This window comes from Molossus molossus, unplaced genomic scaffold (genome assembly GCF_014108415.1).
Source record: "Molossus molossus isolate mMolMol1 unplaced genomic scaffold, mMolMol1.p scaffold_m16_p_9, whole genome shotgun sequence".
Taxonomy (NCBI): Eukaryota; Metazoa; Chordata; class Mammalia; order Chiroptera; family Molossidae; genus Molossus; species Molossus molossus.
Window position 1 is genome coordinate 4,728,343 of NW_023425403.1, and position 72,089 is coordinate 4,800,431.

The 72,089-nt window shown below is 44.6% G+C and overlaps 1 protein-coding gene across 1 annotated transcript; it reads right to left on the reverse strand.

Annotated features, from left to right (window-relative positions):
- Positions 1 to 19,427: 19,427 nt before the first annotated feature.
- On the reverse strand, positions 19,428 to 54,239 carry VEGFC (vascular endothelial growth factor C). Its single transcript, XM_036250280.1, has 6 exons — positions 54,048 to 54,239; positions 52,433 to 52,623; positions 37,075 to 37,226; positions 23,361 to 23,467; positions 22,729 to 23,062; positions 19,428 to 19,728 (listed from the first exon to the last, which is right to left on the reverse strand). The coding sequence occupies exons 1-6, from the start codon at positions 54,199 to 54,201 to the stop codon at positions 19,614 to 19,616; spliced, it is 1,053 nt and encodes a 350-aa protein (XP_036106173.1). The 5' UTR covers positions 54,202 to 54,239; the 3' UTR covers positions 19,428 to 19,613.
- Positions 54,240 to 72,089: the final 17,850 nt, after the last annotated feature.

Consider the following 72,089-nt stretch of genomic DNA (forward strand, 5'->3'; position numbering starts at 1 on the left):
CTGGCTGCAGATGGGAAGTCGCAGGGGTCCCACGCATGAGAGGAGTCTCCGTGAGAAAACTTCACCACTGTTGACATGGGGGGTCCCTGGGGCAAGGGCCTGAAGGTGGCCTCTGCGGGGGACTGAATTGTGCCAACAGCATCAGTGAGCCTGGAGCGGATTCCTCCCGGAACCTCCAGATGGAGTCCAGCCCGGCCGCAACCACGAACCCAGCTGGGACCTGGAGCGGAGGAGTCGGCTCTTCGAGGTTTCTGACCTGCAGATGTGAGGTTGTACATGGGCTTGTTTCAAGCTGCGCAGGTCTGGTTATTTCTCAGGCAGCGGTAGGGAGCCACGACACTGAGTGACAGCTCAGAGTCGCATTGTCTGCACGCAGCAGCCCAGGCCAGCACTGCTCTCGACGGAGTGCTTCGTGCGAACTTGGTGCCTTCCCTTCGCTGTTCTTCAGTGCAGAGATTTCCCATCTGCAAGTCCTGCTCTTGTCCCACAGGTTGGCGCATGCCCACTCAGGACAACGGCCGTATTCTGTCACCTCTTTCTTGTTTTAAAACATTTTCTGTTTAAAAGGAGGGTGGCTCTTGGACTGAGCCCTAACATTCCTCACAGGCACCCCTCGTTGTCAATCAGAGATGTACAGACCCTCCTGGTGGCGAGGTCCCGGGATAAAACGCCCCCTGCCCACCGGCGGAGGAGGTGGTCCCGGAAAAGGCATCTGTGGACTGTGGAGAATCTGAAATGCTTTGAAGCCACTGGACAAGCTGCAGCCTTGCTGTGAGGTCTTGTTCTCATGAGGAAGGAATGGGCTGAACTTCTTTCGATAACGTAAACTTCTTTTCCACGCTCCCTGCCTCCCACCCTCTGCTGAAAACGCCGCTGGTATCTGGGCCGGGCCGGCGGCTGAGGCTCAAACTGCTGGCTTTTGTCAGGCGCCCGTCCAGCGACCACACCACACATGCTGAGGGGCAGGCTGTGCACGCTGCTCGGGTCCACGTCTGAGCTTTCTCAGGAGCTGTGTGTCGGGAGCTTGGTAGCCCCCCCAAAGCCAAAGTGCTGCGGTGGCGGAGGCGTGTGCACAGGGTCCGTGCCGTCTGTGTCTGTCCGGCAGTCCGCCGTCTGCTCAGTCACCTCTTCCTCGCTGTGTCCCCTTCGATCGACCTTGCTGGGTCACTGGCCCTCCGGGACAGGCGGGCCGCACGTACTCTCCAACCACAGTGTGTGGGGGTCAGGAATCCAGACAGGGCACGGCGGGGGGGATGTGTCTGTCCCGAAATGTCAGGGGCTTCGGTGGAGGGAGTTTCAAGCGTCTGAGGGTGACAATCACCTGGAGGCTTCTTCGCTCTCACACCTGGTGTCCGGTTGGTTTGACGCGGAGGCTGGACTCAGCTGGCACCGTTGCCTGGAGCACCCACCACGGCCTGTCTCCGGGTGCAGTGGCAGACGTGGCACGGTGGCCCTGCCCGGAGGGGACAGTTTCAGGTGCCTCTCCTTGAAAACTGAACGTATCATTTTTAGGTCATCTCTGTGCCGTCACACTCTACCCCAGACAGCCAGAAGAAGCTTGCCCATCTCCCAACACCTGCTTGTCCAGAGGGCTGAGTCCCCTGCACGGCCGCCTTCCCGCATGACCGCCCGGCCATGTGGTCTACTCTCCACCGCTGCCGAGCTCCCCTCCCTTAGCCTCCATCACGACCTCCTCCGTCTCTTCCAGCCTCCGCAGATTCTCTCTCAGAGGGCCATTTCTGTGCTCCGCTGCTCTACCGAAGTACCCCACGCTGGGTGGTTTAAAACACCAGACATGTATCCTCTCACAGTTCCGGAGAACTGGGATCAAGTTACGCTATTGGCACAGATCAAAGTGTTGGCATGGCTGCCTACCCTCTGAAAGGGTTAGTGGGCATCCGTCTCCGCCTTCCCGGCCGCCTCACCTGCTCTGGGGTTTCATTGTCTCCTTCTCTGTCTGGCTGCCGAGCATCGCTTGGCAGACCCTTGGGATGGCATCTAAGGCCCGCCCGAGTGATCGCATCCCAAGAGTTTTCATTTAACCGTGTCTGTGAAGAACTGAAATCAGGTAGCCTTCCCAGGTTCCAGGAGCGAGGCTGTGGGTGCTTCGGGGGTAGTCCTTCAACTCTGCCCTAGGCCTTAGAGACTCCTGCCTGACACGTGCTTGAAAGTCAGTTCTGCTGTTGGGGGCTTTGTTTTGGCAGTCTTAATTCCCAGGCATCCGATTCTATTTTATTTATTCTGACTGCACAAAATAGCCCAGACTTGGTTTCAAAAAAAAAAAATCCCCAACATTTTACTTTCTTGTGGATTCTGTGGTGGAGGAATTTAGACGGGGGTACGGCAGGACTTCTGATCTGACCTCCATGGTATCCGGGGCTCTGCTGCGGTTGATTTGAATGACAGCGGTTTGGAACCGAGGGGTGGCTTCTTCATGCATGTGTCTGGCACCTGGGCTGGGGTGACTCGAAGACAGGGCTCAGCAGGGAGTGTGGATCAGAGCGTCCGCAGGGAGCACCCTGAGAGAGCATTTGGGAGCCACTGGTTCTGCTCTGCTTTCCTGGGTGGACCGGTCCCAGCCCACCCAGGCTCCAGGGATGGGACCTGTGAGCCAGTAACTGCAACACCACTGCAGAGTACGTAAGACCAGCGATGACTGTGGCCACCGCTGAAAAAACACAAACGGCCTCAGCCCTCTTCCTGGTTTTGGTTGCTTTATAAAGTGTGCTGAGTTTCCTGGGTTTGTTGTTTTTGTTTGTGTCTGTTAAGATAAAAGGCGGGGGAACCAGCAGTTTCCACATTCACGTGAACAGGTGTTCATCCCGTTTGTGTAGTAAAGCTACAAACCCTGTAACGCGCAACAGGAGCCCGAAACAATACAGCAAAAGTGCTTTTCCACTTAGCAGCGGGGGCATGAAAGGATGAACTCAGAAGCCAGGAGTACTGGGTTCCAATCCCAGTAATATCATTGATTAGATCTATATATAGTTTAGGGAAATTAACTTAACCTTCTGGGCCTCAGTGTCTTCATTTCTGAAATGGAGGTAACATTCCCCACCTCTTATGATGTTATGGGGTTTAAAGTAATGTTTATATGCAAAGGACAGAGAACAAGATAAGAAATAGCAAGTATTCAACAAATAGTTTATCTTAAAAACTCAATTTTGCACTCGTTATTTCTACTAAATGGCTAAGCACAGACACCCCGCCCCCAACACAGACACGCACAATGGTTGACTCAGTGTCCAGCAGTTTCTGGTGAAACAAATAAGGAACGGCTTGGTTCAGCCATGAGTGGGAAGAACTCAGCACTCATAAAAGGCTGACTCAATACAAAAGCTTCTGACAAAAGGGAAACACTTAAAAAATACCCGAATCACATTCTTTTTTTTTTTCTTTCCCTTTCTGTCTTTCTTTCTTTTTCCTTTTTCGGTCCTTTAATAATTCTCTAGAAGTTGGAGTCTTTGGAATGGCTACACAGCCCCTCCCAAGGTGCGTGGGAGAATATCCCTGCCCCGTGACACCGCTCTCTCAGAATCTGTGTTTTAATGCCTGTGATTGGTAGGATGGCGTCTGCCATGGTTCTGAGCTGAGGCACTGAAGGAAGGCTAGAAGACCGAAGTACAGAGTTAGCTCCTAGTTTGTGCCCACGGAAAATAGTGCGAGACCACAGAAGAGAGACCAGGGGACTCAGTCATGAATAGATGACAATGATTTACTTGGCATATTGTTTTAATTGCAAATTAGAAAGAATTCTCTTTCTATGGACTCAAACTAAAACTATTTTTAACAACCAAAAAAAACCCAGTAAAGTTATGATACTGGGGTATTATTATGTTAATGGAATGGAAGAAAAGAGTTCGAGGTGGGAGACATTGGAAATAGCGAGGACCGGAACATCCGAGGGTGGGGACTGCTCTCTAAACACTTTGATTACATTTTTCCTGTCACAGGAAGTTGGCCTCAAACTCTTCTGGATGTAGTTTTGGACTGTCAGGACTGGAATGAATACTTTTTTATTTTCTCGTGACTTTTGACTTGTGGCAGCACGCATTGGTTTGCTTAGACTCCGGCACCTCCAAAATGACATGTTAATGTCACCATGTTCTTTTGTGGAGGCTGCATTCATCCTTTCTCCTCTCCCCTCTGCCACTGACTTAATATGTGGTTGTGTTTTAGTTTGGAAGTCTTCCAATTATCTCACAAGACCAAAAGGTCACCTTGTCTCCCTTGTACAGATGTGGCTGCCACTCACAGTTAAAAAGAATTTTGTGACCAGAGGTAATTTTGAAACTTCTTATTGTCACCACCATCATCATTGTTATTTTCGTCCAATTGAGGATGGCCAGAGTCCTGTAGCCATGGCTACTTTATGTCAACTGGGTTACTGTCACAGTGGCCCAAGCCCAGGCAGTGACCTGTGTGTGTCCTTGGTTTGTAGGATCCCTGTCAACATCCCAGTGAGCATTGTGACCGCCATGGTTTTGTCTGATGGTTAGGAGACCCTTGAAATGCTCCTTGCGACTCTGCAGTCAAAGCTCTGTGGAGCTGAAACCGAACATTGTTTTCCGTGATTTACAACGAAATGGGAGGAAGAGTAGGTCCCTTGCATAATTATTCAGCATTTGGCAGATTCTTGAACTGAATTTTAACTGATAAGAAGAGAAAGGGCCCTTTTGAGCAAAGTAGTGCTTCATCACCCCGATTTCAGAGTGCGTCTGCTCTCAGCAACTAAAACATTCTGTGAGTATATCTCTGCAGTCGTATTTCTGAGCTGTTAGACACTGCCTCGTATTTCTCTCACCCTTTTGCAAGAGGTGGTCCCAAGGACATTTGACTTGCTTCCTTAACACAAGATGCGAGCCATTAAAATGTTTCCTGAACTCCAATAGTCCCTCTACCACTGTGGGTGCCTTTGATTTCTATGGCATCCACTTTCAGTGTTTATAACAATCCTATAGGTAGACATAATCGGTATTTCCACCAAACTGATGAAAAAACTGGTATGTGAAGGTGAAATAATCGGTCATTTTTGTTTTCAGGGCATATGCTATTAACCAGTAGCTCCTCATTCTCAAAATCTCTAACTGGGAGCCATTGTAACTAACATTTCAGGATTTTAAAGACTTTTTGAAAATTGTGTAGAGTACGTAGTATAGTTAATATGTAATAGGTACTTCGTTTTTTAAAAAATGAGCTGAAAATTCCCTAGATTGAGTGTGTTTCCATATCATTTAAAATGAAAGAATTGATTTGTCCCTTACACAGCAGGCATTGGAAAGTAGCAAGAGTGTTGTCATGAGGAGAGCTGATACAAACACCAAGAGGGACTCGTGAATGGGAAGCAGAGAACAAGCTGTATTTGGTGACAAGCAGCCCCCACATTTCTGTGGTCCCTGCAACAGAAACCTACCCCCCTGCCTCTACTAACGATCCTCTGTACTTCCCATGATTCTTCCAGCCAGCTGACCTCTGCCAGCCTCTCAGATACCAAGCCTACCGTCTTAGGACAACACTGCTCCAGGATTTTTCTGAGAGAGGAAGAGAGAGACGGCAAAAGTGCACAAATCTTCTCGCTGACTCCGCTCCGAAATTGCCCACATGGCTTCCACTTCCATGCCATTGGCTGGAACCTGTTAGGTGGCCCCCGTCGGGTGCAAGGGAGCCAGGAAGTGAGATGCAGGAAACGAAGCCTTCCGTTGATGAGGCCATGTGCTGCACATCAAAGGACCTCAGCAAACCTAGAGGAATGGTGGGGAAGACAGGGAGGTGGGGAAGAAAGGATGGAAATAAACGTATTTCAAAGATGTCATCTAATTGATGTGGGCAAGAGGATTGTGGGTCTTATTAAAGAAGGTGGTTTTTTATCTTGCTTTCATCTACGAGTAGAATGTGCATCTGTGACTCACAGGACAGAAAGTGAAGTTCATAAATGAAGTGATATTTGAAGTGGCTTTGGTTGATCATACTGCTGTTGGTGGAAATTAGGCTCTTCCATGGGATTGTGGAAAAAGAATTCCGAGGACCCACACGTGGGGGATGGTGGTCTTCTGGCAAGAGGATTTATTTGTGCTGGCTGCCCCTGGGGACTGCCACTGTTCCGTTTCCCTCCATCCTGCCATGGGGAGTTCAACCATGTCTTCACTGGGGCCAAAATAAAAGCCAGTGTTCACTTTTCTGTTTTATATTTAAGCTCAGTCTGTTGGAGCTCAGAAAGTCTCCTGTAGGTTGGGTAGCTGCTAGACACACATGGTCACGTGTTCCTGGTGAGACAGAAGGTGAACAACTGTTGAATATGGATCATGAACTAGAGAGAGAGGGTGGAGGGGAGGGGGAGAGAGAGAGAGAGAGAGAGAGTCTGTTTGTTCTCTTGGGGTTTTAACCAGGAACTTTTTCAAAATAATCAATTTCCCAAGTTTTCACAGACCTGCATTGACTCAACCCTCTAGCCAATGATCTTTTTTTTAGGTTAGACTGGCAGGCCTCTGTGGTCAAGCTCCTCTCCTTGTGCCATATGGACTTTGTTGCACATGCATTTACCTCCCCCTGTGTTCTATCCCTTCCCCCAGTGATCTGCAGGGAATGGACTGGTGGTTTCTGGGGAGGAATGTGAAGCTGTAGCTTCCTGGTGAAGCAAAGAGGCCCAGGGTCCCCAAGCTGACCATGGTCAACAATGCCTGACTTCCCTTGCTCTCTTCCTATTTATCAATAACTTGCTACCTATGCTAACAATATAAAAACAGACAAACAAACAAACAAACAAAAAAACAGAAAAAAAAAGAGTGACAATATAAAGGTGGAAAAATAAAATCAGTTATATGCAACATTAACATAGTATTGGGAGACAAAACTCATATGCTGTTTTCAGGAAAAAGCTGAAAATAAGTGGGTCAAGAAATAATTGAAAACGAAGAGGCAATTGCAAACTAAATGAAAAAAAAAATAGTGGCGATATTAACACTAGACAAGGTAGTTCTTCAAGATTAAAAACACCAAGTAGAAGAAAGAGGATATTGTGTAAAATATTTTCATTCCAGCGTGACTGAAGAGCACCTCCCTCTAATGGGCATACATGTACTCTCTATGATTAAACAGGTAGTTGAAGTCAACATCATTCACTAGTATACTGACCATGAACAGAACAGGTGCCGGAGGCCTCTCCTAACTGGTATTCATTTTAGAAATGCTCTGATCCTAAGTAGGGTGATATTCTGGTGTTATATCACTCAACTTGGTAGGTGACCTTGTATAATGTTTCCAATATAAAAATAGATGAATACTTGTGACCACTATTTCAATTTACTTAAGGCTGTCAATGACAAAAACATACTGAATGTTGTCATTTGTTGATTGTTTGTTCTTTGAACCATGCCTGAAACTAACTTCTCAGTCCAATGACAAAGGTCTGGGCCTCGGTGCAGGACATTCCAATCTCTCAGATAAGAATGGCATCCACCCTCTTTTTACAGTAGGTCACCTTTCTTGTGTTTTTTTCTGTGGCTGGAGCTGAAATTTAATTGCGACCATTTAGTTTCTCATTGAAGCAGACTTTGTGTTACGCACAATAGGTCCATCAAGCGATATATTGAAAACAGGAAACATTTAAATAAAACCCATTCCTGAGATTTTCTCTTTAGATATGATCTCAAAAGTCAACATGTTGAATTTACTTGGCTATGAAGAAAAATTGCAGAGAATATAAAATTGCGTGGAAATGTCTGGTTTCATATAAATAGGGCTATGTGGCCCAGAAGCTCACGAGACCATGGGGAATTTCAGTTGTTTTGTTATTGAAAAGCAGGCGAGGTCCACAGGCTGCACATAGACACCGCACAAAGTCAGGAAAATGTGGCCATATCCTTGCAGGACCACAGGACACGCGATGGATAAGGTGCTGTCTGAAGTCCTGAAACTTTTTCTTTTCACTCATAGTGAACCGAGGGACAGAAAAATCATCAAATTCCTTTGGTGATAAAGAAAAAAACAAAACAACAAAACTAGTGGGCTTTATTAAATACTTTTAAGTTGAACAGATAAATTAACCTTTAAATATTTTAGTCTGAAGAAGAGACAAACACAAAAAGAAAATAATGGCTAGAGATTTATTAAAAATTATTTATTAAAACCAAGCTTGACAGCTTAAGACTACTTCAAACAAATGACATTCTGAGGGGAGGGGTGTCTCAGAAGTTTTTTCAGATGAACACACACACACACACTAATAATAAGAAGAAAACAGGACAAGGGAGCAAATTAAAATTTGAAATTAGTTCTGCTGTGGTCCTTTCAAATATTACTACTGTTTATAACAATATTACAGGAAGAAAAATACGTGAAAGGCTGCCAGGTATAATGTTTTAAATTTACTGTTACCTACAACTTACTTGACTTCTGTTTAGAAAATGTAAATGTAGTTGTAGCCGGAAAAGCTATTTTATGGTTCAGAGAGGTCAGAGGTTACATTTCTGTTCCTTTATTATTATTTTTTTTTATCCTGAGTAGCATAAGCTTTTAACAGACATAATTCAGCTTCCAACCAGACACATTATTTTGAAGTCTCCTAGGTATAAGCTAAGAGGTGCTACTTCGAAGTTGAGAGGGAGAGTGTGGGAGCAGGAAATGAAAAAGAAAATGACTAGGAAATTAAAAGTTTCAGAGAAAGTGGGCATGTTAATCTTGATTGTGTCCTGGGACGGCAGTCACTGGGAGGATATAAAAGGAGGAAATCTAGAAAGATACCCACTGACACTCAAACTTACACCATGAATTTCACATTCTCCATTTGCGTAGATTTGACGTGATGCCTTTGCTTGCTTTTATATATTTAAAGGAAGTCTTGAGAAGAAAAAGAGTGGCTTTTTGAAACATCACAGTCCATAGTTTGACATCTTTTAATAGTGCGTGCATCTATTTTAGTTACAAAAATAACTGCCCCTTTTCATGCTTATGAAATGACGTGACCCAAACTTGGTTATCTCCATGTTGCAAGTTACTATATTAAATGTATCAATGAAAATAACCATAGTTTATGAAAAAAATAATGTAAATTCTAAGAAAACAGGTTAAGTGCTTTGGAAAAGCTCCATCACTGAGAGTGGATTATAAAAACGGTGTCTATTAGATCTGGACAGCCAACTATCAAGGTTTAGGAAAACAGTAACAGCAGACTTTGTTTCCAGGTTGATTTCCAAGTGGCTTTAATTTCTCAATCCCCTTTAATGCAATAAAAACTCCAATATACACAAAACATCTCAAGTATTGTGTATAAATGAGAAAGCCAACATCCAACTCCAAAGACCAGGTTTTGTTTCTACAACAGCCTAAGGAATCAGTATACAAACATAAAAAATAAAATTATAATTAAAACATGCTTAATGATCCTTAACTTCTTAGGTTAACCAACCACCAACTAGAGTTCAGTTTATCTGGGAGAAGTCCCTTCCACTCCAATAGATTCCAATCTTCAGACACAAATGACCCCACAAACAGAGTCTGAAGACCCTTGTTATGTAAAGGTCTTTCCTTTTGAACAGTTAAGCACCTCATACATTCCATACCCACTGCCAAAGGTAATGCCAAGGATCATGCTCATTTGATGAAGAATGTCAACGACAGTTTGTTAACTCTTTCATCAAGTGGGTGCCACTCCCTCCCTCCTCCCCACTCTCCCTCACCCAGCTGGTCTTTGCCTTTAACAAAGATATTTTATATTTTTACAGGAAGAAGACGAATAACCCAAAGTGCCTTTAGAGAGGGGGAATAAGTCTTATCATTTTCTTAGTAGGGACATCTTCACGGGGATTACCTAAAGGGGCCCTGGTGCTGACCGAGAAGTGCTGGGTCTACCCATCCGTGAGCGCCCCTCCCGGACACCTGCAGGACCATTTCCAAGCTCAGCCACGCTTATCCTTCACAGGTTGAAAGACAAACTATAAGATGTGACTTCTTTCAATAACAGTCCCATAAACACTGCGGTACCAAGAGGCAGCAGGACTTGGGGATGAAACACCCCCTCCCAGCTAGGCGTCCATCCCTCACTCCTCGCAGTGTGGGGACGTTGCCCCGAACTGACCCAGGATGAGCAGTGTCTGGAGAGAATTTACCAAAGCGAGAGGATGGAAATGGTCGTATTGTTCTAGCAATCTGGTGGTGGACCCCGTCTTCTGTTTTCTGTAGAAGCAGCCAGGTGGAGGTGAGTGAAATTGAAAGTCGCAGTGTGATTTTCCCACAGTGTGACAGTTGGCTGGACAGAGCCCCAGGCACGAGGCAGCCCTCCTCGACTCTTTTGACGCTACTTTTGGGGTGACTAAAACACCCCTTCCTCCATCTTTCTACATAACTTGGAGATGATTTTCAGAAAATGCCCATCAGGATGGATGTGGGGTGATTGACAGCATCTCTTAAGAGGGCCTCCCTGTGCTACCAAAAACGATTCAGGATAATATAGCATAACACGGATGAAAGGATCAAAAAGAGAGGTATTATAAAAAGAATAGATGGCCTTGGAAGCAACCAAGAATATATAAGAAATAGTACATAATAACAGATACATTAAAATAAGAAACACACACACCCTACAGGAGGAAATAATTGCTCAAAAATACTGATAGGGCAATAGACTAAATGATTTGGTCAAAGGGGTTAAATTACACCATACACCACAATAAATTTCTGTTGGTTTAAAAGTTAAATTTTGTAATGCTACGATTAGAGAACCATGCGGTTGTTTCACAATAAGAGTTTTTTTCTAAGACAAAATAATTGACATTTTAAGTCAGGTTCTCAGGCACACTTATGTAGAAGTTTGCTTTCTCCTCTGGATAGTTTGTCTTCCTTATACTAAATAGCCTACTACTCCAGGAATTTCATATCTTAGGAACACTAAGGTTCCGGCAGAATTACCGTTGGTTCATAGTTCAAAGGACTCCAGGAGGTCAGATGCCACCCTGGGCACCATGCAGGGGAGGAGGTGACAGCGCACTGCGGGGCCTCGTCCTCCTGCAAACCGAGCCCATGTTTGGTTCCCATGCCAACCTCAGCCTTCTGGTGCCCTGCAGATGTTCCTCTCTGATTGAGGACAGCACTACTGCTATCACTCTGATATCATGACTTATCTTTCGAGGACTGGAAGGGAAAGAGGCTGAGCAGGAATGAAATGAAAATAACGAATAGAGGAAGACGGTTGGACCCCATAACATTTTTGTGCATACAGACCACACAGACTACATTATCAGGCCAAGAGCAAATAAAAAAAAAATAATAGGGGAACAAGTAGAAAACCCAAATTTAAATAGCATTACTGTCTTCAAAGTTCATCAAAATGGACAAACAGAGCAAACCAATAAACATTGACGAAGACTGAGTAGGGTCGCCACAGAGACCATTGGTTATCACACGAAAGCACGTTCTACCTCACTACCGATCAGAAGAATTACAAATGAAAACAATTTCATTCTTTTCATCCATAAATGAGCTAAAACTCGATTACAGATAATACTAGTCCAGTTGTGTTGAAACATAAAGTTCTCCCCAAATGTTAATGAGAGGACCAAAGGCCACACCCGAGAGCAGTATTGGAAATGTGTCAAGTTTCCGAAAAGGTGAACACCTTTGACCCAGAGATTTTACCTAGAGGAACTCTTTTTTAAATAGGCCACGTTGATATTTATAGGTAAACAGACAGGATTTTGTACTATATACATGTATTTTTATCCCCGCCCCCCCAAATTTCACTTTTAAAAAGAGATAGTAGATAAAATAAATGATAGGTTATCATCGATTTTTAAAATGAATTCTTATTTCATGTAATCTCTATTCTTCTGTTGTCTACCTTCAAAAATCTAGAATTTGTGATGTTTTTCTCTTCTTCCCTTCCTCCTCCTCCTTCCCCTTCCAGCGTGTACTGACCGGGGACAAGCACAGACGGACACTAACAGGACGATCTGGGGGAGCCCGAGGAGCTGAACCCACCTTCCTGCAAAGGCGTGAGCGACTCTGGAGGAAAGGAAACAGAGCGCCTTACGACGCACCTCGTTCCAGAACGTGCGCGCACACAGCGGACCCGTTCTTGGGTCGTGTTCATCCTTTCCCTGCGAAATCGTCGGCCACCGCCTCTCTGTCCACGGCCGCCCCGAGCCTGTCCAGCAACAGCGACGTCAGCGTGGCTGAAGGAACCGAGACCCACAGAAGTCAAGAGGCCCTGCAGGTCCAGGAGCATCAGGAGTCACCGCTGTCCCTGCTGCACTGGGCGCACTCCGTGCCCTGCGGCTGGCGTTGGTCCACCTGCTCTTCCTGCATTTCACGTGGACAGAATGAGCGACTGACACCGACTGGGGATTATTTAAACCTAAGTTCAAACATACAGTCATCCCCACATGTAGGGATTGTCCCAGATGTTAAGATCATTTCAAATCTTGGCTCTCCGGTCGCCTTTAAACTTTGAAATACAATCTGCAAGTTTTTTGCAGTTGTCTAATCAAAATGTGGGGGGGAGGGGGAGGGTTTTATCTCTAGACCAGCTTGTTTTCCTAATGTGTGCAGGGTGAGTCATTGTGCAAGAGTGTTGTATGATTCGAGTGAAATAAAAGCACCACCTAAAAGTTGAATTTTGTTAATAACATTTAGGTTTACTTGGGATTTGTACTATATGAAGGATGATGTATATTTTTATGAATGTTAGAGTCCTGTTTTACTTTTAATTTGCCTATTAGTATTTTTAAATTATATGTGCACATGCACTGTCTGGCCTGGAGATTTTTATACCCCTCTCCTCCGAGCTCTCATAATTTGACACTGTAACCCCTTTGAGCACACTGTGCTTTGACTCACATTGACCGACCCTTCTGCTGTTCGTCGTTTGGAAAAGGTTCTCCGTGTTCCAGTAAATCTCTATACATGGATTTTCTTTTGAGGAAAGAAAGAGTAAAACATTGAATTTGAATCTCCCCCAAATGGATGAGAATGCCCCGCATAGCTGCTTCTGAGTTATGCGATTTTCCCTCCCGGGCCATCCACTCTGATGTCACAGGAGGGTTATGTATCAGGGGCCTGGTGTGGCCTCCTGTGTCCAGTTGGGAGCCCAGGAACATGGCCAGTGACATCGTCCAGATCACGTTGCCTTTACAAGAGGCGGTAAGAACTCTCTCAGCCAATGTTTGCGAAGTGCCAACGGACATGGCCTTCCTAAGGTTTACAAGGACAGTGAATTTTGTTCAAAATGAAGAAAGTTCTGCCAAAACGATATGAAAAATCCCCAATCAAGTAGAAATGCGAACTTGATGTCATTAATATTCAGATGCTTTTTAATTATTTTCACTTTTCCTTTTTCTTTCTGTCTGCATTCCCCCCCCCCAAAAAAAAGGATGTTCAAAGTGCCCCTCAGTCTCAGAATATTTACCTCAATCTTTTGATACTTGGCTGAATACTGACATCTGCTCTCTCAGACCTTGTTGCAATTTGTAAATAAGGCTGAATTTCTGAACATTTTCATTCAGCTGAAAAAGAGGATTTGGCATTTGAAACCACCAAACAAAGACTGTGGAAATGACTTCTTGAGGATTTGTTATGGATCAAAAACTATTGTGAACATGGACATACTTGGCAATTTTTCAATCAGCAACCCAAAAAATTAAAGGTTCTTTGAAACCAACCACTGTGGCTTTGACTCTTGGTCACCTACAGAAACTCAGTGCTGACTGGTCATCAGCTTGTATCTTTTGCTTGGAAAATCAAAGATAGCCATAGTGGTCTGCAGGTCTTCTGCAGTTTCATGATTATCCTGGTGCTGTCCAAAAGCATCAGGCAGCTGGTCAACATAAGCTCGTTACAATCTGAGGTACCCTGAAGTACCAATTAGAGAGACAGATACACTTAAGACCCAAGGTGGGAGCAAAACCTGGCTTCTATACACAGGTATTTTATTTATTAAAAAAATTTTTTTTCTTTATTGATCTTTAGAGAGAGAGGGGGAGAGAGACAGAAACATTGATAAGAGAGAACACTGATTGGCTACCTCCTGCATGCCCCCCACTGGGGATCAGGCCCATAACCTGGGCATGTGCCCTGACCACAAATCTAACTGGCGACCTCTTGGTGCAGGGTCGACGCTCAACCACTGAGCCACACCGGTCGGGCTAGGTATTTTCTTTTTTTTAACATACAGTTCAGTTAGGCTGCTTTCAACCAACTCTGGCAGGTGGAGTTTCAGGTATAGCGTGGGATGTACTGGAATGAACTGCTCTCTGCAGATCCGTTACTTTTCCTCAGTCCAGCACCCAATCCGATCCAGGTGCACCGTCTGCCTTGAAGTAAACACTGTCTTTGGTCTTAAAGCATTTCAATCATATTCAGCTCGTTCTTGACAATTAACATTTGCCTGTAAAGAGGGTGTTGCTATGGACTGAGTTGTGTCCCCTCCAATGTCACTGCATTTAGAAACCGGGTCTTTAGGGAGGTGATGGGTTAGGGGAGGTCATAAGGGTGAGGCTCTGGTTCAAAAGGCTTGGGGTCCTTCTATGAGGAGGAGGAGACCCCAGAGATCTTGTTCCCCCAGCAGCATGCAGAGGGAAGACCCCGTGAGGACTTAGTGAGATGAGGCAGGAAGAGATTTCACCGGGACCCACCCTGCGGGCACCCGGCGCTTAGACTCCCAGCCTCCAGAAGCCTGGGGAAAACCTTTCTGCTGTTTCAGCCCCCGTCTGTGGCATCTGCCTGGCAGCCGAGCAGACAAAGACAAGGCAGAGTGTGTCTAAAAATGAGCGGGGCTCACACCAGCCTCTGACAACGGGCACGTGCGGAGGAGGGCAGTCCCCACGTGTTTCCAGACTCGAAGGCCTTGGTAGAAACAGCCCGGCAGAAGGAAAAGAGAATCAAGTCATCGGACCTTCCGGGAATCAGGCCCTGGGGCCGACAGGGAGACAGACGCTGGTTAGGAATCCAGCCCAGAGCAAGTCCACTCCTGTTGAGCTGTGTCGTAGCTCTGGTCAAATTTCGATAAGTGCACCTCTTTCTCAACCTGCATCAAGACCTACACGAGTTTCCCCATCGACTCTGTTTGCCATTCTGCCCCCGGGCTCTCTGCCTGGTGGGAAGCACTCTCCCCTCACCCCATCAGGGCACGGGCACCTTGCCTGGTGTCGGCCACAGGAGGGTTCCCTGGCGGATAAGAGGTGGCTCAGTGCTCACCGCCGCGCCCGAGGGGGATGATGGCGTTGGCTGAGCTAGTTCAGGTCATTCAATAGGGTGAATGTCATATTTTAGACCCTTAGAAAAAAGAATTTGCAGAGGGCCCTTATAAAATCATATCAAACCGTTGCCCTCCAATACCTTGATCAAATCACGGCGGCTCTGGTGGCATGTGTAGTGAGGTCAGGGGCCCAGCCTGGGACTCTGTGGAACACGCACCGGTCGTCACTGGAGAAGTGAGTGGGAAGAATATTCCACTAACCATCACTTGCCCTGTGTTGTCATAGGGGCTCTGTCTCAGGGGAAACCGGAACAGTTCAGGGCGACAGGCGCTTTATTTGTGAAGATGAGCAGTCGACTGCCCTAACTTCTAGAAACTGCTTTTAGATCTAAGTGAAATCCAGGAATGTCTCGGGGGCAGAGAAGAGACTGCGGGGCTCAGGAGGACTCTGCGCCCTCCAGCCCCCCGCCTGCGGGACTCCGGCTTCCCCAGAGACCTGCACAGGCACCCCATCGGGATGGAGCGAGACGGCTCCCTCCTGGTGCCGTCGGGTGCGTCGTGACCGCCCCGCCCGCCCAAATGCAGCAGGGCGGACAGAGCTTGTCATGCGCTCACATCCAAGCCAAGCCAGTCATACAACTTGCTGGGGAAAAAATCACAGTGACATTGTCACGGGATCTGACACTGCAGAGAAGACACCTGCTGTGAGTGCAGGGAGGAGGGTATCCTGTTTCCCCAAGACCTTCTCGAAAGCAACCGGCCAGCATGTGGATGACAGGGGCCGACGTGACATTCAGAGTGTCTGTGTGCTCAAGCAGGCACCCCCCAGAGTCCCGTCGGGCTTATCCCAGTGCCCTTCGCAAGGGACCAGCCCAGCCTCGATCTCGTTTCCTCAGGAGCAGCCGCTCAGGGACTCCTCGTTCAGGGACTCGACGACACGGTGCTTGGCCTTGGTCGGTCTTGTTCACAAACTGCATTTCCAGAATCCACCACACCTCGCACCCCTGCCCCACAGGCCATTTCTTTCTCTTTAAAATTCTAATGTGCCTGCTTTTCCTCTCGTTTCCTTTCCTGACCTCTCCTCACTGTCCCCGCTCTTCCTTCCTGTTTCCACCTGGCTTCCTTCCCTTCATCCCTCCTCCTCCTCCCTCTTGTGAGCGATGCCCAGTGAGAGTCTCTGATCCTATTTCCCCGCGCCTTTGAGGGCCACGAGCGCCCCAGACATCACCGCAGTCGAGGGATACTGTCCTAACGTGGGTCTCGGAACGGGAGGGGGTGGGAGCGTGTGGCCGTCTGTCCGCTTCCTGCGACAGCGTCATCCTTGAGCCGCCGCCGAAATCCCCGGACAAGAAACTCCGGGGCTGCCGCAGGAGAGGGAGAGCCAGGCAAAGGCCTTGTTAAGATCTGTCAGACATAAAGGGAAAAGGGCCCCCCCCCGAAAAGGGCACCCCGGAAAAGGGCCGTCAGTGCTCGGAGACAGGAGGTGCCGGGTGCGGCCGCCTGGAGGGGTCAGTGGCTACCGCCGACCTGCCAGGGCTCTGGAAAATCCCACCCCAAGCACTGGAAGGTTCGATACCAGACTGAAGAAAAGGATTGTTTTTTATTTAAACTGAATGGCCATGTCAGCTACTAGTTGCATTCGTAATAATATTCTCAAAACAGAATCTCTACTTAATTAAGTAATTAATTTTTTTCTTTATTGATTTTAGAGAGAGAGGGAGAGAGAGAAACATCGATGAGAGAGAACATCGACTGGCCGCCTCCTGCACGCCCCCCAATGGGGGTTCAGGCCCACAACCTGGGCATGTGCCCTGACTGGGAATCGAACTGGAGATCTGTTGGTTCAGGGGTCGACGCTCAACCACTGGGCCCCACCGGCTGGGGCACTTACACTTTTTCCATGAAACATTTTTACAAGATTAATCTTTCCTCTGAAGGGGGTGGTTCACTAATCTGAAGAGTGGGGCTTCCCTAAAGTTCTTAAAGACGTGTTTGCTTTTGTGTTTGTTTCCGTATCCCCTCTGGAGGTAGTCTCGTACGAACTTTGGAACGTCAGAGGAGGGACTTCGGGGTTTTAATTCTGCTCCCTCCTTTCTGAGATGCAGGGGACTCAGCAGAGGGTGAGGACTGGGAACCTGGTCTGTGGTTCCCAGCCCAGGGTTCCTCCCGCCACGACAGGCTTTTCTGAACACAGACTTGTTGGCTACGAACGAGGGGAAAAGAACCCGGGAAAGGGGGTTTATAAAGATTTCAAATCATCACCCCACACTTCTGCTAGCTAACACAGAGTTATCCCCTCCTACAAAATACCCACCATCCCAAAAATTCAAGAGCCGCTAAACCAGTAATTGCTTTATAAAGTCAAGTATCACTGACTTCCTCAAACAGTTTTCTGGGTGCACTACATGCATTTTCAGATACAATAATTGGATTTATTCAGAACCTTCTAGACATCATCGATATGAAAGTCAGACTCATCCGTGCTCTCTTCTGCTGTAGCAAAGCGATCTGTGTGTCACTCTTCAGTTTAAACATCGTGCTTAGAGAATCTGCCAACGAGTGTCCAGCTGGGAGGAGCCGCGCAGGAAGCTGTGCGGCCTCGATGGTTGGATACCTGAGCTCTGGCAACATACTAAAATGAGGTGTCGTCTGAATGCTCCCCCTCTGCCTCTGCTTTTCTTCTCTTACCCGCTGCAAAAAATTCCCGCAGAACAGAGTATTCGGAGAAAGAGCGGAGAGCATGACCCCGTCTCCTTCCTTACAGAGGTGCACCGTGGGAGTGTCCTCGGACGCTGTCTGCCGGTCTCCATGCAAACTTCTGTTTGGACTTAGTGTAGATACAGAGAACCAGGGTATTTTTAGAAATTCTAATACTGGAATCTGTTTCACTCCATCAGTGAGCCAAGGTCAAAACCCCTTTCAAAAAAAAAAAAAAAATTCTGAAAGCTGGGTCTTATATAACTACTTACCAAAACCTTTTAACTTGAGTCGTTTCAACTGAGTACACAGCATGAGGTTTCTAGACATAACGTTCTGTTGACAGACCTTCCAGGGTTCCGATAGAGTGACCGGTGCCTCCAACATCCCGTTCCCTCCTCTTTATCCTGCAGATGGCCTGGGGGGCGTCTGGACGGTCCTGGACAGTGTATAGACATTTTCACTGTACCTTGTAGCTTTTTGCAGACTCAGCCTTGCTAATTCTCTACATAATTGTTTATCTTTCCCTCCAGCCCTTCTTTGTAGCTGGCACCACAAAAATCTCGATTATTACAATGGAATGCAGTGAGACGTTTATGGTCCAGATAAAATGACCTGCAAGTATCTCCGGCAATGTATTGTCTTTGCCCATGTTGCTTTGCTTTGGACCAAAATTATTACATCTCGGGGGACAAATAAATTGTGTGTGTGTGTGTGTGTGTGTCTGTGTGTGTGTGTTTTCTGGCAGGCTTCATGTTTTAGTATTTGGCCCAGTGAATTCTTTTGGCTTACTCGTATCATCTGAGAAACTAATTGTCAACACATAGTTTAGATGACTTTTAAGCAGATAACTTGTAACAGCTGTCTTAACATTCCTTGCATTGCCGTAGGGGCTCATTCAAAACTTAGAATGGATTTTTTTTCTAAAATTAGCTAAAAAATTAATGTATTTTAAAAACATATCAAAACTAAAAGCGAGTGACCGGACCCTGCGGGATACCGCACCCAGGGCAGAGCCTGCGTGCTCCCACGCGCGGGAAACTCAGTGGCGTCAATGTGCTGAGCAGACCGTCTTAGAAGATGGCGTGTTCTGTATTGATTCATTTGGTTATAAATTCAAGAGCATCATGTGCTAAAATGTTTGCAATCATTAAATATATAGAGATAAATGAAGATGAAATGTAACAGCAACTGCTATCCCTGTGAAACTTTCTTTGGTAGGTTCACACATTTTCGTCGCAAAGGCGGTCTGACATCTGCTTAGAGAAACAGTAAAAGGGCAGGGAGGCGGGGAGTGTCCCATAATATCCAGTTCTACTTACAGTGTCAGAGGATAATGGACTGAACTTAGCAGTTTATAATACAATTTTCATTTTATTTTAAACGTATTTTGCATGATATAAAAATATTGATCACAGTGAGCTTTACCAATTGTTATTGCTATAAAAATGAATGCAGAAACAACATTTTTTAGTGGAAATAAATTATATAGTCATTATTATTATTTTTTTTTAAATCACAACAGAAAAACCTCAGCTGTTCGGTCCTTGGCAGACAATCAGTGTTTACAAGACATCTCTTACAGATGCGCTCCGGTCTGCTTCTGGGACATTATCCACGTGGTTCAGGAAACACCGACTTCTGCCTCTGTTACCGTGGTCCCACAAAGGTCCCCCTGTTCCACAGACAGTTTCAAAGGGGCAGCACAGTTTTCCAGTGGAGCAGTCCCGTCTCAGTTCGCGTGTGGTCTTTTCCAGTACTCGGGGACACAGCGACACACTTCTTCACTGAACGCGAGTCCTTTCTCACAGTGCTTCAGCCGATTCGTACACGGCCGTCTGTAACAACTGGGAAGACAGAGGGACACACTTTCCTTAGAGACCAAGGCGAGGAATCCATTAGGCTACAAACACACTTTCTTGTTTATCTAAAATTTAAACTAGAACAAAGTGACTCATGTTGTCATAAAATTGGCCTTGGGTTTACAGATGTGTCAGTTGTTCAAGTTAGTGCTTCCCATCACAAAGTTCAAGAGGAATGGAAAATACCCCAAAAGCATCTCGGCTGCTGTTCTCATTCGGGAGAATGAGACGCAGTCCCAGCTTATGCTCCTGTCTGCCGGGCATCACGGTGGCTCACTCTGCCTTGTCCGCGTGCAAAGGGAGGGACAGTGTCACCAGGGGGGCCCCTCTTCCTCCCCTGGACTTCCAGTTTCTGTAGTGGTGGAACAATGAATGATCAAGCAACTCATCACATCCAAAGCCCTGTTGCTCTGATGAATGGAGCTACCTTTGAAGATGCAGTTTTTGTTTTTCGGAGCATGAGTTTGCTTCACATGTGGGCATGAAATCGGTGTGCAGGGAAACATGTAAATGACCTAATGTGGAAATCCATGGTGTACTATGGAAAAATTGTGTGATTTTATAATTTCATTTCTTATGCTTTGGAAAAGCGAGCACATCTAGTAAAATGTTATTTTTTAACTTCTAAATACAAATGCAATAGTATGAGACCACTGTAAAAAGATACAGTTCTCAGTGAGCAATGGCTGTTGCTCAGTAAGGCGGTGGACCAAAGAACATACACTCTGCCCACCACAGTTTTGTAATAAATATTAAGAGAAAATGAATATAAATATTTACAGAATATAAATTATTATTTTTTGTTTCAATATGTACATGAAACCTGGAATTATACTTAGAAAAATGAACATAAGGAAAGTGTCGGTAAAGAGAAGATCTTTTTGAAACAATGTATACTCTGAGGAGAAACACAATGATAGAAATCTTTTCTACTAAGTTAATATAAGAATTCTGGAGAAAAATATGATTGCTGGTTAGACTACATAAGCATAAAATGTCAGGTTTTTCAATATATACTAATAAGTTTCACTCAGAAGATTCAATATACAAAATGGTCTACTAAGATTTGATATCCATGTTCTGTACTTTTTAAATATCCTGGTCATAGGTACATGCAAGTGAAATTGCAATACAGTTACCACTTAAAATATTCTAAAGACAAAAAGATTTCCTAGAAGGCCTTCCGAAACAACAATGAAAAAGTATGTCAACAAAGTATATGTAGTCAATGAAATCGTCTTATACAGCAGCAAAGCGCCCGCGCAGATGGGCCTTCAGAAATAAAATAAAAACGAGAGCACGAAACTTTCGAGAACCCGATTTGTGAAGGGACGGAGTGAGGATGAACATCGACGCAGATGCGAAACTGTAAATAAACGACACGTAAGTGTGGAGCCGTGCGAACAGCCATCCCGGGAAAGGGGTCGTCTCCGTGCCGAAGCCGTGGGTGGCAGGAGGGAAGTCAGTGAAGGAGAGGAAGGACAGACGTCTGGAAACGCAGACACCAGGACAGGACAGGTTATTTCCGCCAAGAAAAGGGGGGCTGAAAGGAAGGCCACAGAAAGGACAGCTCACACGAAGACCCAACTGTCCACGGCATTTGGCAATTACAGTACCGTAAACAGAATTTACCGCGGAGTGCTAGGGCATAAGCCCTCTCCCATGCCAGCTGGTTGAAAAGTCTGGGGCGAAAGGTGACGGTGTGTTTACCAGAGGGGCAGAGGGAGGGGGTCAAATGTATGATGACGGCAAGAAACGAGACAATGGGTGATGAGCACACAACCACAGAGCAATGCACAGATGATATATTATAATATTGTCCCTTGAAACGTACCTACCCTTATTGACCAATGTCACACCAGTACATCTAAGAAGACAAACTTTATTTGTTGTTGTTTTTTTTTATCCTCACCTGAGGACATTTTTTGATATTTTGTTCAGATAGAGTGGAAGGGAGAGAGAGAGACAGAGAGAGAAACGTCGATGGGGGCCGGGGACAAAATGCAACCGAGGTATGTGCCCTTAGCAGGAACCGAACCTGGGTCTCTCCAGACCGCAGGCCAACGCTTAACCGCTGAGCCAAACAGGCCAGGGCCAGACAAACTTTACTAAAGGAAAGAGGTGAACACAAATGCCGAAGACCTAGCCCCGGAGCATCTTTGGAAAGAAGGTCAGGTCCTGGTTGCTCAAGTGTGCACCGCACCCCAGGGGCACGCTGAGCAGACAGAAGGCATCGGAGCTTCTACAGACAGGGGAGAGGACAGGAGCGTTAAGGTGTAAAGGTCAGGAGGAGACGGGTGTGGCTGGCGGGGCCGTGCCGACGGCACGCGGGAGGAAGTGCCCATGGTCGAAGCTGGCTTCGGCTTCCAGCACCTTCTTCTCGGTGACACAGGAGGACGGGTCTGAGTCCAGAAGCCTCGTTTTTCTCTTGGTGAAGGAGGGAGCAGGCTCGAGGGATAAAGAATGAGGCGCGAGACACCTCTAACGGCATGTTGACATATTTCTCTAATTACGTTACGGGCTTGGCTTAAATATTTTTTAATGTCTAGAAACAGTTCCACAGCAAATGGCGCAGTGGGATCTTTGTAAAGTCTGGACAGACAGTCTGCACGGAGCTGTCCTAAATCACAGCGGATGGAATCACCTTTCACGGGCGGCAGGTGTGCACTGCCCACAGGTGACTGTCCTGTGCCCCTGTCCCCCGGCTCGTGTCCAGAGCCGCTACCTCGGCCTCTGGGACCAGGACTCAGGGTGTATTCTGAGCTCGGATCTGGTTCCCATTTCCAGGCTCCTTTCTCGCCTTTTGGGAGCAAACACAGTCTCCTGCAAGTCTGGCATTGGTTGAAATAAACAGCAGAAATATTCTTCCAGAATTGCCCCGTTTCACGCTAATAACCAGCAGCTGCTGTTTGGGTGGGAAACCCCCTTCAGTGAGAACACTCTTTCCCGGGAGAGCAATGAATGCGATCTATGACGATGGCTTACCTGCACGTTTGATGCTGGAACTTCTTTCCTTTTAAGAAGCATTTCTGGGGGTTTTCTGTACATTCACAGGCACATCTCGCCGGGTTGAGGGGCTGATGCCTCGGGCAGGTCCTTCTGCACACGCACTGGCACGTGTTGTCATCAAATTCCCGGTGGGGCCCACACGCGTTGGGGAAAAGTTTGTTTTTACAGACACACTGGCACGAGTCCCGGTCCAGCTCCTGGTGGGGTCCACAGCTGGAAGGCCGAAGGCCCCCTCTGCAGACACACTGACAGGTCTCTTCGTCCAGCTCCTTGTTGGGTCCACAGACGTCATGGAATCCGCCGGCCGCGTCTAGACGACACAGGCAGGACATCGTTACTCTACCTACCGGGGCTGGGTGCGGCGTGCAGTGACTAAGGCTCTGGACGGCACCTTCCCCCTGTTTCCAGTACAGAGCTGTGTGCAAACAGGGTACCCCCCCTCACAAAGGAGCTCAACGCTATGCCATCAGGGGCCACAAGTCCGAGTGTGGAGTGGCCCCGTTCAGGGTCTGCCCGTCTGAACACTATGCGTGGGACTCACATTCGAGTGTGTGCTGATCACAGTAGGGCCCAAGCTGTTCATCTTAAAGAAACACCCCTCTGCTTACCGTCTCCAGCACTGGAGGCAAACGTAAAATCCTGCTGAGCGAGACATCTGCAGGCTTGGCTGCTCCAAGTGTGATTGGCGGGGCAGCTCTTGTTGGTGGCCGGGCACCTTGGGAGACACAGATGAGTGACGAGTGAGTATAACTGGCACGTCGCAGGGGTGAGCTCTTAGCTATGCACCACAACATCAATGCATGCTTCTGAGAAAACTCTGACACGAGGTGAAAATTCCCTCTGAGCTACCTCCCCCCACACGTGCTGTTCAATTCTAATCCCAGAGGTGACCATGGTGAGTAGCATGGTCTTGCATTATTCTGGGCTTCTGCCCGAGTACGGCAAACACACTGACTTGTGCAATCACACAGTGCTCTTATTTGTGGGACAGGCCTTTTACTCTGAAATGGCACTTTCCACTACACAGTACAGTATGGCACCTGTGTAGGTCCTCCTTCAAGTTCTGCCCCGTCGTCTGTAGTGGTCACACACGAGTCCATACGATGGGTGTATTCTTACTTATTTTGTCAGTCTCCTGTCGGTAGCTATGGACGCTGCGTCCAACTTGGCTTTTTCAAACAATTACATGGGAAATATTCTTATACATGTAACTTTACCAACTGTTTTTCAGAAGCACAGGTGCCTATAATTGTCCAGGATCCGTTAATGCAAAATTCTTACTCTACACTCCACCGGAATGGTGTCAAAGACCATGGGAGTTGTTACTCTAGTCCTTCCTTCCCACCTTTTCTCCCTCCCTCCCTTCCATCTGCCTTGTTTGTTTTAGTAAAAATTAAACAGCATGCAGTACTTTTCCTTGGTCTTTGGTCTATGACTTCCATGGTTCTTGTTGCAAATAAAGGAAAGTAAGTCTGTATACATTTTATCTCTTTCTGATACACAGTCCATATGATCCCTGATATACTGCTGTAAACCTCGATTTTTTCACTTGACAATATTTCCCGGACAACATTAGACCTTCATAATAATTTTAGGTATTCCCAAGAGCAAGTCTCTACTCGTTAGGTATTTTTGTCATGATGTTGTAAGTTAAATTGTGAGCATACACTGACCCACATAAGATTGAGACAGTATTTATACATTTTCCAAAACAATATTGTTTTTTTTAATTTACCTCCTTATCCAAACCTTGAGCGCTCCTCCATCGAATAAGATAGAAGTTATATTTAGTGATATAACAGCAATGCAATTCATCCTGGCTGAATAGAACTCCCGTCGCTCTTCTGTAGACAGAAGGAGACGACTGGCCACGCGTGGCCATGATTTCAGAGCCACACCCACGCCGTCCTTCATCTGGCCACGGTGTGACTGAAGCTGCCATTCCCCACGCCCCACGCCATCCCTGCTGTTAGCTGTCGCCCAGCAGTGGGTCATCAGATCAATTATACGAGCTGGGAAATGCATTTTATAAACGCCAAAGGATGGTATATAATAAAATACAAATTATTAGAGTGCACGCAATATTGTTTTCTACTTTTTTCCAATTACATATATGCATATGAATATTTTAATATAAGGAATATACATATACAAATGTATATGTGTATATATGAATATACAATGATTCACACGCAACCTTCCTTCTCCCGTGTGTGTGTGTGTGTTTGTGTGTTAGTGGTTGCAATGTCAAATGCACTTATTTTTAGTCATAGTCCGAAAAGTGACAAAATACCTATCTAAGCTATTTGCATGCCAAAAAGAGGTGTCAAGAATGGTCTGAATCACTAGCCAAGTGAGACTGGTGAACAGCGAGATTTCCAGGTGCAGGGGTAAGTGTTAATGTGTCTGTGCTTGAGTGTTAAATGTATACACAACTGTTCATCCAAAGTAGGCATAAAAACAAAACAACTTCTCAGTGTGTAGTGAGGAAAAAATAGAGTTTTCTCTCTAATATTCGACACCTTCAAAGATGTAAATACAGAAGTATGGCATGTGTGCTGAACAAGTGTAGGAATAACTGTGGGAAGCTATTTCTGAAAATGTCACACAAAGCAAGGCAGCAGTTTTATAGAATTAAGTAATTATCTCATATAATCTGGCTGTAGTAAGTTTATAGCTTTTGCACATTCACGTTGAATAAAAATATAGCCTCCAGAATAACATTCAATTATGTTACAGCTAAAACACTGTGCCCACTTAAACTTTATCTTGCTAATTATGGTTTGCTCAAAGTAAACTAAATATTTTCATTTCTAACATTCTTAAAACTTAACTGAATTTCTAGAAAAATATGACTTCCGAAGCTGCCAAAAATAAGAAACTCTTCCCCACCGATGTTAACACATGTTTCAAAGTTGAAAATTGAAATCCTTTTACCATTTAACCAAAGAAACATGTATTTGGAAGAGATGCATTTTCATAATTACCTAGTGAGTGAAGCTCCCTGCTCTAAAAGTGAGTAGCAAGTTTTTAGCATTTAAAGCTTCTCAAGTGAAAAAAAAAAAAAAAGGGAGACACAGTTTCCAAAATATTGTCATTGTGGAACGAAAGGAAATGTCTTCATGGTGGAGAGAAGATTTAGCACAATCTTATCTCACTTTCTCAAAGTCCAGAGCTTTGTCATCTACTGTAGTGGCGAGTTCCGAATATGAACGTGTAAACATAGTAAAAATGTTTGTAAATTACTCATTTTGTAGAATGTATTTATAAAACATTGACTTGACACATTTGTCCACAAGGCCAAGCAGCCTGTGCCATTATGGGTAAGTAGATTCATGTTGAGAATCATATATAAGTAAATTGAATGCCCTGCTTTCTTTTCCCACCCATAAACCCACAAACACAACCACAGTCCTGTTTATATTTGTACGAAGGACAGAAATGCTTTTCTTAGAATCATTTCATTAATTATTTCAGGAATTCACTAGACTGATTTGCTAGTTATCGCTTTTTGTTACTTAAAATCGGAGGACAAAAATGCTAGGAAATACATATGTGTTAGAGTACAATGGGTTTAAGGATAACAGTCAATCTTATTTTGCCTTTTATCTCCTCTTTGGAATTTTAAAAGATTGACATGCTCCTAATACGTTTCGTTAGAATAAACTGTACACACTAGGTTATGATCACTAACTCTGGCACTTGGAACTCTGAGGTGGGCTTTGTGTGAATACTAATTGTTTTACTGTTCCATTTTCTGCACTTCTGGGCACTGGAGTTGTTATGTCCCTGGAATTCCCTGACGCCCCAAATCCATATTTAAGGAACAAAGACATGTTGACACCTTGTTTGACATCAATTAAAACTGAGCTAAAATGTTACCTTTCACCAAGAACCATAATCTTTGTCAGGTATTTCTAATTGGGAAGAAGTTAACTGCATCTTGATTTACAGTAAACTACTATTGATCTGCTGTACTAAAGATCTCATAGATCGTTCCAAACTAATGCTAACATTAATTGAATGCAAATTCAACTTGTAGCACTCCATGGCTTCTTTAAAAAGCAAATCCATTATTTGGAGACAAACTGTGCCATTGATCAATTACTCTCATTGATAGCTCTTTTAATAAGGTCTCTTTCAACAACCCAACAGATGAAGATTCTGCTGACCATGTAGCAACTACGGTCCATAAATAGCTACTCTACTCTAAGTCTTGTTAAATGTGCAATGGGATCCAGTAACATGCGTGTGAAAACATACAGCAAGCTGTCTCCACTCTCCAGGGCATCTTTGTAGCCTTCAACAGGGCATCCGGTGAGCGGCTCTGTATTTCATCAAGAAAATCAATGGCTCGCTTCTTTAACTGATCATCCTTGTTTTCAAATCCATCCACGTTGTACATAGCAATAGTTCATTCCTTTTGATGGCCAACAGTATCCTGTTCACAAGTATCCCGCAGTTTGCTTACCCAGCCAACTGCTGACGGACCTTTGAGCTGTTCCCAGTTGCTGGCGTCATGAAAGGCAGCTCGGAACATTCATGCACGTGCCTTTGTATGAACAGATACACCCTTTACTTCGGGTAAGCACCTAGGAGAGTAATTCCTGGGTAACTCTGTGTTTAACTGTTCAAGAAACTGGATTTGAAAATAAGGATGAGAGTTGAAGAAGCCAGTCCAAAAAAAAGAGAGAGAAGATACTGTATGATTCCATTTACAGAAAACTCTAGAAAATGCCAACTGATCCACTGTTGCAGAAAGCAGACTAGTGGTTGCTGGGGGCAGGGAGGGATGACGGAGGGCAGAAGGGGTGGGGGAGGGTTGCAATCAGGATAAGGAAACATTTGTGGATGATGGATGTGCCCACTCTCTTAATAGTGGTGATGGCTTCATGGATGTCTACATATGCCAACACACTTCAAATTGCATACTTCAAACATATGCAGTTTATGTGCCAGTTATACCTCAACAAATCTGCTTTTTAGCCTGAAAAAAGAAAAGAAAACCATTGAGGGGAACTCTGACCACATCAATGATTTCTGATAAATGTCAAAATAGGATTTTGAGTTCCTAAGCGCCAATGGTCCCTGTCGTCTGAACCGCCGCATTCAGCATCACTCAGGCCTGTAATTATCTTACGGGAGGATATTGCTCCAGACCCTTTTGTCTCAAGAGTGTTGTCAGAAGAACAACGGGAAGGGCAACGATATTCTTTCATTATTCGAGCCACAGAGCCGTGGGACTATGTCTCCACAGTGTTATTCCGAAAGTTTTCAAATTGTGCTCTTACTGCATTCATCATGTGTGGCCCTCGGAGACACTTGGCTATCCTCACAGGTGTTGATTTACTTCTATTTTTGCAAGAGTGGTTAATATGGAATGGAAAGCGGCTAAGCACACGTGACCTTTATATTCAATGCTACTAAGTAATACCTTCAATACTACACACAGATAGAAGCATTGCACTCATTGTAAGGTTCTAGATAAACTGTCTAAAATAGAAGGAACACTGAATAGGTAGATCTCAATTAAACATATATATAGTTATCTTCCCTTGTACTGATTTCTATTGATTTCACATTCACCTGTGCTTTCTGTCTGTTGACGTCACTGTTGGCTTACGAGCCATTAATCTCTGGACTGGAAGAACAGTAGGCGAGTTGGGGTTTGATAGGATATAAAAGTAACAGGTGGATATCAGGGCTGATAAGTTAAAATTCCATGGTTTTCCAAATTTTTCCAGACCCCATAGTTGAAAGGCTAATAAAATTGCTGCATTAATATGAACAAATAGGCTTACGCAGCGAATCTCTCACTTCTTGTGTGAATCTGAATGGCTGTTCTAAGGCATTAACTTGCTACACACAGCATCTCAGCCGCCCCCCGAAATCTGGCTAGACGAGTGGGGGTCACACTGTTCGGTCCTCAGTTGGCAGCTGAGTCCAGGGCTGCTCTCAGAGGAATAGCAGCCCAGGAGAGGAGATAAGTCTAGAAGTCTGTTTTCCATTTTTCATTTATTTATTCTGAGTTTGCCTGCTTGGATATATAAGGTTGAGAAAGTGTGATGGTTTGAAAAGAGGGCAATGTAGTGCTTAGTGGAGTTATCAGCTTTCCAGTTTTAATTTCCATATTTAACTCAAACTAACAAAACTGGAACAGAGAATTGATAAAGATAAGTAACCAAGAATTCAGTAAAAGGTCCTTCAACAATTGCCATTGGTCCCATTAGCTTGTCATGGCAACACGTCAGTAACAGACAGACAAAAACAAAGCCCAATGACCAAGAACATGTGTTCAGGGTACTGAAGGCTGATAGGACATCAAAATGACAAGTGATGCCTGGGGCTCGGGGGAAGGGAGGGAGTGTTAAATGCAAAGACAAAAATTTCAAGAGACCTTGGCTCGGCTGAGTATTGTGATGTCACTCCCATACCCCGGAACACCCTACGTGACCCCAGTACCTCTGCAGAAAAGGCTGCTTATGCTCCAAGCTTCAGAAGCATAGCCTTGGTCTTGCCTCTAATTTCATCTTCTGCGTTCACAGACTGCAGCCAGTTAGATTCTGGTCTGCTCACGGTCCCAGAATCAGCTCATTCTTTTAGGAAACATTTAAGGACGTTCTCAGTGATCACCAACGAACTAACCCACAAATTTACCACTGGCTACAAGACACTCATCTCTCAAATGTGACATCTCTCCTTTGATTTTGTTCTCTTCCTAATATGTAGTAGACGGCCCTCCCTGCAGTATATTGTCAGAGATTAAGCATGACTATCCCATTACTTATGTACACAATGGAATACTACACAGCTGCTTCGTGAACAAGTCGAGCCTACAGACATCAATACGATTAAGTCTATAAAACACATTGTGGAGAGAAAAAGGTAATGTCACCATTTTAACATAAAAAAATGTTAAGCACCCCAAGCTGTTCTGTCACAACCTCTTGTGGCGTGTGAACACATCCCTATGCCATAGAAACAGAAAAGCATGAATGAAAAGAATACAATTTCAGAATAGTGACAACCTCTGGGAGTTAGGGACAAAGAATGGTGACCTGGGCCTTTGGGTTATATCTTAAGTAAATATGAAAAAAAAATATTTGTTAAATTTTCATTGGGAGGGGATATATCACTTTTGTTTTTCTTGTCCTACAATAAATGTTTGAATTTTTAAATTTAAATACATTAAAAACATAGTAAGGACTGTGATCCCAAAGGAATGAACTGATTCCAAATTTAGTTTGAATCCTCAAGGGCTACCTTTTTGGTTGTGTGATGTTGGAGAGGGTTGCTTAACCCCAATGATTCAGTTTTGCCTTTGTATTTGGGAATCAATCTCTCTCTCATTTTCTCTCCTTCCCTCTCAAACACCCTCACCATACCACGTGCGTGGTCACTATTAATAAATGACAACGTTATCTTTGTTTCATGTCCTTCAGATAATGAGGTCAGTCTTCCTCACGCTTGGGCTTTTCCTAATAGTTGATCACCTTACCCCTTCCCCTTGCCTTGAACTCTTGTTGGCTTTTGTAATAGCCTTTGAATTTCACCACAGCTTTCTCTCAGCTTTTCCTCACTTTCTCAGTCTCCTGCTCAGGCAATGGTTGCTCTAACAGTTTACTGAACACTGATGTTCTCCACGGTTTCCTTTCCTCTGCTTATGTCCTGTCTTTCCTCGGTTGGGTTCACCCTTCCGATTGCTCTCACTACAGACTGATTATACGCTGGTAGCTACCAAATGAGCCACCCACCTCCCGGCCCCCGGCCCCCGGCCCCCAACCCACATCCAGCTGCCGGCTGGACGTCACTTTGACTTCTTACAGTTATTACACATTCTCAAACCACGTTCCCAGCTTTGCTGGTGTTTCCGATGCACCTCCCCCTCTGTCCCCGCCATGGAGTTCCCAAGCCCACGCTCGCTTCCCTTCCCAGTGTGGTTCCACCGCCCCCTCTTCCCTCCCGGCCCCCCGCCTCCGTGCCCAGCCTCACTGTCTGTCGGGTTATCTCAGAAGCTTCCTCGCCAATGTGCTCCTGTTTGCCCTCTCATCCGCCTGCTACATTTCCAGGGGCTGTTCCTTCTGTGACACAGTGTAAATACCACACCCCTGCGTGAATCGTCCAGGGTCCCTGAAGACCTGCAGAAACAGCCCATCGCTGGCAAAACGTGTGCACACCTGGCACCTGTGCGGGTCCTCACCACCTCGCACGTGGCCGCGGTCACGCAAGCAGCACCCACCCCTGGCATTCACCCCAGGCCCCGAGTTACACGCCGGACTTGCTTTTGGGATTTCCTCCCGAGCAGCGAGCCCACCTACCTTTCTATTCCAACAGCCCCGCACACTACTACCCTGTGGGCACGCGGTGACCATTGGCTGAATGCCTGAATGAAACAGAGCCTAGCATTACGTAAGATCGCTTGGTGTTCATTGCTCCTGCGGTATGTGAGCTGCTTTAGCTCAGAAATGTATGTTATCTGGTTTTTAAACTATCCCACATTTCCTGGTAGACTGTTAACATGCATAGAAGACTCAAGATATGTCTCTCGTGGATGAACAGACCCTACTTCTACTCAGTAGAAAAATCCAGGCTTCCGTTCTTAATCGCAAAGGGCTTGCCCCACCAAGGAGGCAATGATGGGAGAGGAAGTCACGGGCAGCCGAGTCCCCTGTGAGAACCTCGGTGTGAATTTCGATGCTGACCACTTCTGCTGGAGGGAACGTCTCTCAGGCCGGGATCAGGACCTATTTGGTGCAGCTGATACTGAGGCTGGAAAGTGTTTGTGTAAACACTAGAAATGCCTATGATATTGGGGAAGAGCGTGGGATGAAGAGAAAGACTTGAATTTATACCTTTCTCTGGGGCTTTCTTTAGCTTTCTAGCTTTGTGCGTTCTCATGCACATTTCTAAGACTCGATTTTCTCATTTGTAAAATGTTGGTGAAAACAGCAGCCAACACTCACTGAATTGCTACCGTGCACCAGGCACCACACTAACGTGGACCACAGGTTACTCACTGTGAGCATCACTCCATCCCCAGGAGTCAGACGCCACCATCACCATCCGGTCACCACTGTGTGCCCAGACCATGCCACATGAACAGCAGTGTGCTCACTCTCTACCCTGTGCCCTGCCAGGTCTATCGTCAGTGAAGCCACCTGGCAGGACTCGTCTGAGCGCGAGACAGTGTTGGCAGAGGTCCGATGCACAGTCATATTTAAAACAAAATAGGAATAATACAAAGATAACACGTCCTTGTCCCACAGGGACCCTGAGTGCCCTCAGGTCGGGGGCAGCCAAGCTCACCTTTACCCTCTGGCACACCACCCGGAATCCGTCTCTGTCCATGTTAGACTCAACGATCATTGTACGATTCCTCGTATGAACAATTCCTCTAATTCCTGAATTGCACTTATTGCTGCATGTGTAAAACAAATGGTCTGCTCCACGCTGAACTCCACAACCATGTAAAGTCATGCCAGCTCTTGGCCGGCCTTCCTCCCGGCGGGGGGTGGGACCCGGGCAGAGCAGAACAGAACGAGGACCTTGCATCCAATGGAGGTTTCACCTCTGACCCCTGAGGGGTCAGAACCGCAAAGACCGCACTCAAAGTGCCACCCACCAGCGCTTTTAAGGAATCTACCCCTTTAAATCTAAACAGGTAAAAGGGATATTTTTCTCCTGACTTTTCAAAAACGGATTTTGTTGAGGAATCATTTGCAAACAATAAAATACTCGTGTTTTAAATTCATTCTCCTTTTATGAATTTATGTTCCCATGACACTATCACCACCGTCAAGTTAGACGCCACTGCCACCCCCCGAAAGGCTCCTTTGTCCCCACTCAGTTCCCTCCACTCACATCTTCAGGCAACAACTGAATTACTTTCCCTCAATCTGGATGGTCTTTGCCCTTTCCAGGGTCTCCTGTACATTGAATCATATCATTTAGTTTAGATCCTTTCCTTAGTGTAATGTTTTTGAAACCCAATCGTCTTGTGTAGCAACAGTCATTTTTTATATCGCTCAGTGATGTCCACTGTGAGAATATACCACAATGTGTTCATCCATTCACCGCCGATGGACATTCGGGTCGTGTTCCAGTTACTGTCTGGTAAAGCCTAGATCATCGACATTTGTGTACCAGTTACGTTGTGGGAATGTTTCATTTCCCTTGGGTAAATACCCACAGATCTCATTCTAAGTGTGTATTTAAGTTCATGAGCCTCTGCTAACATGTTTTGCAAAGTGGTTGTACCATTGTACCCCCCCGCTGTAGTATTGGGGTGCTTCCCTCCCACCAGGCCCTGTCTAACACTTGGATTCACCAGCCTTTTTCATTTTCGTCCTGTGGTGGCTGTCCCTCTTGACTCTTAACAAAGGTGGTGCTTTTCTAACACAGCTGGGTTTCCATCGTACGGACGTTATCATGATGGGAGGTGGTGGTTGTTGTATTAAGTTGTGGGTCACGATTCACAACAGGTCGGGACCAAGCCTCTCCTGGGATAAGGCACATAGTCACGACGGCATCACTCTCATCCGCAAGGGGCCCAACCCGGGGTGTTGGAGAGGAGGACTCTCAGGCCTTACAACACTTTTGGCTCCCGAACCCAACAAACTCTTATTCCATAGGATTCATTTTCATGGGGATTTATTGGCTATCGCAGGAGCAGCCCTGGCGTTGAAAGATATGCGAAGTGTTTGCAAGATAAGGGCTATAAACTCCTGGTGGATAGAGGGCTGTCCGGGAGGACTTGCCCTTGGCCGGCTGCTTGGCCGGTGGGCCGCCTGCCTTCCGTTAGTGCTTATGCTTGGTCCCCAGAGCTTCCGTGGGTGACTTGGGTTTGAGATTAAATACAAATAGTTTCTTATAGTCTTAAATTCTACAAAGTTATTCAAACCATGTGTGTGTCAAACGCTGAGAAGAAATGCTTCACTATCTCAAAGAATATCTAGTCGTTTAAACGTTGCTTTCCTCATGTGAAGCAAAAGTTTTTAACAGTTCAGTTCTCTGAAAAATGTTAAAGAAATTATTTTAAAATGATTTTACTTTTGCTGGAAAATGATTATTTTGAATGGGTTTTTTAAATATTAGATCTGTATTGTTCTATATTTATATAGACGGCTATTTTCCATATTTCCAATGATATAAGTAAATAAATTACCTTCAATGTTTCTCAACGAATGTTCATGATATTATGTTCAATGTTAACAGATCTTACTGTTTTTAATCCTCACCCAAGGATATTTTTCCATTGATTTTCAGAGAGAGTGGAAGGGAGGAGGAGAGAGAGACAGAAAGAGAGAGAGAGAGAGACATCAATGGTTGCCTCCCGCACAACCCCAACCGAGGCCGGGGATCGAATCCAGCCGAGGTACGTGCCCTTCGCTGGAATCGAACCCAGGGCTCTTTGGTCCGCAGGCCGACGCTCTCACTGCGGAGCCATAAAATTTTATTCTGTCATTTTAATCCCACATCGAATAAAAAGTAAACTTTCTACTTTTTTTTGTGTAAAGCCCAGATATACGTACGGTACATAAAGAGATATAAATACGCCTGTGGCATTAAACATTCGTGGGGGAGGGGGGTAGAAAAACAGCTCTGAAAACCCTTAGGGTTGCGGTAATGACAAAAGGCTGAGCAGCACCACAATAAAGAAAAGTATTTTAAACTAATACTTTGTTTTACTTTTATAGTTGTTTGTGTTATCACTGCATGTAAAGTTATATAGTTAGCTACTTTCCAAATGTGTATATATCCATTACATTGCACACACAGTTCTGTGTGCCCTGGCTTGAAATGTAAAATACATTTCTTCCAGTAGCCAGTGGTGGAAAAACCACACAGAAAAACAGAGAGCGAGAAATGAATCAGATGGGAATCTTAACGCCAGCAGTGCCTCTGTCCTCGAAGGGGTCTCTCAGACACCAGCTGAGCCCGACACATGCCTCCAGCAGTCCATTCAATTCTTTTCCTTCCTGACTCTCGGGCAGACGCAGACTGAGGTCAGGGAGGTGGAAGACCCAGGGTTCGAAGCGGGGGGTGGGCCTGGACGAAAGCTCAGATCTGGCTCACGCCAGGGCCCAGGCTCTTGTTACTCTCTCCGTCCCTTCTTGCCTCAAACAGTGTGTGGCTTAGTGGGTGAGAAATGATGAACACGGGCGCGAAATATGGAAATGTGGTGGACTGCATGCAGGTAAGTAGGTTGTTTTATTTAACAAACACTGGTTGATCAGTGGAGTATACTATTTAGCTCCCAAATTGGCTTCGTCTATAAAATAAGGCTAATGCCACTACCGACATGGTAGACGGCTTCCGCGAGGTTAGCGGAGACACTGAACTTGAAGGGCTGCACGCGCAGGAGCGGCTCAGTCACTTTTCAGTGTCCTCGCTGGAGGCTTGGCGGGTGTAACCCCCCCTGCACTCCTCCCCCAGCCCAGCTCCATGGGCCGCGCTCACAGACCCTGGAAACCCACCCGAAGACGAGCCCACTCAGTCTGCGCCACGGGTGTTTAAGAAGCAGAGGCGGCCAGGTCTTTGGCAAGACGAATGCGGAGAAAGACCTGCACCTGCACTCTGAGAAGGGGATCGGGCTGCGGACAGGCAGGAAAGGAAGGACCAGGGCCAGAACGGAACCGGATCCGGAGCAGGAAATGAGCTCGGCTCGGGGAATTAGATTTCGCGAATCGCAGTCCCGGCGAACAATGGGAAACCAGAGAAGAGAAGGTGCCAGACAGGGAGGCGGGAAAGCTGTGCTGGGCGCTTTGAGGAGCTGCAGTCACCGCCAGCTCCCGGTCAGAGGGAGGGGCAGATGCCTTTTAAGCTTCCTCGTGCCATGCGGGGGAGCTGGGGAACATCTGATGCGAGGGAACCAGTGCGGAGACCGCTGTGTCAATCAGAAATGCGTGCGGACAGAGTGGGTGGGGTGGCAGTGATGGAAATACGTGCAGGTTGGAGCAGATAGCCCCCCCCCCAATAATCACTAGTGCTTGGGTGAGATACAAGGAAAAGAAGTGATTCATGACCCCTGTGTGAGTTCAAGGTCTCAAAGAGCATGAGAGAACATGGTGAGGAAGTTAATAAATCTTTGACTTTGCACCTAGTAGAGCTAACTCACTGTAAACCCAGCAATATAAGACGGACTAGATGAACTGTCGAAGTCAGTAACACGACCACCTGGGTGTGGTTCTCGAACCATCAGCACAGATAATGACTGAGGCACGTGGGGTGGACGAGTTGCTGAGGGAGGCGGTGGATGACATCACATAAACAACAGCTCCGGGGGTGCTGATCTGCTGGCACGGGTGTGGATTTACTCACAGATGCCTGTGAGATCTTCGTTCTCTCGGGTCGAGGAGGACAGATCTCTGTCACTCCACCTAGGCACTCCTGAGTTTTCCCGAAAGTCCCTGGAAAGATAAGGCCTCCTCGCTGCCTCACTCAGTAAAGGTGCACAAAGAGCTTTAATGGGGACCCCTGCCATTAGTGTATCACATTTATTACCAAGTCCCCTAAAATGCAAGTTCCGGAGAACAGCTGTCACACGCACATTCGCCCGTGGCTGTGTGTGTACTGTCGCAAACGTCAGACTTGCGTAGATTTATCCCCATGCACTTCCCAGATGCACTTAGCACCCTAAAGGATGAAGGGCTGCACCCTTGTCTGGGGGCAGAAAGTAGGCCCTGCTAGACCCCAGAGGGCGATGGGAATGGTTCCTGCACATTGCTGGTGGGGTCAGCACCTGACACTCCATCCAGGTCCTTCCCTCGGATCAAACGAAGCCTATGCTGCCCTGGACCAAACCAAAAACGTGGATGGGAAGGAAATCTGCAACACACGCTACTTTGGATGCTGCTTGGAAGTAACAGTAGGAGAACATTCTTTCAACAAATTAATCAATATCCAGTTCTTGCTGAAATAAAAACAGGAATAGATATATGGAGAAGAAACCACTGAGATCGAGGAGAAGCAACTGGAATGCCAACAGATGTAAAGTTCAGCTCGAACATCGTCTATGAGTCGGCACTCTTGATTTCATGAGCGTTGTATCTAAATTACGGACAGTGTGGACATCAGAGAGATGTGTGCGAGTCCTTGGAAAGACTTCTTTTATTTTGTGAGCTACTGTGGCTGCAAAGCGGGCTTCCCTGGCTGTTTCAGTTTAGCTTTGTTTTCCCCCTGCACCATTAAATGCGTCTTCTTTTGTGGCGGAGGCAAAGCATATTACAACAGATCGCACAAACTTCTTTCGCTCTGCTGTGTGGACTTGAGCGCGGCGTTACGTTAGGAGAGGAGGCAGAGAAAGGAAACGTTCATACTCACTGCGGCAGGCTTGCTGGCAGGGAGCGCCTGATGATCGAGTGCACCTGTCTGTACACGTCCAGCTTAGACATACACCGGCAGGCAGTGTGATTGGCAAAACTGACCGTGACGGGTTTGGGGCCTTGAGAGAGAGGCACTGTGATTTCAAACAGCTACAGAGAGGGACAAAAAGAGAAAACATTATATAGGCGCGGCACACTGTTCGGTGGCCAATGTCGGAGGCCCAGAGTGAGACGGACTTCTCATGATGGGGGAATGCTGCAGGATACAGCGTGCCCCCCAAATGTATACACAACTCTGAGTAATTACAAAGCCAGTGTTTATTAAAATACTTTTCATGTTCAAAACGTAACAGAATCTAGAGACACCCTGCATGCATTTTGGGGGGACGCCCTGTACACACAGGACATTACGTTTCATGTTTGCAATGCAAAACTGTTCCTTTATCAGATTATCGATAGTCCCTATGCGTATCTCATGTCACCGTCACAAAGCATATTAGAATTTTGATAACCAACTAGTGATTATAGAGCAGAGGTATAACAGACCAACGTGTTCAAGAAGAATTGTTCCGGAGACCCAGAGTATCCCAGGGGTTAATAAGTGGCACGGGGTCCATTTCTTCCTGATGGGAGAGCAAAGCTACTGGCCACTTAGAAATGTTGGGTTAAGTTTTGTATACAAACCGAATACACAGACATAAAACACATAGAGGGAAAATTGGTTTCCAATCCAAATTAAATTTCTACCTCAGGGCAGTGGTACATGTATCTGAGATCTCTTATAAATGTATCATGTTTAAAAAAATAAATAAAACACATTCATTATTTAATAGCTAAAGCTTTGTTTCTGCTGTTTGGACAAGGGAATCAGGAAAATAATGAGCTTAAAGGGAGGTGGCACATCTTCCGTGGCTGTGGGTTAGTCTCAAGATTCAGCCGAGCTGTCACCTCATTCTGCATGCCCTGTTTGTGGACAGCCTTGGTTCTCTCTCTTGCAAAAACACTTGGACCCATGTCGCTTGAAAATTCAAATGTAAACATAAATGCGTCATTAAGTAAAACCAAGAGGATTTGAATTCCTAAGGCTCTCAAAACCTGAATGATCGTCAGTAACAAGAGGGACATGGAGTCCTGGCCACTGCCTGCTTGGTAAGGTGAGCCCCTAGGGACAGAACACAGTGGGACCACTGCCTGCTTGGTAAGGTCAGCTCCTAGGGACAGAACACAGTGGGACCAGAGCCTGCTTGGTAAGGTGAGCCCCTAGGGACAGAACACAGTGGGACCACTGCCTGCTTGGTAAGGTCAGCTCCTAGGGACAGAACACAGTGGGACCACTGCCTGCTTGGTAAGGTGAGCCCCTAGGGACAGAACACAGTGGGACCACTGCCTGCTTGGTAAGGTCAGCTCCTAGGGACAGAACACAGTGGGACCAGTGGGGGCTGGTGCTCTACTGCACCCGAAGGCATCAGATGAGGACACCCTGAGCTGCGTGATTGGGCGCCGGGCTGTAACTTCCTACGAACAGCCGGAGCCCACTGAGAACGTTTAGGGAACCGAACTGGTTGCCATTTGCCCACACTACAGAGAGATTTATCTAAGTGAGTTTTGAGGAATGAAATGCAGAAAGATCTAAATTATAAAATGCATATTGTCTTCATTTGAAATGCATTCACTTCAAATTTCTGTGACTTTCTTAAATGCCTTCGGAGGAGTGACCCCCAAGATCACACCCAGACAGGACACTTTATTAGCAACCCCACTTCTAAGCTGTGTGAACTTAGAGAAGTCATTTAACTTCTCGGAGCTGTTTCTTTCTTTAAAAACCAGGAAAAAGATAATATTTCATGAGACTGTTATGAAAATCATATAAGCTAGTACATATGAATGTGATATGTAGATTGATTGCTATATAGTTGTGGGTTTTTAAAAATTATTTGCATATATTCTCAGGATTCTAGATATTCTCCAGAATACTGTCCATTCTATATAGATAGTTTCAACATATGCCTTCAACATAGCCCAGCTTTATGGTTTTGACCAGTTCCTTCTCTAAAACACATTTGTTGACGCAGTTTTATTAGGTGACGTGTCACCTTGTCAGAGACCCTTTGTACTACATATAACTATTTCAAGAAATAATTCTTCAGTCCCTATAAATGCTACAGTTTCTTTAGTTCTTACGACATTTGTGGACCTTACATTAACAGCCATAGTTACAAAGCAAATATAAAGTGGCTTAGAACATAAGCAATTTTAGTATGTTGCATATTTAATTTTTATAAATCACTTATTGAAGCTCTACAAGAGTAGAAACAGTAGAGAGGTGTACAGGTCAGCTCACAGAAACCTAGATTTTATGGCCAGTAGGCAGGTAGGTGTCTGTGCTTTGAGCTGAGCAGAGCCATTTGAAAGTCATCCATATAAACGTTGGAGCTGAAGTCTCGGCATTGATAAGATGACCTGGCGAGATCATAAAATCTCTAATAATAGGAGCCTGGGAGAGGGAAAATTCAAGGGGTGAAAAGGGCGGAGGAACCGTTAACTACGTCTGGGAGGCGTGTGACATGTGGAAAAGCAGGCGCAGGTGCTGGTAAGCGGAGGGAAGGGGCCGGGTCCAGGGAAATCAAGTGGGGGGACTGAGTGGAGACAACAGCCTGGAAGTGGCCCTGAGGGCTGTGGCCGGGCGGGGCGGGGCGGACAGGAGCCGAGAGGGGGATGGGAGACCAGCGAGACCCCACATGACCGGAGGGACAAGGCTCAGGTGGATCTGGCCACAAAAACACTTCTGGTTACAGAACACGTGGAATCCTTGCAGGGTCTGTCCTTGCCTCAAGTGACGCAAGGCAGAACCGAGACAGAGTGACAGGTAAGGCAGTGGTTGGCATGAGGGCTACTGTGGAAGAGCTAAGGATGTTTCCCACCCCTAGACCTCAGGGCGAGCTCCTGCTCCGGTGATGGGGGCCACACCCCTCCCTCATGCTTCCTAAAGAAGGATCTCCGCCAGCATTATCGGGGATCAGGGGACTTCGGCCACTCCTGGGTGGATAATGTCCCCATCAGCACCCGCTCGTAGTACCAAGAGTGTATTCGGGGCTGGGCTGGGAAGAATGCTCTCGTGAGACCAAGCTCAGCTGAACACGCGCTAAGAAAGCATCTTCCCGGAGAAATGAGCCCGGCGCTGCACTGTCCCAGAGTAGAAGAGATTTGTGTTGGCACATGCACTGTTAAAAGGATGAAGGGACAGGTAAAGAGGCCTTAAAAAATCATTGTGTAGAGAAGTGCTTTTTTTCCTGACCTGAAGAAATCACATGCCTCACAACTCCAGCCCCGCTCGGGAGCAAGTGTGTTTATAGTGCAGCTAATGAAGTAACAGAAACACGCTTCATACTGATGACCCCTCTTGCTGGGGTCCAAGCAGGCAACTGGCCGGCTGAACTCAGGTACTTTAATCAAAAGGAAGAAATGGGTCACACAGTGGAGGCAAGAAAAGTATTTTCTCGAAACATTTCTTCGACCTTCACATTTTGAACTCAGCTCTTGGGGTGGTTTCCTTAATTCTCTGCTTGAGGGTCCCAGTGCGGGAAACACGGAAGGGTGGGGGAGAGGTGTCTCTGACCAATGTTAAAAGCGGACAAACCTTACTAGCTGAGTTTTCGTCACCTGTCAGTTTCAGGACTGGGACAGCCGAGGGGTGGGGCACCTCGGTAAGGGCTGCCTCCGGTACAGCGGGGCCCCCACCTTCCAGTCTCCTTCTGCACTCGTCTGTGTGCATCTACTGAATGCTATCTTCTCATCGCAAGTGACTAAGTAATATTCCTACCACCTTTTTAACAAGTACAGCCAATTCTGTGTTCTCTACAGAACACGTTGTGAATTTTGTGTAGCTGTACCTAATCCCTGTGTCACTAAGACAGTCCATGTGCCTTTTTCCCTAATCAGATAACATGTGCTTAAAAATGTAAACTCTTTTGAACTAAAAGAATTAATACTTAGAATCACATTATAAACTCACATGTGCCCCTCCCAAAATAAACCAATAGACCAGCGGTTCTCAACCTATGGGTCACGACCCCTTTGGGGGCCTAGCGACCCTTTCACAGGGGTCGCCTAAGACCATCGAGAAACACATATTTCCGATGGCGATTCATAACAGTAGCAAAATTACAGTTATAAAGCAGCAACAAAAATGACTTTATGGTTTTGGGGGTCCCCACAACACGAGGACGGTTGAGAACTGCTGCAACAGACTTTTAAACCACCTGGCACCTTCCCTTCCGCACTAGAGATGGACGAGCAACTAAGAGCATCATTTCAAAAGCAGACGTTCATTGAGCCCTCGTTTGCAGTTCACTTTTCAAGTCATCCAGCTTCCCTTAGCCTCCGTTTCATTATAAAATGGGAATAATAATGGCGGTGATCTCATAGTAGGGCTGTTTGGATTCCTCTCATCCTGACTGAGTTGAATCTTACAAAATTAACTGATGAATAAACTAGAACCAGAGGCATGAAAACATGGAACAGACTGACGGGTCTCCGAGAAGAGAGGGGGTGGGGTGGGAAGAGGTTAACCAAAAACTGTCCATGGACACAGACAATAGGGTGCTGAAGGCCTGGGGCGGGGTGGGAACCGGGAGGAGGCGGGGAAGGGGGGAAAAGAAGGAGGAACATTTGTAATACTTTTAACAATAAAACATATAATAAACAAAAAAATATATAAATACATAAATAAATTACATGAATTGCTTTCAACCCATCTTAGATGATGTGGTAGTGGATAATGGTGAAAATATTCTTGTATCACAGTGTGTTATATGTTGTATATGTTATATGAATAGATCATGTTATATGAATGTCACATATATGTCAGTGAGTGTTTACTGTATTTCCATGTGTCTATTGTTTACTAGGTCATTTATTTGACTGTGATCTCCATGACTCTGGGGACCATCCTGATTCTGTTAGTACCTACCACTTCCCCTCAGCTTGGCCCAATACTTGGCAGATAATGGAAACCAAAGAAAATATTAGATAAATAAAAGAATAAATGTCTGTTTAAAATCCTCCGTTGCTTAGTTTTCACTGTTTATTGAGAACCTGGAAGATCCCAGTGCAGGTGTCTTGCTAGACTATGAGCTGTCAGTCATCGGTCAGTGAGTCCTGCCTCTATGCAACTCATCCGTAAGCAAAACGAACAATGGGAGCGAGCTAGGAAAAACCTTAGATGACAGTACTATGTTAGAACTTTCAAAACAACAACTAGTTTCCCACAAATGCTAGTGAGCGACAGCCCGCAGCTCAACTCTCCCGTGGAAGCGTGTGCCGCCAGCGGATGAAGGTCTGAACCGACACCTCGACCACGCCTTACTCTCAAGAGTCAAGGTCTATCCCAACACATGAGCTTTGCTGGAGGCAATAATGCTATCTTTATATTTTAATAAAATAAGAATCCTTATACAATTGTCCGACTATTATGTGCTTTAATGGGGGTACAAGAGTATTTCCTATTTTAGATTTAGGCTGATAGAATGAAAAATCCATGTCTTATGTTTAGCATTAGTTAAGAATTTTATATCTATCTATCTATACATATATGTATATATAGCTATATATATTGATGATGCCAAAACTGTAATTTGATGTTTTGAACATGATATTTCTCCTAAAATAGTTTTATGCTACAAAGTGAATTGTTCTTGAACAGTAAGATATTCACTTGCATCTAATTTGGGGTCCCAGCAATAATGAAAGTCACTGTGAAGACTGATGCTTGTCTATCAGTCAGTACAGGCCTGTTTAAAGAGTTGCTCATTTTAACGACCATCGAAAGAACTTCACAAAGGGGGCATTTCAACCAGGCTGGAAATTGGAAAACAAATCTGATTGTGCGTTTTGTACGACTGTAACTTGAAAAAGGAAGTGCATTCATTTCCAGCTGAGAGGTTCCCAGTTGCTATCGACTGGACATTTTTAAGGAAGGATATTTAATAGTCAATTCTCACCGACACAAACGGGCTTGAAATACAGCCCCGCTTTGGAACAATAGGCTGTTTACCCAGCATAGCAACAGCCGCGGAGCAACGCGTCCCTGTGGCACTTACGCGCCGGCCATTCAAGGGGAAGGTGCGGGGCTTCCTCACGGAGAAGAGGGGGGCTCACTGCATTCTGCAGGGGTGTTTGTGTGCCTGCAAATAGGAGGCCAACCAGGCTCCTTCCCAGCACCTTCCCACCCCGAGTGGAACCGGCTTCTCTTCGGAGCACCGGGTCTCACTCCCATCATCTGAGTGCTCCCACCTTGAGTCCATCGGCTAAGTATGGAAACGATTCACAGCCTCTCGGTGTAAGACGAATAACTGTGAAGTAGGAAACACTACACAACATTTGAAGAAATAATCCCTAAAAATGGGAAAAAGTGAAAATTGAGGGTTTATTGTTAGCCCTTCAACTGGACATACCAACCACACAGCCAGCATCTAGGGCCTATGGAACTTGAACTGGTCTGGAAAGAACACGGACCGCGGATCCCACAGTTCACATCTGGGCCCGCACTGACCCTAACATGCTGTCATACGTAAGAGGCACATGCCACGCTACCGTTGTGACAACAACCCCATCCAGGAGGCTTAGAAACACTGAGTGAAATTTGTGCACAGAATCAGTAACTTGCATTGAAAAAAAGTGCTACTTTTAATAGATGCACTATTTTTTTTTCCTTAAGGCAAAGGTCATTCCTAAAGAAACTTCTGATAACTGGTATTGGTGTAGCGTTCTTTTCCTACATCTGGATAAAACCTGATTCCCCGCAACTGGGCATGCCAAATATTAATCAGCTAGAAATGGAAAACAAATCCCATTCCACTTGTTGAATACATACGAATGTAATATACTAATTTGGGGGCTGCCACAGTGTCCTGTTTCATTCATGGAAGGGCTCTGTCTGCAGTGTGAACTAGCACCTCTAAGTCGCTGCAGAATTGCATGTTTCATTTACATTTAAGAAATTTTGCTATAAAAGAACATTTTATGAAACACCCAGTTTAACTCAAATGTAATCTGGAATGCTTTTGTTAATACATATGCTTTTATTATTTCTTTTCTGTTTTTTAATCTGCACCCAAGAATATATTTCCTTTGCTTTTTTAGATAGGAAGGGAGAGAGAGAAAAAAACATTGATGTGAGAGAAACACACCAATTGGTTGCTGCTTGCATGACCCCAACAGGGGCCAGGGATTGAACCTGCAAGTCAGGTCCGAGCCTTTGACAGGGAATCGAACCCGTGACTGTTCGGTTTGCAGGCCCAAACTGTAACCACTGAGCAAATGGCCATGGCTTATCATTTTTTTATCACATGATTAGAAAAGAGAACAGCTGTTTCTTCAGAAGACTGAACCCAGCGTTTAACCAATGCTGCTCAGGGACTTCTGGGAGACCTAGCCTCGGGGCAGAGCCTCTTCCTGCACCACACCAATGGTCCCGGCAAGGAGGCTCCAGTTTCCAAGGGTGCCCGTGGATCAGAAGTCCCTCTGCATTGCTCTCTTCAGGACAAGTCTGGAAGGTCAACACTCACATTTCAACAACTGCTTTAATCCGAAGGTTTGTCTCCAAAGCAGGCTACTTTCTTCGCTCCCCAGTCATCAAATGATTGACGTTCTGCAAAACTCACTTTCTACTTTTTGCTTCTCTCGCTTAAATACACAATTTCTCATTAAAAAAAAATATACTGAAGGACATGTTTATAAAAAAGGTCAAAAAACCATGCTGTCAACTCAAGTTTCAGAGGCCTGGGATCTGAGCCGGGAGGTCTGAGCAGTTGCTATCGATTAGGCCGGGCAGGGTTCGAGCATCTGGTTCTCCTTGGCGGCTGACCAGGCTTCCTCACACACTCTGTGCCATGCCCTGTGTCGAGCCCCATCAATGCCTGGGAAGCTTCCACAGAGCACGTGGGTTTCACATGACTACGGTGCGCTGTCTACATTTATGTGCTTCCGATTGGTGGCTTGTGTTACTGAATGACGTGTCTGGAACTCCTTCAACGAAACAAAAACTCTACCTTTTCTCTTTTTCCTTCAGACATTAGAGCAGCAAGAAATTTGCTTGCGTGTTGGAAAGAAATCATCACACGCTCCCACGAATATGAAAAATACCATAACATAAACGCAGGAGAAAGTGTGATTTGAGTGCAGGCTCTGACAAGCTCGACATTGACGAAAAGGTTCAGTACCGCTGAACACTCCGCCCTCGACTCCAGGCCTTGCTCCCTTGGTGTGTAAAGCTCCCGGGGATGTATTTCCACAAACCTGTGCACTTCTCTCCCCAACACTCAGACTGCCTTCCATCACGTGATTGATGTTGCTGTTCCCTGCTAACGTGTGAGCTCCGTTAGCACGAGTCCAACATCCCCACGGACCCACTCCACAGCCGAGGATGGAGCCCATGGGGGCTTTACCCCTTTGCTCAATTAAATCCAAATTAAAGCTACTCCTTTTGCTGTAATAAAAAGCCTGAGTGGTTCTGCAGGCAGGAGAAGGGTATGAAATGACAATGTCAAAGAGAGACATCGTGGGGCTATCAGTGACGGGATACCAGCTCTCCCTCTTCTCTCTGAGCCATGAATTCTCTAAGGAGTCCCAGCCACGTCGGGGCTCCCAACAGTGTTTCTCAATATGATGCTTCCTCCCAAACCGGCAGCTAGTGAGCCCATCACTGCTGTAGAATTCTAGAAGTATGTGCCCAGTCGTTTTCTGTTATCTCCACCTCAATACCCTTCAAATTCTTCAAAATCAGCATGCTCAAGACTGTAACTTTGACCCCAAATCTGTTCCCTTTGATTTAGGTATTTATTCTACTTAGTGCCAAGCATTTGCTGTGTGCCAACTACTGCACTCTGCCCCAGGTAAGAACCGAACACAAGCTTTGCTTTCATAGCGTTTAGAACCTAGGAAATAAAACCACCTGAGAGACAGATGAGGTGATGATGCTCAAATATGGGCCAAAAGGATGTTATCACAGGCACTGAAGTGACAATTATGTCCAGGCCGGAGGATGAGTAGCAGTTAGCTAAGTAAGAGGCGACATGGGCATGATGTGTGGAAAGACGTTTCTTTCTTTCTTTTTTTTTTTTGTAATTCTCACCCAAGGATATTTTATCTTCAGGTAGAGTGGGAGAGAGGGAGAGAGAGCAACATTGATGTGAGAGAGACACACCAACTTGTTGCCTCCCACACGACCCTGACCAGGGCAGGGGACAAATGGCAACAGAGGTACGTGCGTGCCCTTGACCAGAATCAAACCCACGACACGTTGGTCCACAGGACGACACGTTGGTCCACAGGACGAACACCCCAACCACAGAGCCAAACCAGCCAGGGCTGGAGAGACCTTTCGAACACAGGGCACAGTATTGTAATGACTTGGAGGTAAGAGGTATTGATATAATTTGAGGAATAAAAGAATCTGGTGCTGGTGGCAAGTAGTATTTGAGGGAAAAAGGAGTGACAACTGAGGCTGCAGATTTAGGTAGCAGCCAGATCATGAAGGGTCTGTAAAGGATTTAACCTACAGAAGAGTGCCATTCAAAATATGTAACAACTTTGAATGTTTGAACCATCCAATCAGAACTGATGCTAGCCTGAGCAATCCAATCAGAAAAGAGCAGCTTATGATACTCCAGCGGAATGCTGGTTCAGTCCCAAGAACGCAATGCTCCGGAAGAGTTTAGCAGCATCTGACATATCTTTCAGAAAAGAGAAATCTCACTGCTAAAATGCGGCACATGAACTGGAGGGAAGTAAGAATGGATATTTGAGACCAGGTATTAGGCTGGGGCAGGTGTAATGGTCCAGGTGATTGATGGATCTGGCCTTGGCCAAAGTTGAATCAGCAGAATAAAGGCTCAGGGTGGATTCTACCATTGTTAGAAGGTAGATTCAATGGGGGTGTTTGGTTAGACTTTTAGTGAAAGAAAGAATAACTTGAATGACCAACTAGATGAACAGTGTCATTTCCTGAGACAGACAGAACTGGAAAAAGAAGATTTATTTACTTGCTTGTTTATTTGTGAGCGTGAGATGAGGGTGGGGGAATACACAGGTCACAACCCCAGTGTGACACAGATAGCCCTTGACCCATCTCAGGGACAGCCAAGTCACAGGCTGAGTAGGTAGTATGAAAACCAGGACAGAAATGTGACCAGGGGATAAAAACGAGGGAGGAATCACCATGAACAGAACCCTGAGGACTCAGTCCCTTGTTTTCAAGTAATCTAAATGTTTTGATTAAAAAAATATGCAACTCTTAAAAGATGGACATGCTAGAATGAGAACTACTCTGCTGGTATACGATACACATTTAAAAACATGACTGCACAATTCTTTGACATAAAGGATCAAAACAAAACTGAAAAACAACGTAGACCAACAACAAACACCAGATAGACTTCAAAACGTTTATAGGTAAATCTTGACTCTTCAAAGGAGCAGATGACCGGGAGGAAGCAGGGGAAATTAACATGATCCATCTACTGTACAAGGAGGCCTAAGGTCTCTGAAACCTGGAGATGAAAGAAGATGAAAGAGAATGAGAACTAATTCCATATAAAGTGGGCAATTTTCTTATAGAAAAACACGTATTTGAGTGTTTAAGTACTGAGGCCACTGGACCAAATTCCATTTCACCTGCACAGGCCCTAAACTTAGCACTAACTGCTCTTTGAACTGCCAACTTGGCCATCAAGCCTTCTTCCTTCTAAAGCCCAAACCCTCCAAGGCCCCCAACCTGATGGAGCAGGTTCCATGCTGCCCCGAACACACACTTACCCTCCAATAAATACTTCACTCTGATACGAATCAGGCAAGCATGGAGCCTAGTTAGACCAACATGGGGGATGAATATGAAGAGGTCACAGAAAAGAGTTGACGCTAACCCTTCACTGAAGACTGTATTTATTTTGTTTACTAACAATGAGCTGTGTTGTTTTCCAGACTTAGGTTTTGCCTGAGGCACTCCTGTTATCTATTGGACACGCATGTAAAGTAGGCATGTATTTAGCAAACCGCTAGTAAAAGGCAGAGAATGCTGACTTCTGCTCACATGAACATCGAATGAAGAAGGGGGAGAATTTTCTCTCCTGTAGGCTAAAGAAACAGCTATTTTTAAAAAGTTAGCTAAAATTTAGAGTATGCACTTCTGTTAGGCAAAAGAATCGGTTTATTTAAAAATGGCACTGCCGAGTCCATCAGCCATTATGTTATTATTAATCATGAAGGCAGTGGTTTGAATACCTGGTTCAACAGATAACGCTTAGGTATCAGGGACCCAGCGTCCTGAAACAGGGTGGGGGGGACATCATGGGTGTGTCTGTACTTTCATTTTCTTCTGCTGAAGGAGCTGCAGCTTTGCTGTGGTTCTAGAAGAAGCTGAGCACTAATTCTGTGCTAGGCTCTCGGGAAGCAAGGAACAAGAAAGAGAGACCTGCTTTCGCCTTTTCGGAGGAGACAGACCTTAGTCAACTAAAGAGGACTCTCTGTCTTTGTGACGCTATAGAATTGGAAGCTACAGTATCTGGATCAAAGAAAAGTATGGAAACTATAAAACATTTAAAAGAAATACTGGGTCTATATCTGAGGTCTTATCTCAGAAGATCAGAAAAATCTCCCCCGAGGACTTCCTCATGCCAGGTCGTACTGGAGTGGAGACCTGAAGAACTGGTACCTGAGCCAGGAGGGGACAGGAATGCCAGGATAATTTGAAGGTATGTGCAAAGGCTCTGGGGCAGACAGGGTTCCCAGAAATGGAAGGAATTCTAGAACACTGCCAGCAAAAATGGTAAGGTCCAGGGGAAGTCACAGCCAATGCTGCTGCGAAGGAAGACGCGGGCAGACATTCAAGGCTGTGATCAAGATTTCGGTCCTATTTCAAGCACAGCGGGAAATCCCTGAGGGGCCCTTATGCCGAAGACTGCCAGCATCAAATGTGTGTTTTTAAAGATACCACTTGGGGGCAATTTAGAGGCTAGATTAGGAAGGGGGACACGGAAGCAGGAAGAGCAGAAAGGATGTTATTTCATTAGTTGGAAAGAGCATCAAAGTATCTCGGACTGCAGTGACGGTGATGGATGTGGAGACTGAAGATACTGGAGGGATGAAATTAACATTGGACTGGTGACCGCATCTGTGATGGGAGAGGAGACGCCAAAAACGACCCTGTGTTTCTGACGAGAAATGATGTCATGTAATGAGAGAGGTAAAACCAGGGGACCAGGTGCGTTTTCTGGAGGTGGTGTTGTTTGGGGTGTGCTCGATGTTGGGAGAAAAAGCTCGTCTGAGGAACTAGTACACAGAACACGTGGGCATCGGTACCTAAAGAAGATATAGGTTGAAATATTTAAATATAAAACTAATTGTTCATTTAAATATGAAAGTCATATTTAATAAATACTATGCTATAGAACTTCAGAGATTTATTTTAAAGAAAATTCATTTAAAATATTTTCTTTGTATTAACTTAACAAGGCAAAATAAAATTTGTGGAAGAAATTAGTAATAAAAAAGTAGCTTTGGATATTGTCAATTGGTAATTGATTTTCACCAAGAAAATGAAGTAACAATGAAAAAACAAGAATTTTAAGAAAGAAGCGAACAAAACAATAAATCCCAACACTACAATGGTTATTATTCAACTCTACATCTTTGAAATATGAGCATTTTGAAAGAAAAATTTCATCTAACAATTAAATCTAACAAGGTTTTTATAAAATGATGAGTAATGAGCTCTTAATAGATACATTTTGCTTTATTTGATGAAATAATTCTTCAAAATGTATCTCTAAGTCTATCCCACGTTATTCCATTTTTAAAAGAAATATGGCCCTTTGGTATTTGGAAAATGCAGTTAGTACATTGATACCTTTGAAAGATCAACCAAAGTGAAGTTTGATTGAAATGAAACACCATAATAATAAACACTATACTCTAGGACACAGATCATGTTGCTTAACTGAATTATTTTAAAATACACACTAGTAAATGTATTCCACAAACTTATTTTAATTCCTACATCACCCATATTTATTTTCTTTATTTAAAAAATGACTTTTTCCCAAGAGTCTCAGAAGGCCAAAAATGCTTTTATTGAGTTTGGCTTGAAAATAAAACCAGCAAAAGTTTTAATATTAATATGTTTTAAAATAAATATTACTTTTTGGGGGGGACTATCCTACTGGCATACATATTTCTATTTGATAGAAAAGGTTTTTAGTTCCAACACTTACTAAAGGATTATTTTTAAACCTGTTTTATCTCAGGGTTATGATAAGATAAACACATCATATCCAGTAAAACCTGTTAAATTAGTATTATTTTATTCAGAATAGTATATAATATAAATCTATAATTTCCTAGCTAAGACATTCTTCATTGTTGTTCAATAAAGATTTGAGAGGAAAAAGGAGAAGTTTTGCTGCTTTGACATTACGATTATATATTATTCTTGTATTTATCTAGTTTTTTAATAATCTTCATCTGAGGATATTTTTCCATTTATCTTCAGATAGAATGGGAGGGAGGAGAGAGAGAGAGAGAGAGAGAGAAACATTGATGTGAGAGAGACACATTGACTGGCTGCTTCCCGCAAGACTTCAATCAGGGCTGGGGACAAACTCAACCAAGGTACATGCCCTTGTACCGGAATCGAACCCACGACTCTGGTCTGCGGGCCGACGCTCCAACCACTGAGCCAAACCAGCCAGGGCTATAGTATTCCTTTAAAATATTAGTATTTTGTCAGGCTCTGAAATGCTATCTTATTACCCATTTCTACTCTACTGATGAAGTTTCTAAATGCATGACTGTATTTAGTTATACTGCTTTCCCTGCTACTTAGAATAAAACCTATGCTATTTTTCTGTATCTGTATGAAATAATAAAGAATAAACTACTTCTGGCTATGTTTCAAGAACGATGATAATAAGAGGAATGACAAAAGACCCCAAAACATCACCTTTTAATTTTTAGTGTTTAGGCAGAGGCAAGTGAATAAACAATTCAGGTTTATAACGTATTTTTTGTTTCCTCGTGAAAGTGTTAGCATCTGAAATGGCTTGTTCATCAAGTGTGTGAGAAACATAAAGAAATATATTTTGTTCCTAAAAAAAAAAAAGCAATTTGGTTAGACAATGTCTCCAAACTCAGAGACCATGTGATTAGTACAATAAAAACTAGAGATTTTCAACCGGATGGGAAAATGCAGTTGAAGTAACCGAGGTAGCGATTTTAACTTTCTTTTCCACTTAATTATTAAAATGAAGGTAGATTTTACTAGTGGGAATTATGCAGATTAGCTACAGTTTTTACAAAATGAAACTTATGTGTGTTCTAAGTGTAGACAGTATTTAATTACAAATGTTCACTCGCTGTCATTCCACACTGTATAAAGCAAATCTAACATCACGTTTTTGAAATAAGTTCATGTTTCACGCTGGAGGTCAAAGGCCAGCTCTGAATGGATCCAGACCACCTGCGCTATTTCAACTCAAACCAGACTGGACGAGCCTCTCCAGAAACCAGTTCTATCTTTCCAGGAGAAGTTGCCTCTGCCCCGCCTTTAGCTCTGTCTCCCCTGAGCAGAGGCGACCGGTACACGCAGTTTTAAACAACACTCCGTGATTGTCACCTGCACACAAACATGTCCTGGATGTCGCCCGAGACCTGCAGCGCAGGGCTGCGTCTGCTCTGAAAATCCCGCATGCAAACCCAGCCCTAAGAGAAGTTTCCTGGTTACTTAACAGAAGCTTCGCATCGACTACGATGGGACTGTACAGTCTGTTCAAAATACCTGAGACTAAATGTCAGAAGGTCCTTCTTTCTAGTACACAATGAAATGCTTAGTGTGGTGGTTTCTGTCCGTACTGGTCCACTGGCTCAAATCACATACTTGTAATTACACGTTTTTAATACGCAATGCATGCTCTATCTCAGTGATCAGAAAGAAAATTATGGCCAAATGAACATTTTTATCCTCAAAGATCAACATGTGTGTATGTCTGTATGTGTGTACGTCTGTATGTATTGTGTGTATGTCTATGTGGATGTATGTGCGCATGCGCACATGTGTATGTGTGTATGCGTACTCAAGTGTGTGTGTGTACATGAGTGTGAATTCACATACATTCGTAGATACACTTATTATTTTCTCCACTTGGCTTTGGTACCACTGTGTGAGTCCAGAAAGCACCACTTTGTGATATGATATCATCCAAACCACAAACTCTTGGGAGGACTTCATTCGGCAAAGACGACGGGAGAGCCTGAAGGGCGGGAGTGGGGCGGGCACTGGGGGCGGGCTGCGGGGCGGGGACACCTACCGTCTTGCTGAGGTAGCCCGTGCTGGCGTTCATGCACTGAAGGCCCTCACTGTTGCAGCAGCCCCCACATCTGTAGACGGACACACATGGAGGTTTAAAGAAGGTGTTTGTAGCTGCTCCAAACTCCTTCCCCACATCTATACACACCTCACGTGGCATGCATTGAGTCTTTCTCCACTCATTATCAATACCTGTCGAGTCACAGGGAAGGCCATAGGTTACACAGAAGCCACCAAGGGGAAACAGCCCACAGCAGTTGGAAGTCACTCACATTTGCTTTCAGATTTTAAGATTCAAAGGTCATGGATTACGTTCAAGAAATCGTCGTCGGTATCCTGAACGACCCTGTGAACCGGACACGCGTCCTATGTAAGAGGGAGCCAAGGATCGTTCTTAAAACGAATTCCTGCAGCCGTGTAACGAGCTCAGTCAGGACCAGGCTCTTAAAAAAACACCCGTTCTACGGCCCTCATGATCGGTTGGCTCAGCTTAAGGAAAAGAACACCGATACACAGGTGTTCACAGCGCCGCAGACGGAGTCACGTTCATCTGCTGTAACATGGGCCGTTGTGGGGTCGCAAAGCAAATACACACGATTCGATTGTTCCTTTTAAGCTCAGATGTAAATGAAAAGACGGCTATGGTTTTGGACTCAATTCAAAAACCATTTTCAGGCAGGCCTTTGGCAGTCCTGGCTAACGTCAGGGTGGCAGCTATTTGAAATACAAGGGTATTTTCCGTCAACTGGAATAAGGTTCCTGAACTCGGCTTTCTCAGGAAAGGGGACTTTTCCTGCCCGTTCCGGGCTCCCTGCTGGGATTCTTCTCCCAGGGACTGGGTGGCTTGCTTAGGGCACGGCGGAGTCTTTAAATACTGCCCTACAAGGACGTACCTCTCCAATGTTTGAGCTTCCTTTTCCCGTATTTCCCCTAAAACAAAGTTCTTTGGGGGAAAAGGACATGCCCTATTCATGACTCAACCCTGAAGCCGTTTTGTTTGGTTGCTTTTGTTTTGAAAATACTTTGCCATCTCAAACCTTCAGAGAGGTTAATATCGGATAATGGAGGGGAATTACTGTTTAAAAGCAACCCACCAAGCCCTACTATGCAGATCGTAATCTGAGTGGCGCTTTCTGCTGACCGACCAGGGGCTTTACCCAGGCCCCTCTCAGGCCGGGTACCTGAGAACCAGGACAGCGAACAGGATCTGAAGAGATGACTTGGAATGATTTAGAAATCAAGCATTTCTAAATCCACGTCAGAGAGCAGATTTCTGTGCAATCATTTTGTAAGATACAGAATGTGTGCATGATTAAACTCACAGACTGTGTCAGATATGTTGAGAGGTTTTAAAAATTTGCAGTGGGATTATCATCTAATTAGGAAAAATAAAGGCAAGTGTGCTGCTAGGCATGCAGGAGTCTCTCTTTATCCGTATTTCAGGAAACCATCCTAACCGCTCACGGTGAACGCACAGAACGCTGCGCCCGGAAAACCCTATCTCCTTTGGGCCCTAAAAACATTCAGTGATACAAACGCTGACATGGAAGGGCCGAGGTGGCAACCCTCACTGGGCGCTCCATGACCCTCGGCCACGTTTTCACCCCCACACTCACTTTTCAGGATCTCGGCGTTGTAATGTGCCGCAGCGAATTTTATAGTGCCTTCCGTGCTGGCGCCGGCGTCGGGCTGCTCCGGGCCGGGCTGCCAGCCCCCTTTCCGTAACTGACACTTGTACATTTTCCAGTACTCCGGGTACAGGACGGTCATGAGCTCATCCACACTGGACACTGCCCGCAGCTGCTCCTCCAGGTCTCTGCCTGCATACGCCTGTCCGAGAAACATGCGACATCAGTTACCCGACGCAGGGCTTTGCAAACAGGCGCACGGAAACCCCTGCAGGTCCAACATTACACACGCTGGGGCCCTGCTAAAATAGTGTTAATTATCCCTGAATTGCAGAGCTTTTCACGGTAAAACATTCATACTTTTGATTTGAATCAATACCACCATCAAAACTAAATGAAATCCCACTATTAAAATAGGAAATATATATATATATATATATATATATATATATATATTTGGTTTTTATGATAAAAATGTTGTGATATAACTTTTAAAATTATTTTTGAAATAGCTTGTTTTATTGACAGTTCTTTCACATAAATGGCAAATTTATAAGTTTGAAAATTTAGTCAGGCTTGTGTTCCCTTCCAATAAAAATAAAATTAAACTGAAATCCACTCTCATGCTTTGCTTCATTTTTAATTATCAGCATCAATAAAATGTAATTAAGCAGGATGCTTGAAATTAGGAATCAGTTTTATAGAATCTATTTCTGCATCGATAACCACTTGAAAAATGGGATTTCAACAACAGCATCACAGTGAGTTTTATACATTGGCAAAAGCTCCAGTATTTCCCCCAAAATTGATCATGGAGATTTATTCTGATATGAAAAAGACATGGAATCGGTCAGAAAGCATTAATTCTGCTCGCAGATAGTTAACTGTCCACATGAGTACATCAAACTAAGTGGATCCTTCCATATTATATTCAAGCAGTTACTATAACTAAGAAAAATACATTTTTTTCTAAATTATACTTTGACATTATGGGAAAAAAATGGCACATTGTTTACCTTTATCTGCAAAGTGAAATACAACCTGAAATGTTTATTTTATATTGTCATGATTGTCCCAGCTTTAGAGTCTAAATATATAATACTTTGGACACCGGACACTGGGTCTGTTAGCAACGCCGGTCACTGCCTCCCATGGTCCCCAGCCACTGGTCTTGGATGAAGATCAAGAAACTACATTCAGAAAGTTATAGTTTCCCTGTTCTAATTTTTGAAGTACAAAATCAGTAAGTTTGCTTTAAAAATCAAAGTATGATTTAACTGAAAGACTTTTCATCACTGTTTTTAGTAATCCCAGATATTCTGGTGTAGGTGATCTTTGTACAACATTTTGAGAAACATAATCTAATGTAGTTTTCCTATTGATTACAAAGCCTCCTAGGCAGTAGACTATGAAATGTGTTCCTTCCTCCTGTGGATTGTGGGGTTTCCCTTTCTTCATTTACTGTGTGGACTGAGCACATCACTTAATCTCTTTAGGTCTGTGTTATGAGAATATTGATATTGCTCCATTACCTTCTGGAATAGATAGGATGATGCTTGATATGCCATATAGTATATAATTCCTTTGAAGGGTGGGAAAATATCTTCATATAGTTTCCCAATTAATGTTTATGAAATATATGTCTCAGGAAATCTCTAATATGAACAAATTGCAAGAATCACAAATGTCTCAGAATCTTAAAAGATTACAACCGGAGAAAAATATTATCAACGAGCACAGGTGTACCTGTGTTCACTGCTACCTGAAGAACCATGTCACAGAGGGCTGCTGTTTCACTTGTCTCCTGACTCACCTTTGAACTCAAGGAGCAACACGGCGCTGTGTGATTGGTGGGTCCCTGGGTTCTTTACCCCAGAACTCAGCCAGAATTAAAGTCAGGTTGTGACCTCAGCTGACCACAAGTATCTCGCATGAAACAGGCATGAGTATCCACTCTGCCATAGGTGATGCACTATAACACACCATGTTCTACGGCCCAAGAAAACGTACGCACCAAATACTAAGAAAAAGGAGGGTAGTGCCCTGGCCGGTTTGGCTCAGCGGTTGGAGCATCAGCCTGTGGACCAGAGAGTCCCAGGTTCGGTTCCCGCTAGGGGCACATACCAAAACAAAAAAAAAAGAAAGAAAAAGAAAAAGGAGGGTAGCGAAGAGAGATTTCCAATGAAGTATTACTTGAAGTTTTGAGGCAAATAAGGTTTGTAATTCAAAATTTAGAAATGAATAATAACTATAACAGTAATTATGTATATATGAGAAAACATTAAGTTACCCAATAGGAGAAAAAAAATATAAGCATACAATTCACAATAGAAAACATGCAATTTAAAAAATACTAGTAGAAAATAAAAGTTATTATACATATTTATATTCTTAGGCTGAAAAAAATCCTCTCTAAGGATGAATATAAAAATAAAGTGTAAACTATCTCTATAGTAGAAGTACTGTAAACAAAATGAGAGACAAACAATAAAGTTGAAAAACTATTTGCAATATAGATGAACAGAAACTAATAATTTAAAAATATCACAAGATCATGTTAATAAGAAAAAATAAATAAGCACTTCAATAAAAAATGGGAAAAGAACTTGAACTGAATATTCACAAAGAAGAAATATAAATAATATATATTCAGTGGTGAGAAAAGTAAAAAAAAATTATAATTCCTTTCAATCATGGTGGGTATATAAATGTGTACAGCTATTCAAGAAAAATGTGTTATTTTAAGTGGAAGGGCCTTAAAAACAAGCTCTATTTTAGACAACAAAGTCCCTTTGAAATTAAATTTTCTATCCAACAGAAGTAATAATATAATTATGCCAGATATATGTACAAATTTATCATGAGGCTGTTTACAATAGTGAAATATGAAACCTATACAGATAATAATAAATAATTGATTAAGTAATGTGCAATGTAAGTAGAAATTAGCACAGAAAGTTACACATGACACTAGAAAATGATGATACAGATTTAGAATTTAGACATGAAGAGTACATTCTATGAAAAAGTAGAGCACACAGTGTATACACACTACATAGACACACTGTCCATAATGCAGTACAATCTGTGAACCCTGAGAAGAAAGACACCTACTAAGAAGGGCTAATGGTTGGCTGGGCTCAAATTTAAAAAAGCAGAGCCTAGCAGCCATCTCTCCCATGGTCCCGTTACACAAACCGCACTCCCCAGGGAGCCTGCACCGACAGCCGCCTGCACTGTGTCCCTGCCATCTGGGCCAGCCCCTTACGGGAGCTCCTGGAATCCTACTGCAACCCATCAATGAAGCTGCACAGCTCTGCCCAACCAAAGTGCCTCCACTCCGACCCATCAGGACAGGACAGTGCCTTTTCGACCAATCAAACTTCAAGGATTTAGAGTCCTCATTTGCATGAGGCAGACCAATCAATCAGGCACCCAGCGGCGGGGACTTCTCTCCGGGTGAGCCAGTTTCCCTCCGGCTCTGAGGGCACACTTCCAAAGACTGGAGGTCGCGTGTCCCTGGCTGAGAGGACACACAAAGCTGTCTCACCGGAAGCCGTCTCACCGCGTGGAGCCGACCAGCACGGGCCAGAGCAGGCTGGCGCAGACCCGAGCCGAGCAGAGCAGTGCCAAGCAAACCACTGTGGAGCAGACCGTGGAGGTGCAGCTAGAGCTGTCCGGCGGACAGAGGCCTGGCCCCAGGGCCACCCAGGGCCCCTGCCACTGAACAGTTTCCTTCTTCCCCACAGCTCAAACTGCGCATTTCTGCTGCCACTGAGTTGGTGCCAAGGACCATGGGCTGACAAATCTTTTCACAGGACAAAATGTATAGACAGATACGCTGTATACCTGTATATATACAGTCTTAAGAGTAAAAGACAGGAAAAACGACTGTTCTATTCTCCAAATTGCAGGATTAAGGTAATTACTGAGTTATTTATACATTTCTATATTTTAAATTTTAAACAATGAATACACATAACTTAAATCTGAAGGAATCAAATCCAAGCATGTTGGCAGGCAGTTCATAGGACTCGCTCATTTCAGCTTTTGATATATTTTGTTCTTATTCCTGCAGAGAGCACGCCTTCAATCTGTTATTTAATTTATAGCAATCATTGGCAAAAGCTATCACAGACAAAACAGTATAAAAACAGCTTCATACTGAGCAATTACTTTACTTATTCCTAATAGACTTTATTATATTTGTGTGGAAGAAAAACGAGCTTTACTGTAAAAAAAAACCAACCCAGATTTCCATCTTGGCCGCAGACTTATTGAGCTGAGAAACATTAGATTTCCTTGCTTTGAACGTCATTTTACTCTGTAAAATGGAAATACAGTGGACCCTTGAACACCACAGAAGGAGGGGTAAGGAAACCACCCTTGGGTAGTAAAAAATCCACGTACAACTTCTGACTCCCCTAAAACTTAGTTTCAGTTTTTCCCTCAGAATCCACAGGGAACTGGTCCAGCCCCCATCGCTCCCCTGACACCCAGACCTGTGCAGGCCCCCGTCGCCGATGGAAAATGGCACAGAGCAATGCACGCCAGACTGATCACAGCACGGGCGTTTTTGAAAAAAGTCTGCGTATACGTGGACCTGCACAGTTCAAATCCACGTTGTTCAGGGGTCTACTACATCAATGTTTTCTCGAAGTTCTTGTGATAATTCAAGTAGACATTTGATATAGAAGTGTCTTATAAATTCCATAGTCAGGGGTGCGATCACTTGTCATTGCAAGATCTTTAGGGCCCAAAAGCACAGTACAGAGAGTGCTTTTTAGAAAAAAGGACATTTTTACCCTGTTTTGAACTGTGACTTTCAGTACTACATCAGTTCTTGGCAGTAATGCTTTCTTTATGTATTAAAAATAGATTGTTTCAATGACAGCTTACACTCAATATTATTTTGTATTATTTTCAGAAGGGCGCTATTTCTTTAGATCTGTCTTCTCAATGAGAAGCCCCCTAGGAACTGAGCATCATCAACTAAGTGACAGGGCTGCTCCGTAAATCAGAGACCAAAGGCTGTGGACAGGTCCTAGCAGCTGACCATGACACTCACATTCCTCGTCCACTTTTGAGAAACTTTAAGAGGTGCCAGGAACCTGGACTGAGTTCAGAACCGGAGAGACATCAAAATCTTTCAAGAGGAAGGGCTGTCCGTGTGCAAGTCAGGTCCTTCCTCAAGGCTTTCTTAGGTCTTTGTGTTCACCAATGTTTTCTGGAATGCGGAGGCTTGAACGTTAATATACTCCTTTTATTTCCCACAGGGATTTGGTATGTCTTAAAATAAGAAGCGTCTTACAAATGGCTATTGAACTGCAGTAAAAAGACTCAAGTCATCTAAATGTGAGCCTGATTCTGCCTTCCACCTTGCAGCACGCCTGCATCTGCAAGCAGCCCAGGTGGCTTCTGTGAAGGACTTGGAGGGGCTGTGGAAGTGAACGCGTGCTGAGCAGTTTTGAAGGCAGGGAGCTACAATGGGGAACAAAGCCCCTCCGTAACACCTGTCTGCTAGGACGCATGCCCTTCTTACTCTAGCAGAAGGATGCGGCCAGATCTCCGAGTCTAGGGGTCCCAGGATGAGAAAGAGCTGTGGGGTTTCACCTGTGCGCTACAATTCTCCTGAGTTATCAAGAACCTCAGCATGAGCCAGCAGGTCCTAGTCCCCTTTCCACTGTACACACACAGTTTGCCAAGCCCAGTTCCCCCTCCTGTCGCTCTGCCCGGAGGAGGGGTTGCCCAGATGCCTGTCAGGGCTCACGCACGCGCAGTAGGCTGTCCTCGCTCCCAAGAACTGATAACCAGGCAGCGACTGCCAAGCGGCTCGTGTGAGTCATGGTCCTGGGTTCGCCAATGGGTGGAGACCCTCTTTCCAAAAACATGTAAGTCCCATGCCAGCTGTGCCTTTGAACAACGACCAAGTGAATGGCCGTGCTAGATATACACTGGACATTCGTTTGATAGTTTTCTGGTGGTGAAGGTGACCAGCGAAATGCATACGGTGACTTAGGAAAAACTTCCTCTCACCTAAAAGCATGTACTCTTCCCTAATACTCATGATCGGAAATGAAAGAAGGGGCCAGGGTCCATGGAAGAAAAGTGGGTCATGTACACTTGACCAGAAAGGGTTATAGGCAACCTGTCTAGTCGGCCAACTATCTGTATTTGGGGTGGGGGGGATAACCCTATGTTCAAAAGGAAAATAAAGAACATTTATATTTTTCTTAAAATACGTTATGGTTAAAAGTCTGGCTTACGTAATATTTTATATCTGGAAAAAATGTACACAATCATGGGCAATTTCATAAAATGAAGCAGGGGAAGATTACTTGGTCCAATATTCAGTTTAATAAGATAGGAAATTTACTAAAAGTTTTCTTGTAATGTACTGATTTTTATTTTTTTTATTAAATTGATTGGGGTGACACTGGTTAATAGGATGACATCGGTTTCCAGTGTCCATGTCTATGATACAAGATCTGTATAGTGCACTGTGTGCCCACCACCCAAAGTCCCATCATCTCCCTTTGCCACACGTTTGGCCCCCGTTACCCTCCACTACCCCCAACCCCCTTCCCTTGGTAACCACCAAGCCGCTGTCTGTCTGTCTGTCTAGGAGTGTCAGTTTTATATCCCACGTATGGGTGAAATCATATGGTTTTTGTTTTTTCTGACTGACTTGTTCCACTTAGCATACTATTCTCAGGGCTTCAAAAGGGAGTATTTTTCATATTATTCATCACCTTCGCCATCTCTGTTCTAAAAAACAAACAAATGATCAGAGGGAATCAATCTGTCATAAGGCGGCTGTCAGGGTCCACAGCTACGGGACAGTAGGTTCCCTTCCTTTCCGCTTCGGGCACAGGGTCGGAGCACTGATCAGGGTGAGCGGGGACCGAGCCTGCGCTCCCCGACACGCGGGGGCTCCCCGACACGCGGGGGCTCCCCGGGCCTCCTTGCTCAACGACAGCTGTATGACTACTGCGCTGCGGTTGCTTCACGTCCTTCTGCTAACAGTCCATTGGAGGCGAATCTGTGCATTTTCAAAGCATATTCAAATTGTTTAAAACACCCCGTCACAGCAAAATGTGGGCTAGGTAGCAGAATGGAGAGTGTTTTGGATTTGAGAAATCATCCAACACATTGTTATAAAATTCACTTTTAAAATTACCCTTTGGTAGAGAATCTTAAATAAATGTGGGCAATGCAACGGCATTCTTCTCAAGAGCAGCATGTGTGAAATGTTTTACATAACCTCAGCAAACCATTTGACCCAATGTCTCGGTGAAGGTGCCTGATCAGGGGTCTGTCACCCACAGGTCACTCATCAGCCATGTCTACACCAACCTGGGTCTCAGGTAGAAAACCCTGGAAGCAGATCTTTCGATTTCAGTTTAATATTGTAAGTTTTTAATGGGAAGTTTTAAGTTTTAAATTTTAATTGAATTTTAACTAATCTCTGATATGCTATATTGTAAAATTTGAAAATAATGCCATGATAAAGAGTGGACTTTATTATGTCTATTATTAATAGCATAAATTATTTATTTTAAAAAAGAAAAGTCATCTATAATACAACAATTAAGATAAAAAATAAATGAAAAAGTGAAAAAGTCAGTTGTTTAATTACAGCTATGAATTAAATAAAAAATCAAATATTTCTCAAAATCTGAGTTAAGTAGACTCAAATAATATTTTAAATATTCATTTTCAATTCTGTTACTGTTTTAGATAAGTTTCTAATTTAATACCAAAGTAGACAACTGGTCATATCTGCGTAATTAACACAATGGACGACAAGAGTCTATACACAGTGACTTCTTACAGTGAACACTGAAAGCCACTTGCTCGCTTCTTGTTTGTAAATGGAACTGACTTCTGTTCTTTGCAGAAGGGCAACATGATCTCAGAAATATTAATTCCCACTCCCCCCCCCCCCAGAAATGATTGCAAAAACAGCACCAGGTAGGTGAAGCCAAAAATAACGAGTATATTTACTGCCTACTAAGGAAATGCCAAGGAAATAAAACCTATTACTCAAATATTCCGATGTACCTCTCTCGGGCGCTGGCTCCGGGCTGACCTCCCCGGCGTCACTGGCGATGTCTGTTCCAGACTGTGGGGTGATGCTCCAGGCACCAGCACGCAGAGCTCAAGAAAGCTGCTCCAGGTTCCCCAGTGCACGGGAGGCCACCGCACAGAGCGGTACCCAAGCCCGCGTGACGGGGGTGCTGCAGCTGGGCAATGCTGAGGCCGAGGACAGCAGGCTCTGCCTCTTAGCAGCCTCTTAAGAACACGTCACAAGGTTCAGGACGGGCATGAATTACACCTTGTCAAACCCTTAGAGACCTCAGGACGAGAGAATGAATGGACAGAAAACACCAGCAGCCGGATGGAGTAATGGTAACGGTCTTAGGGAGATTTATTTATATGCCAGGGTAACTTCTTACTGTTCTGTTTACACAGGCATTTCTCAAAAGCATTTGTTTCATAACAAGAAGGGAATGTAGCAGTTGTACAAGGCTTCCTAGGTAAGTAAATTCAAAATGTTTCAGCACTATTTTCCTTTAATTGCTTATAATTATTTTGCTGAAGATTCAACTAATTTCAAAAACACGTTATTTTTTATTTTGAAAATGGCTTATTCAGAAAATTTTGAAATGAAAAACATGGACTGCGTTATTATATTTCCTTTTCATATCGTTTCTTTTCTTCTTTGATATTTTAAAGACTACTTTTTGTTCATGCTCTTTAATACTGAAAGCAGTAATAATGCTCTTTACAAAAAGCTTCAACTAACAAATAATTTTCACACCAAAAAGTGAGCAATTCCAAGGACCCAGCTTGATGAATGTTTCCAGACTGGACGAACCCTTGTGATCACACCCAGGTCAGACACGGGACACTGACCACACCCCAGGACTCTTCTTTGTCCTGGGTCCTAACTCTCCAGTCTAACCCTCCACCAGATGTTACCGTCGGCTGCACTTCTGTTTCCTACCAACATACTTCGTTTCCACTCCTCTTCAAACTATACGCAAATGGCAGCACGTAATAGCTTCCGTGGGTCCTTTTCTTAAGCTGATCTTTGTGACATTCATCTCTGTGGTGTGAAGCAGGTGGTTCCATGCTGTCTTGTTCTTTGCATGAATTACTGCAATTTATTTACCTCGTCCACATTCTACATGACTTTTGAGGGACAGAGCACCCATTTCTGGGTGGGTACATAAGAAGAAACAGAACTAGTGGTCCATGAGGTATGCCCATACATAGCTTTAGAGATACAGCTGACCTATTTGTCTAAAGGAATTGTACCAATTTACACTCTCTCGAGTTGTGTATAAGGGTTCCCTCGCTCCCTACCTTGGCCAACAAGTAGGTTTTTCATTTTAGCCATTCTGATGGGTATACAGTAATAGCTCACTGTGGTGTCACTGTGCAGTCCTTGCATGACTGATGAGACTGAGCACTTTCATGTCAGCTGGACACTGGTTGTCCTCTTTTAAGAAGTGCCAGTGAGCAGCTTGTTATTCATTTCTGTTGGCGGTCTTATTTGTTACTGACTTGTAAGAGCTCTGGATGTATTCTGGATGTGTGTATTGCCAGCACGGACTTCCACTGTGAAATCCATATTATGATCCTTTCTATGGTGTTTTTTGATGAATTAAAATTCAAGGCATGAAGGATGTCTGGATTTTTCTTTATGATTAGTACTTTTGACGCATGCTTTTAAAAATCTTTACCTACCACAAAGTCATGAAAATATTATTCTATGTTGTCTTCCAGCATCTTTATTATTTGACTTTTCACATTTGGACCAACAATTAACTTAGAATTGATTTGAGTATAGTGTGAGGTGGCGGTCAGGACTCCACTTGCTCTCGGATGTAAGTGACCCGGCACCATCTCTGGAAAAGCCCAGAACAGCGCCAGGTCCTCTGCTGTGCATCCCGTGACTACCTGCTGGGTCTGCTTCTGGACTTTGAACTTGTACCGTTGGGTCTTTTTGTCTGCCCTCTGCCGGTGCCACCCTGCGACAGCTTTACGACCAATCTTGAGATTAGGTATGTCATTTGGGTTATATCTGTGATGCCCCCAATTTTATCACTAATGTACAGAAATTAATTGCAATTGCATGTCCTTCCTCTTCTGTGAGTCATTTCAGTAATGGTTTTTGCAACAAATTTGAGGTACTTGATGATATTAAGTAATCATACAAGTCAGATACATTGCCCAGTGCCTTGCATATATTAGGCCCCCCAGGAGAGCTATAGTTACAGTGTGGTCATAGCAGTAAACACACAGGCTAGAATCATGTTAAGGGATATTCATTCAACTACATTAGAGGTTCAATTCCCAAAGCATAATTTAATATTAACTAAAAATCTATGTGCTTCAGGAAACCTCATTTTGACCAACCATATGTACATGTTACTTAAAATCACAACACACCCAGAGATAGGTTGCTAATAAAATGACTACGTAAATTCCGAGTTTCCTGGCAGAGATCATGATCTGGAGCCCAACGTGTATGGGGTATAGGTGGACCTGAATCTAAGCTTCTCCACTCACTAAAGGTGTGACCTTTGGCCCCCATCCCTATATGAAATATGAGAACTGTGATGACAATTAAATGAGTGACTTTGAAATGAAGTATGTAAGTAGTCCAGTGCTTTAAAAAGTGTAGATAATGATGATATTAATAAAACCTCAAGCCTATGGTTCATACAGATAATATGAACCCATTTATAACATACGGATAATAAAATGTACCTTACGAAGCTACTGTTTGTGTAAATAAGGTACTTGTAAAACAGGTAAGAAGAAGGCTGGTACACCAAGAAGTCACCTGTCTCTAATAGGATATTTTACATAAGTGATAAAGGAAGGAAAATGTATGATTTTGTGCCATTTATTGAAGGATTACTATATGTCTAAGACTGTTGCGGGCCTGCTATTTGTAAACAAAGTCTCTCCTTTGATTGAGTTTACATGCTAGAAATTGTATAAATTTATTTTGAGAACTGAGGGTATTAACTATAAGATTTCTAAAGTTGTTCTTTCCAAGGACTTGGTGAGTTCTAAAGCATACCTGTGTGGCATATTGCAATTAGTTCCAGATAAATTTCTTATTGCATGTGCTTCTGTGCCTACTTCCTGATTCTGTATGAAAGGGCAGGGAGTGGAACTGGTTGCTATGAAACAATGTAACAATGTTGCTAAAAAACAAAGTTGAATTATTTCACCAGAAGTGCTGTGTCTGAAACACAAAAATTCCAGTTTGTATTTTGACCAGCCCTTGGACTCTAAAATTTCTCTTTATAATTAAAACCTATTTAAGAATTTATTTCAAAGTTAGCAAAAGCATAAATCAGTACAAAAAGCATAAAGCAAAAAAAGTATATAGGCTTTTCTTTATAAATCCATTTACCCATGTACTTACTTTTCATGATACTAATTTTGGACCCAGTTGCACTCTGGAAGGGGTGTGTGTGTGTGTGTGTGTGTGTGTGTTCAGTGGTTGGAGTATCCTGGGGACATACACTCCGTACACAGGCGAACTAGACAATGATAAAGATTACCGCCACATCGAACTCACCACTAGGGAACTGGAATGCTTTTCTGGGGCAGAATCGCCTACTCAGTTTTGGGGAGAGCACAGACAGCCCCTCATCAAACCGGGGACTCCTAGCCCCCTAACTGCTTACTTTAGGAACAACTTGGCCCAAGTCCTCAAGAACAGGCTTCCTTTGGCATTTTAACAAGTATCAGGATGATTTTTTCTTTAAGGATGCCCGCTGCCGGTTCATTTATTCTATGCCAGTACATCCCCATGCTGGTTCCAAATCCTCTCTCTTACCCGCACCCCTCATTCCTGCACTTGGGGGACAAACCTGACTCATACCCCACGGAGAGACAACAGGTGCTGGACAGCAACCCACGCACACGCTCCCCAGTCTCTCCTCCTCCTTCAGGTCCGGGAACGAGTAAAGCCCCCCTCCCCCCCCCTCTGTCTGCCAGGCTGGGAGCCACAGCAGGGTGCCCTTCTGCTCTCCTTCCAGCTTCACGGTGTCGGGAGCGCTGTCTGTGCCTGCCCTGGTCCTCGCGTCCCTGTCCCCTGTGGGCTCCAGCTGGGCTTCTGTCCATGGCTCCACTAAGCAGGTCCCACAACTTCCGTGTGAGCTGTCCTGTGACCCCAGGGCTGCTACTGCTGAAAACCATGTGCTCTTTGTCATCCGTTCTGCTTTTCCTTCCCCAGAGCGGCTACTACGCCCAGTGACCTTGGCTGACTTCCCTGACCCTGACCCTGAACCTGACCCTGACCCTGACCCTGAACGCTGAGTTCTCAGTGCTCAGGAAAAGCCCCCGAGCACCCTCTGCACGCCCCTTTCTCGGACCCGGTCCGTCCCCACTCTGCAATGATGGCCCTCGTCTGAGGACTCCTGTACTCGGCTGCAGAAGCCAGACCACCCTTCCTCCAAGGTGCCGCCACCAGAGCTCAAGGTCCCATCCCCGACATATCCGAACCGGAACTTACGAACGTCTGCCCCAAATCCGTTCCCTCCCTGGGTGTTCCCACGTCCCCGCCAAGGCTCTGGGAGTCACACATCTTACCTCCGTTGCCTTGTTTCTAAACAGAAGCTATCAGCAGGTGATGGAAAAAAATTAAATGAAATCAAAACTTAAAAATAACAAATAGAACCTATCAGCAAGTACTGAGAATCTTACCTCGAAGACACACCAATTACTCCACGTCCACTGCTACCCTCCGGCTTCAGCCGCTGCTGTCCTGCCTGAGTCACCGCGGGACCTTTGGAAGTGACCTCCCGCTGGCCCTGCCCTGCGCACACGGCTCAGAAGGAGGAGCTCCCCCAGTGGGGCCAGGCGCCCAAGCAGTCTGCTCCCGGGGCCCCCACGCTGAGGCTCCTGTGCGGCGCCCGCCCCCCAGCACCCTGCGGCACTCAGAGCATAGGGGTGTCCGAACCTCCACGCCTTTTCACAGGTTTTCTATCCGTGCTTCCTATCCACGCTACCTAAACCCTCTCATCCGCAGGATCTATTCTAGCACCTTCCTTGTTTTACTTATTTGTTCTACTTATCGTACCACCCAGGCACCGGAAACACTAGCTCTTCACCCCTCTTCTCCCTCACGAGCCTGCGTGGTTGCCCCCCCTGTGCCCTCCGCCCAAGGCCTCCTCAGCAGCAGTGAAGGAGACACGTCAGAGGAGAGGTCGCTGCAGCCCGACCATGCCTCCTGCCGTGGAGTAACTCTCTCAAGAACCTTGCCAAAACCAAAGAGAAACATCGGAAAAAATGTAAAAAGGTCATTTCCCTCAAGTTTGATTAAAATGGCCAAACGGTAACTATTGATAATGTATTTGTTTTCTGGAGGTGACTACGGTTTCATTTAGGAAGTTGTTCTCTGTTTAGTCTGAACCAAGAAATAAGAACGTAAACACTCTCTAAACAAATAACATTCTATAACATAGTCTAAATTTTGCATTTTAACTAGTTATTTCAGCATATTAATACTCAAATTCTGAATAGGTTAAGTCAATAGTAGATACTGCAAGCATAGGAAATTCACATCTCTGAATTCGAATACTTATCTCTATTTTATTTCCACACTCAAAAATACGGATAGTCAGCTCTTTAATAAAGTGTTTAAATCCTATCTTTAAAATATAGAATGGAAGGAAGGAAGGAGGAAGGAGGAAGGAAGGAAGGAAGGAAGGAAGGAAGGAAGGAAGGAAGGAAGGAAGGAAGGAAGGAAGGAAGGAAGAAGGAAGGAAGGAAGGAAGGAAGGAAGGAAGGAAGGAAGGAAGGAAGGAAGGAAGGAAAGAATGCCTTATCCAAACAGACCTCATAAAGGGTAACAAAAGAAGTGTTTATTTATGTAAAGACTAATTAACAAGGTACTAATGAAGACCCCCCCTTCAATCGTATTTTAAGTGAAAAATTTTAAAACACTTGCTTGCATGTTCATGCGTTTATGTAACGCCAGGTGAATGAAAGCACATAGCCTCAGAACCGCGTCTCAGGCGGTAGTCTGGGGCATGAACAGAAAAGACAGAGTCTCCAGCATCACCCTCCAGCTTCTGTCCCAACCCACGGAAAGGTCACGCACCGGCTGCGGAGGTCCAAGGATGCCATTGCTCCTGCCTTTTCCTCACACTCTGGAACCTCAGCCCCCGGACCTCGGAGACCACCTTCCTTGGTCTACGCAGAGCTACCGGACTGTCACGTACCCTACGGGGCCCAACCCTTTATTAGCTGAAAATAACAGTTACACGTATCCCCATGTCATCAGAATGGAAGACCTGCCACATGACAAGTTCAAGGTCAAGGGAATACGGGGGGGGGGGGGGGGGAAGGAGGATGAAAAAGACCCAAAGAAAAAGCTACCAGATGAAAAAGCAAGATCAACAACCACGTAGTCCACAGAAGATCAGTCGGCAGGGACCACAAATAGTTCAGTATTAGCGAGGATTAGCTATTTGCTCTGGGTGTCCTTCACCTTCGTGATGGCCGAACATCCCTGACTTAACGTTTTTCTAAGGGGTCAGTTCTTACATCAGTTAACAAGTAACAGCGGTCACGGGTCATGACAAATAACCAATAATGAAGTAATAAAAACGTTTCGACTGGTTGGTTTTGCTTTTTGTTAGACAACGGATGTTTGCGTTACATATTTTTTCAGGTTATTCACAGTATTTACTGTCATCAGAGCTGAAGCCGAGAAGGGATCACTCCACACACACTGAAGGGCATAATCCAGGAGAACAACAGATCCTTTATTTGTGGGGTGTGGAGAGCCTGGAACCCTCCTATGCTGTTCATACAAAGGTCAATATATACTGTTCACAAGCTAGTTTGATGGTTTCTTTGAAAAATTATGCCTACACTTATATGCCCCTTAATTCCACTGCTTGTGCAATGTCCACACAAAGACTTGTACCTGAATATTCCTAGTCACATTAATCCTAAGAACCCCAACGCAGGAGACATTTAAAAACTCCACCAACTGTCTAAATGGATGAGTAAAATGTGCTGTATTGATATGATAGAATACTACTTACTCAACATTAAAAGGAATAAACTACTGACACATACTACAACAGGAACAACCCTCAAAGATATCATGCTAAGTGAAAAAAAGATATCGCAAAAGACAATGCATCGCATAATCTCTTTTATAAGCAATTTCTGGAAAATACAAAAGCTTAGGAAATGAACACAGATTGGTGGTTGCCTGCTCCTGGGGTGGGGGCAGGGAGTGACTACATGAACACAGGGACCTTTGGGGAGTAGTAAAGATATTAGAACTCTGGATCATGGTGATTTTTTGGTATATCTTTAAATCATTATCCAGTTACAATGACTAAGTTTTGGGGGATGTGAATTATAGTGAGATAAAGCTGTTAAGAAATGATAGTCTCGCCCTGGCTGGTTTGGCTCCGCGGTTGGAGACTCGGTCTGTGGACCAGAGAGTCCTGGGTTCGGTTCCGGCTGGGGGCACGTATGAAAGAAAGAAGAAGAAAGAAGGAAGGAAGGAAGGAAGGAAGGAAGGAAGGAAGGAAGGAAGGAAAGAAAGAAAGAAAGAAAGAAAGAAAGAAAGAAAGAAAGAAAGAAAGAAAGAAAGAAAGAAAGAAGTGATAGCCTTAAAGAACGAGGGAATAAGCTGAGGGAAGGGAAGACATACAACGACCTTGGACTTTAACCCTCTCACCCTGGAAGGACAAGAAGAGCTACACTTAGGAGTCGAAGCCCCTCGAGGCCTCTAGGACAGAGACAAGAAAACAGGGAATTTATAGATTAACTGCTCTGTGTTGTTACCAATTTCCAGGGGAGTTTTACCGTCATCTTGGGAAGTCTGGGAAATGTTTGTGGTAGGGACAAGCAAACAAAAGTAGAAGTTAGTTCCAAATAACATCTTAAAAAACTTGTATCAGGAAAAAAAAAAAAAAAGTTATTCAAGGGTAAATAATAGAGCATCATGATAAAATAAGTAACAAATTCTTATCTACTCACAGATTCAGGTATGCCATCCTTCCCCGAAGATGAAGGATGGGTGAGAAATGTGTATGTGGGCAGGGGAGTGGGGAAGAGAAGCGAGGGGCGGGCAGTAAGGGAGGGATGGGAGGGGCGGAGGATCGGGCAGCAAGGGAGGGATCGGGCGGTAAGGGAGGGATCGAAGAAGGGATGCCCACCAGAGCCCTGTCTCCTTTGATAACAACCCAATAGGACAAATCCAAATGCAAAAAATAAATGAAAAAGTACCAGAATGATAATATGAAGGTAACTACCAAAAGCAACCATGGAAAGACTAGAAAGAGGTTGTCTCAGGAGCACAGGACTTCAGGACAAGGCAGACTGTGGTAAGAGACAGCTTTCCCATTAGCAGCCCTGTGGTACTATCATGCTGTTCATTACTCTCTTGTATTGTTTCATTTAAAAATGATCACACTTTCAATAATTCAAAATTTGGTTGAAATGCATACCCCAATATTTTAGCATGCGTAATTGCACTATAGTAGGGAAGTTTTAATATTCTCCATAATTAAAATTCAACTTTTTAAACTTCTCTCCCTCCATTCCCAACATGAATCTGTGGTTAGCAATACTTACTGTCCACATGTGTAACTAGTTTGTTTTTTTTTTTAATCCTCACCCGAGGACATTTTTGCTTTTATCTTCAGATAGAGCGGGAGGGAGAGAGGGAGGAAAAGAGAGAGAAATATCTACGTGAGAGACACATCGAGTGGCCGCCACCCACACAACCCCAACAGGGGCCGGGGACAAACTGCAACCGAGGTACGTGCCCTTAGCGGGAACCGAACCCGGGTCTCTCTGGTCCGCGACTGATGCTCTCACCTCTGAGCCAAACCGGCCAGGGCAACTAGCTTTTTTTTTAATTTATTTTTTTTATAAAGGATGCAATCTCCTTTATTTTGTTTGTTTGGGGTTTTTAAAAATTTGTTCCCCAACAAATTGATTAATAAGAGTGCACACATTTCAACTGTACATTTCTGTAATACATCTTTGTACCTTGCACTGTGTGTCTACGACCCATATATTAGCAATCTTTGTCTGTCTCCAAATTACTTCATTCCTCCTCTCATCCTTCAAAGTGGAACCCATCGTGCAAGGCCATGTTGACACAGTCATTTCATCTTGAATGTTTCTTTGGCCATTCAAGCAATATATATATATATTTTTTATCCTCACCCGAGGATATTTTTCCATTTTTTGTACAGCTAGAGTGGGAGGGAGAGAGAGGAAGGGAGAGAGAGAGAGAAACATCGACGTGAAGGGACACATCGAGTGGCTGCCACCCGCACGACCAACCAGGGCCGGGGACAAACTGCAACCGAAGTACGTGCCCTTAGTGGGAACCGAACCCGGGTCTCTCCGGACCACAGGCCGACGCTTTAACAGCTAAGCCAAACTGGCCAGGGCTCAAGCAATATTTTGAAATGCATATCTTGGCCCTAGCTTATCGACTCTTTCACTGTGTGGCAATTCCGTCAGTGTTGTTCAGCGAGGCCTCGCTGAGCTCGCCCTTCTGTGTGAGAAACTGCTGTCTGCGGACGTGAAGATGGCGCAACAGATCTGAGGACGACACACAAGAATTTCTAAAACACACATAATGTTTATTTATTTTTTAACTGAAAAATAACCACTTTTATGGGTTATCAAAGCCTCCTGTAAAGTCACCATTAGCTAACTGCTTTTGGGAAAACGGAGTGAAAGGAATTTGCAGACTATAAGAATCTCATAAAAACTGCAAACGTTAGGTGGAGGAAACTTAAAAAAGAAAGAAATGCATTTGAAAATAAAATGTTTAGAATAGGTATGCGTGTGTGTGTGTGTGTGTGTGTGTGTTCATTACAAATTCCATGCTCACACGCTTTCAGATACAAATGAAAATGTCTTCTACTCTTTACTTTCCTTCAGGTACTGTTCGGACATTCTGTATGCAGCACTTTTACCCTCTTTTAATGGTACATAACACTACAT

Coding starts and splice junctions, on each gene's coding strand:
- VEGFC (XM_036250280.1), bottom strand. CDS start 54,201: ATGACCGTCCTGTACCCGGAGTACTGGAAAATGTACAAGTGTCAGTTA. Junction 23,468..37,074: donor CTGCCAGCAAGCCTGCCGCA/GTGAGTATGAAC, acceptor GTGTCTCCCAAG/GTGCCCGGCCACCAACAAGA. Junction 19,729..22,728: donor TTCCAGCATCAAACGTGCAG/GTAAGCCATCGT, acceptor CTGTCTTCCCAG/TTGTTACAGACGGCCGTGTA.